The sequence below is a fragment of the Rana temporaria genome, chromosome 3 (assembly GCF_905171775.1).
Source record: "Rana temporaria chromosome 3, aRanTem1.1, whole genome shotgun sequence".
NCBI lineage: Eukaryota > Metazoa > Chordata > Amphibia > Anura > Ranidae > Rana > Rana temporaria.
The window spans coordinates 372,721,014-372,787,563 of NC_053491.1; the positions used below are offsets into that span (position 1 = coordinate 372,721,014).

The 66,550-nt window shown below is 46.3% G+C and overlaps 1 protein-coding gene across 1 annotated transcript; it reads left to right on the forward strand.

Moving 5' to 3' along the window:
• Positions 1 to 9,942: 9,942 nt before the first annotated feature.
• On the forward strand, positions 9,943 to 43,963 carry LOC120932803 (tubby-related protein 3-like). The gene is made up of 11 exons (XM_040345535.1): positions 9,943 to 10,067; positions 13,453 to 13,504; positions 13,950 to 14,118; positions 15,219 to 15,587; positions 27,587 to 27,690; positions 28,534 to 28,731; positions 28,811 to 28,923; positions 39,603 to 39,723; positions 40,208 to 40,306; positions 40,574 to 40,745; positions 43,105 to 43,963. The coding sequence occupies exons 1-11, from the start codon at positions 10,033 to 10,035 to the stop codon at positions 43,236 to 43,238; spliced, it is 1,566 nt and encodes a 521-aa protein (XP_040201469.1). The 5' UTR covers positions 9,943 to 10,032; the 3' UTR covers positions 43,239 to 43,963.
• Positions 43,964 to 66,550: the final 22,587 nt, after the last annotated feature.

Genomic DNA, 66,550 nt, shown 5'->3' on the forward strand with positions numbered 1-66,550 from the left:
AGGTTACGTTCACCACATTTTTTCCATTGAAGCTCGCTTCATAACTAGCTTCTGGGCATGCGCGGGTTCAAAAACTTCGTTTTAAACGTCGTTTTTTGCTACACACGGTCAATTTCTGTGACACAAAAAACGACGTTTTGAAAAACGACACATAAAATTGAAGCATGCTTCAATTTTTTTTGTCGTTTTTTATAAGACATAAAGCGACGTTTTCCCCCACGCACGGTCAATGAAATTGACGTTTTTAAAAACGTCGTTCTTTTACATCGCATAAAACGACCGTCTGTACGCGGCATTACTGCTTCCATAGAACGGCAATAGAGGAATTTCAGAGTAATAGACAGTCTTGTTGGACTGAAAAGTCAGAGATAACACAATTCTTCTAATGCCACAGCGCATGAGGCACTTTATAGTGCTGCGCCTGCCACAGGGAGTATGAGAAGCAAATATTTCCTGAAGAAACTGACAATCATAAAAACCATATTAAATAATACATCACAGAGATGATAAACCGTAGTAGCGCCTTACTTAGACTAGGCTGTGACCTCAGACTGGCAGTTGAGCTGGCGTTCAATACTCAGTTGTTGAAACTGACTGAGTCCGGCAGGCTGCGGCGCATGGCCGACACGTGGTCCTAAGTTGTCCAGGTGGTGTCCTCCCGGCTCCCCCCCTGAAGTCACTCACACTGCCTGGCTGGCTGTCTGCTCTAGCCGTCCTCCACTCCAGTCTCCAGCCGTTCTCCACGCCGCCGCCGCCGCCGCCTCCTCACACAGACTCCAGTCTGTTTGCTGCGCCTGACCGTGAAGCCACGCTTTGCGTGCTTTGTCTTCCCTTTTGAAGGGTCCGGCCATGCGTGACGTGACGCGTCATCACGTCCCGGCTGCGAATCGCGATAGAATTGGTCCACTGTGATGTCCATCATAATGGCACAGCGCGCCTATGATGGACATCTCACTGGCCAATCCTGGGATCGTGGGCGGGACCATGTCTGTGATGTCGATGGATGCGTCGCACGGCACAGACAGTGACAGCACTTGACTTATCCCTGCGCTCATGCAGTTTTTCAGGGGATTCGCCGATTCGGGGCTAATAATGTTAAAATAAACGGCCGAGACTTGGGGCTTTTCGCGGTCCCATTCGGGGCTCCAGCCCGCCAAACCCCACCCTCCCGACGCCCCTGCTGTGTACCTATCTTGCTGGTCAGTGGTAGTCCTGCAACTGCTGTAGCAATTGGCCATCAAGCCCGACGCCTGATAGTGACATGCTTGTAGAGAAGGGCAAAACTAGAAAAGGTATGTATAAAACGGCTATCTATATCTAAGTTGTCAGTGAAAGAGTTATACAGAGATTGCTTAAATAAGCCAAAACATAGTATACCTGTCCATTGACATATGCATGTTGAATCAATGACCGATAGCAGAGAAGTATCTCAACTAGAGACAAGGTGCCAGATTCACAAAGAGTTACGCCGGCGTATCAGTAGATACGCCGACGTAACTCGGAATCTAAGCCCTTCGTATGTTTAAGTGATAAAGGGCTTGAGCTATTAGGATTATTGATAAAAAGAAAACAGCGCAAAATCAGAGCAATAGACCGTACACTACTTGAGATAAAAAATAATTTAAAGGGTAGCGAGGAAAAACCAGAATTTATAGCTCTGTCAAAACAACTTCAGCGCGACATGGAACAAAAAGATAAGGAGACAATAGCTAGGAAAAAAAGAAAATTAGAATTACATCAAGCAGACAGGTCAGTTAGTGGTCAGACATTAATGGAGAGTGGAATGGGGATAGATGGGGGAAGGGTTATGGCAGGTGACAAGAAAGTTCCCATGTTGCAAACAGCCATTGGAAATAATAGTTCCATTTGTACTACTATAAATTATATGAAAAACACCAGAGAAAAAAAATGTAACAATACATTTAAGTGTTTGTTCACCAATGCCAGAAGTCTGCCAAGCAAAACAGGTGAGCTGGAAGCTCTGGTGCATGAGGAGAGCTATGATGTAATCGGTATTGCTGAAACTTGGCTTCAATCCTCACATGACTGGGCTATTAATATTCCTGGCTATGCTCTCTTTCGGAAAGACAGGGTAAAAAGGAAAGGTGGAGGGGTCTGTCTCTATGTGAGAAGTGACCTCAAAGCAAGCGTGAAAGAGAACCTGGTTGATGGAGAGTGTGATGAGGCTGAAGCATTATGGGTGGAACTGCATACAGATGTGCGTAGTTCAAAATTAATCATTGGAGTTTGTTATAAACCACCCAATGTTAATGAGGAGGTGGAGACTCAGCTCCTTGCACAGATGGAAAGGGCTGCAAGGTCTGGGACGGTGATAATAATGGGGGATTTTAACTACCCAGAAATTGACTGGATTAATGGCACTTCTGGGACAGTTAAAGGACAAAAATTTAAAAACCTATTGCAGGACAATTTTATGGTGCAGTTTATTGAGGCCCCAACTAGGAATGATGCCCTGTTGGACCTGATAATTTCAAACCATGCAGAGCTTATTACTAATGTTCAGATAAAGGAACACCTGGGTAGCAGTGATCATAACATGATTTCATTTAATATTAACTATAAGCAAGAAATACATACAGGAAATATTAAAACACTAAATTTTAAGAGAGCAAATTTTCCAAGGATGAGGGCTGCTCTCCAGGACTTGGACTGGGAGGGACTATTGGCACAGCTGAACACAGAACAGAAATGGGAATTCTTCAAAAAGACTGTGTGGAACCTCACTGCAAAGTATGTTCCCATGGGCAATAAGTTTAAAAGGCTAAAAATAAAACCTATGTGGCTCACGGTCAAAGTTAAAAAAGCTATAAACAAAAAGAAAGTAGCTTTTAAAAAATATAAAAATGAAGGAACACTAGTGTTGTTTAAATGTTACAAAGAATATAACAGGATATGCAAAAAGGAAATCAAGGATGCAAAAATTCAAAACGAACGACAGATTGCAAAAGATAGTAGGACAAACCCCAAAAAATTCTTTAAATATATTAATAGTAAAAAGGTGAAGTCTGAGCATGTAGGCCCCTTACAAAATAATCTAGAGTGGGTGACTGGGGACAAAGAGAAGGCAAATGTATTAAATGTTTTCTTCAGCTCTGTGTATACAATGGAGCATGGGGGAGCTCATGTCCAAAATGGGGGTGGGAGTAACACAGCCTCAAATCCACAATGGCTCAAAAGTGATATGGTCCAGAAATATTTAGACAGAATAAGGGTGGATAAAGCACCTGGACCTGATGGCATCCATCCACGGATCCTAGGTGAGTTGAGCTCTGTCATTTCAAAGCCACTGTATCTAATATTTAGGGACTCATTAAAGACAGGAATAGTACCACTGGATTGGCGCAGGGCCAATGTGGTGCCCATATTTAAAAAGGGAACAAAGTCTTTACCAAGTAACTATAGACCTGTTAGTTTAACTTCTATCATTGGGAAGATACTGGAACGTTTAATAAAAGACCACATGGATGAGTTCTTGCTGGAAACAAACTATTTAAGCAGCAGACAACATGGATTCATGAAAGACAGAAGTTGTCAGACAAACCTGATTTCCTTTTATGAAGAGGTAAGTAAAACCCTGGACAGAGGCGTGGCTGTGGACGTGATATATTTGGATTTTGCAAAAGCGTTCGATACAGTTCCGCACACGCGGCTCATGTGTAAGGTAAGGTCTACAGGATTGGAAATATCAGTTTGTAAATGGATAGAAAACTGGCTGAAAGACAGAATTCAGAGAGTCGTGGTTAATGATTCTTACTCTGAATGGTCCAAGGTTATCAGTGGTGTACCCCAAGGTTCAGTGCTGGGACCCTTACTTTTCAATATATTTATAAATGATATTGGGTCTGAGATCAAAAGTAACATTTCTGTCTTTGCAGATGACACCAAGCTATGCAGTGGAATAACGTCCTTGCAGGATGTCTCCAATTTACAAGCCGACCTCAATGCTCTGTCTAATTGGGCGACTAAGTGGCAGATGAGGTTTAATGTAGATAAATGTAAAGTTATGCACTTGGGGAATAAGAATATGCATGCATCATACATACTAGGGGGAGTACAACTGGGGGGATCTGTAGTGGAGAAGGATCTGGGGGTTTTAGTTGATCATAAGCTCAATAATGGCATGCAATGCCAAGCTGCGGTTTCCAAAGCGAGCAAAGTCCTTTCTTGTATTAAGAGAGGTATGGACTCCAGAGACAGAGATATAATTTTGCCCCTGTACAAATCATTAGTAAGACCTCATCTGGAATATGCAGTTCAGTTTTGGGCACCAGTTCTCAAAAAGGACATCGGAGAACTGGAGAAAGTGCAGAGAAGGGCAACCAAACTGATAAGAGGCATGGAGGAGCTCAGCTATGAGGAAAGATTAGAAGAACTGAATTTATTCACTCTTGAGAAGAGGAGAATAAGGGGGGATATGATCAACATGTACAAATATATAAGAGGTCCATACAGTGAACTTGGTGTTGAGTTATTCACTTTACGGTCAACACTGAGGACAAGGGGGCACTCTTTACGTCTAGAGGAAAAGAGATTTCACCTCCAAATACGGAAAGGTTTCTTCACAGTAAGAGCTGTGAAAATGTGGAACAGACTCCCTCCAGAGGTGGTTCTGGCCAGCTCAGTAGATTGCTTTAAGAAAGGCCTGGATTCTTTCCTAAATGTACAGAATATAACTTGAGTATTAAGATTTGTAGGTAAAGTTGATCCAGGGTAAATCCGATTGCCTCTCGGGGGATCAGGAAGGAATTTTTTCCCCTGCTGTAGCAAATTGGATCATGCTCTGCTGGGGTTTTTTGCCTTCCTCTGGATCAACTGTGGGAATGGAGTTGGGTGTATAGGATTTTACTGTGTTTTTTATTTTTGTTTTTTTATTTTTTGTGGTTGAACTGGATGGACTTGTGTCTTTTTTCAACCTGACTAACTATGTAACTATGTAACTATGTAACTATGTTATTTTGTACTGCTACTGTTTTTCTTTTTTTCAAAATAAAAACTTTACTGATTTAAAAAAAAAAAGATTTCCATGGGAAGACCATCATCCCCGGGGGCCTTAGAGTTCGGGAAAAGGCTAAGGGCCTCTTGTAGTTCCTCGATTTTTATAGGAGAGTCCAAGAGAACCCTCTGAGGAGCCGACAAGCAAGGCAATTCCACCCCCCGCAGATATTCCTGTAGTTCATCCGTCGAGTAATCCACCCGGGACCTATATAAGTCAGAATAGAACCCGACCAGTTCCTGCATTATAAGCTTAGGAGTGTTCACTACCCTGCCACCCACCGTACGCAGTGCGCCAATGGACGGAGAGGTTTGGGATGCCTTCGCTATCCTAGCCAATAACCGGCCCGTCTGCTCGCCCTCCTCATAAAAGGCCTGTCTATTAAAAAATCTCTTCCTATCCGCAGCCTCCCTTGTGACCCGGTCAACTGCTTCCTGTGCTGCCATCCACGCTTTCCTCGCATCATCGGATGGATCTGCGATAAACTCTGCCTCTAGCCTACTCACCAACTGTTCTGTCTGTTCCCTGATGGCATTTGTTTTAGATTTAATTCCCGTGACTTCAGTAATCAAGATACCCCTGAGGAATGCCTTGAACGTCTCCCAGGTAAGCCCTAAGTCAGGATGGTCCTCATGGCTCCGCCAAAACCCAGCTATCTCCTCTTCTACCCGCTCATGAGAGGGGAATAGGTTGAGCCAGAAGGCATTCAGCCTCCATGGCATCCTGGGCAGGTCGGTGACAGGTCTAGCATTCAGGGAGACCACAAGGGGGGAATGGTCGGACACACCCCTCACCAAGTATTTGATATCCTCCACTAATTGTGCCGTTTGAGGTGTGCACAAGCAGAGGTCAATCCTGGACAAAGAATGATGGGTTTTAGAAAAACATGAAAACAACTTTTGCAGTGGGTTGCGACTACGCCATGCGTCAGACCAACCCACCTCCTCCGTGAACTTCCGCAATGCCGTTCGGGCTCCGCTGCGGAAACCCGTCGGAGGCGGGTGCTTGTCTAGAACCGGATCCATATAACAATTAAAATCCCCCACCACAATAAAAGGAACATCAGAATGGCACAGTTGAAACGATAGCAATATGCGCAACACCTCTGCATTAAAGGGTGGGGGCACGTACACAGCAGCCAGTATACATTTCAGGTGATATATTTTACATACCAAAATCACATACCGCCCTTCATCGTCTATCAGTTTGTCCAGTAATTGAAAATCTAGGGCACAGTGGACCAACACACTCACCCCCCTGGAGTAGGAGGTATGGGTGGAGTGGTAGGCCCAGCCCACCCAGGAAAAGCCCAAGAAAGATACCGTTTCTGGCACAAGGTGAGTCTCCTGCAGAACGTAGACCGCAGGAGAATACTTCTTCAATATAGTAGTGATCATAGTGCGCTTTAAAGGGTTCTGGACACCCCTAACATTCCATGAAAGCAATGGGACAGTAGACATAGTTACAAAGATTTGCAATTACAATCGTAGAAAGCATTGTGTGTACCCTAGGCGCCTTAGGGTGTGCGGTAGGCCAGTGCGCCAAGTGAGACAAAAACACAGTACCTGAGGGATACGTGTCACAAGTCCTGATGCAGTGTAGTGGAGATCCTCTCGCGATAGAGTCTGTCCTGCGAGTCTGCCGGTTCTGATTGCTGACATGACTGTGAAAATAAATCGGGAGAAAAAAAAAAATGGGGAACAAAAACCAAAAAATAAAACAGGTAACGCTCACACCCCTGGACACCTAGAAGGGGCAGTAGAGCCCCAGTAGCTGCGGGGGAGAGCCCTCCTCTCCGCAGTGCAACAGGTGGGGGTTGCGGATACACATGGGTGAACAAAAAGAGAAAAAAAAAACAAAAATAAACAGGGTCTTCGGGTCGGTTAGAACAACAGGACCCATAACCTCAAAGCCCAGTCGGGCAAAATATCCAAAAGAGCACGACCAACAAAAGGGGGCTCTAAACTGCTTTTTCGGAAATAAACTCACTTGCTCTCATCACTGTTAGAGTAAGAGTAGGTTGTGGCTTCCCAGCCAAATAGAGTGAATCAAACCTGCGGTGATCCGGAATCTCATGCACCACCGATCAATCCCCCTCCGCTGCTCCTCTATCCGCTTGTCGGAAGACATGCTCGTTTGCATCTATCCACGAAGACGCATCAGCCGCCGACTCAAAAAAGTGAGACTGACCTCCAGCTGTAATCCGGAGCTTACCCGGGAAAAGCATAGCGTACGTTGCACGGAGCCGTTGCAGCCTCTTTTTGACATCGATGAATCTGGCTCTGCATTTCTGAACCTCTGCTGAGTAGTCAGGATAGAAAGAGATACGGGCCCCATTAAACTGGATGTTACGCCGCTCTCTCGCCTGCCGGAGCACAATCTCCTTATCTTTAAAATTTAGTAATCTGGCTATCATAGTGCGCGGTGGGCTCCCAGGTGGCAGGGGCCTGGGTGGCACCCTGTGCGCCCGCTCCACTGAGTACAGCGGGGTAAACACTTCCTTCCCGAAAACAGTCAGAAGCCATTGTTCCACAAATTCGGTGGGGTCCCTCCCCTCCGTCTTCTCTGGGAGCCCCACTATGCGGATGTTATTGCGTCTCAAGCGATTTTCGATTTCATCAGACTTAAGTTCGTTTGCTCTAGCCACCCTGGCAGTTATTTGCGCCTCCCGCATCAATGGTGTCAGCTTATCTTCCAAATCACTAATGCGGCCTTCCGCCGCCGTAGTGCGCTCCCGGGTCTTCTGTAAATCATGTCTGATAAACCCCAGTTCCTCCTTCAAGCCTCCAATTTGGTCCTGCAGGGTATTTGTGCATTTGTGCACTGCTCGCAGGATGTCTGCCAGGGAAGGCTGATCCGCATCCCCACTCTCTTCCCCCTCATCCCCATCAGGCTGGCTATGGTTAGGCGACGCTGCAGGGCCCTGCATGTCTCCCCCCTCCTCTGCCTGAGTTCTGAAGGCCGCAGGGGTTGCTGACAAATCCTCCCCCCCCCCAAGGGCTGCGGTGCCTGCCATCTTCAGTGCATAATATATCATGTCCCTGGGGGGTTCTTTCATTGTGGCCTTGGGGGTCTTAGGAGGTTTACTCACGTCCCTCGCCTTTTCCCATCCACGTGCGTGCTGCGATAGAGGAGCCGCGGCGCCATGTTGGATTTCCGGCGCCCCGGACTCCGTCTGTTTGCGGGTCAGCATAGCCGCCGAGAGTGCCGCCAAAGTCACCGGAGGTGTCCAGGGGAGAGCCCGAGCAGGATACTACCGATTCCGGGCACAGTAGCAGGCTGGGAAGAAGGATCTATAGAGGATCAGTGCGGGAGCTCCGTGAAGCACTTCCTCTCACATGCCGCTCTCGGCCACGCCCATACTTCTGATTCTTGAACACATTGTGTTACACACCCTGGACCCCTGCACCCTCTGTTATGTATCCAAAACCCAACACTGACTGCAGCATTCCCCAACCCCTGTGCTCTGCCTTACACACTCCTGCACTATACAGTATATATAATATTGTACATTATATACTTCTCACCCAAGTCTTCATTGTCTCAACAGTTGCTGGTTGCAATGCAGTCCCTGACTACATTAATGACGTTCTTCTTTAACCACTTGCCGCCCGCCAATGACATATTGATGTCGGCAAAGTGGTTTCAATATCTCGAGTGGACGTCATATGACGTCCTCAGGATATTGAGCCGTTGCGCGCCCCCGGGGGCGCGCATCGCGGCGATCGTTGTTGCAGGGTGTCAGTCTGACACCCCGCAACACCGATTTAGGTAAAGAGTCTCTCACGGAGACTCTTTACCATGTGATCAGCCGTGTCCAATCACGGCTGATCACGATGTAAACAGGAAAAGCTGGTAATCAGACGCAAGTAGAGGAGAGCCGATCGGCTGCTCCTCTGACAGGGGGGGTTTGTGCTGATCGATTATCAGCACAGCCCCCCCCCCCCCCCCCCCGAGGATGCCCACTGGACCACCAGGGATGCACACTGGACCACCAGGGATGCAAAAAAACACAGGTATGCCACCCTAGACCACCAGGGATGACAATGACACAAAAAATGAATGCCAATCAGTGCCCGCAATGGATGCCAATCAGTGCCCACAATGGGCATCACTGATTGGCAGGCATTGATTGGCACTGATTGGCATCCATTAGTACAACACATACGATAGTGCCACTCATCAGTGCCCATCCGTGCCACCTATCAGTGCCCATCCATGCCGCCTATCAGTACCCATCTATGCCGCCTATTAGTGCCCATCCATGCCGCCTATACAAAATGATAAAAATTTAGTTTGGGTACAGTGTAGCATGACCGCGCAATTGTCATTCAAAGTGCAACAGCGCTGAAAGCTAAAAATTGGTCTGGGCGGGAAGATGTATAAGTGCGCGGTATGGAAGTGGTTAAAGTAGGCTCAGACAAAAAATATTAGGGGTGTCAATAGATGGGGGTAGGTGGGTGTCAGTTTGGGGTGTCAATAGATGGGGATAGATGGGTGTCAGTTTGGGGTGTCAATAGATGGGGGTAGGGAGTGTTAATCTGGGGTGTCAGTGGGTGGGGGATTTCAGTGTGGGGAGTCATTAGTTAGGGGTAGGCAAGTGTGTGATGTCATTAGATTGATCCAGGACAGGTAGGTGGCCTGATGACAGATAGGAAGATGTGATCACACAGTTCATTAGCCTCCTGGTAGAACTGTACATCTGCCCGGTAGGTGATTGGTTAATTGCTGTATGCTCGGCTCCTTCCCCGGCCACGTCACGATCAGTGGACTGTAATGTGATGAAGCGGCGCATACTCAGTGGGCACACAGGGGGGTGCAGAATTCCCTCCTAACACCGGTGCTCCCACCTCCCCTCATTTCTCGGCGCCGGCTCCGCCCCCCGGGACGCTGACTCACTGCCTCAGCCTATAGCGTCTGACTCTGCTGCAGCGGCTGCCAATGGGAGGGCGGGACACTGGTTGGTGCCGTTGTCTGGCTGGTTGCTAAGATACCTGAGTCTGGTCGCAGAGTGCAGGATGGAGCCCAGCGGAGATGGGAGCCCCGGAATCGGGTATGGGGTGGGGTAGCGGAAACAATGGGTACAAAAGAATGTACAGGGGTACGGGAGGAGGGGCCACGGGGTGTATGAGGTGCAAGTAAGGGGGGTACAGGAGTACTGTGTACAAGAGGTACAGGGGCAAATGGCACAGGACAGAGATTTAAAGTAAAGCGCAGGGTAAAAGGAGGCACAGGACAAGAGCACTGATTATAAGGAGGTATGGGACAAGAGCACTGAGAATGAGGGGGTATGGCACAAGAGCACTGAGTATAAGTGGGTATGGCACAAGAGCACTGAGTATGAGGGGGTATGGGACAAGAGCACTGAGAATGAGGGGGTATGGCACAAGAGCACTGAGTATAAGGGGGTATGGCACAAGAGCACTGAGTATAAGGGGGTATGGCACAAGAGCACTGAGTATAAAGGGGTATGGCACAAAAGGACTGAGTATAAGAGGGTATGGCACAAGAGCACTGAGTATAAGGGGGTATGGCACAAGAGCACTGATTATAAGGGGGTACGGGGCAAGAGCACTGAGTATAAGGGGGTACGGGGCAAGAGCACTGCGTATAAGGGGGTACGGGGCAAGAGCACTGAGTATAAGGCGTTATGGCACAAGAGCACTGAGCATAAGTGGGTATGGCACAAGAGCACTGAGCATAAGTGGGTATGGCACAAGAGCACAAGGGGGTATGGGGCAAGAGCACTGAGTATAAGGGGGTATGGGGCAAGAGCACTGAGTATAAGGGGGTATGGGGCAAGAGCACTGAGTATAAGGGGGTATGGGGCAAGAGCACTGAGTATAAGGGGGTATGGGGCAAGAGCACTGAGTATGAGGGGGTATGGGACAAGAGCACTGAGAATGAGGGGGTATGGCACAAGAGCACTGAGTATAAGGGGGTACAGGGCAAGAGCACTGAGTATAAGGGGGTACGGGGCAAGAGCACTGAGTATAAGGGGGTACGGGGCAAGAGCACTGTGTATAAGGGGGTACGGGGCAAGAGCACTGAGTATAAGGGGGTACGGGGCAAGAGCACTGAGTATAAGGGGGTACGGGGCAAGAGCACTGTGTATAAGGGGGTACGGGGCAAGAGCACTGAGTATAAGGGGGTACGGGGCAAGAGCACTGAGTATAAGGGGTTATGGCACAAGAGCACTGAGTATAAGGGGGTACGGGGCAAGAGCACTGTGTATAAGGGGGTATGGGACAAGAGCACTGGGTATACGGAGGTACGGGACAAGAGCACTGGGTATACGGAGGTACAGGACAAGAGCACTGAGTATAAGGGGGTACGGGGCAAGAGCACTGAGTATAAGGGGGTACAGGACAAGAGCACTGAGTATAAGGGGGTATGGGGCAAGAGCACTGAGTATAAGGGGGTACGGGACAAGAGCACTGGGTATACGGAGGTACAGGACAAGAGAACTGGGTGTAGGAGATATATAAGCATCGGGTAAAGGAGCACTAGTTGTAGCAAATCTAGAAGCATTGTGTACAGGAACACTAGGTGTATGAAATATAGAAGTACTGGGTACAAGAGCATTAGGTGTAGGAGATCTAGAAGCACTTTGTGCAGAAGATATAGAAGCCCTGGGTACAGGAGCACTAGATGTAGGTGCTATAGAAGCACCAGGTACAAGAGAATAGGGTGTAGAAGATATAAAAGCACTGGGTACAAGGGGCAATAGGTGTAGGAGATATAGAAACACTGGGTACAGGAGCAATAAATGTAAGAGATATAGACACACTGGGTACAAGAGTATTAGGTGTGGGAGATAGAGATGCTCTAGGTACAGGAACACTAGGTGTAGGAGACATGAAAACATTAAGTACAGGAGCACTAGGTGCAGAAGATATAAAATCACTGGGTACAGGAGCATTAGGTGTAGGAGATACAGAAGCATCGGGTAAAGGAGTACAACATGTAGGAGATATAGAAGCATTGGATAAAAGAGGATTAGGTGTAGGAGATATAGAAGCACTGGGTGCAGGAACAATAGGTGTATGAGATATAGAAGCAACCGGTACAAGAGCATTAGGTGTAGGAGATGGAGATGTAGAAGCACTGGGTACAGGAGCACTAGGTGTAGAAGATATAAAGGCACTGAGTACACGGGCACTAGGTGTAGGAGGTATAGAAATACAGAGTAGAGGAGCAATAGATGTAAGAGATATAGAAGCACTAGGTACAAGAGGATTAGGTGTAGGAGATATAGAAGCACTATGTACAGGAGCACTAGGTGTAGAAGATATAAAATCACTGGGTACAAGAGGATTAGGTGTAGGAGATATAGAAGCACTAGGTACAGGAGCACTAGGTGTAGGAGATATAGAAGCGCTGGGTACAAGAGAATTAGGTGTAGGCGATATAAAAGCACTAGGTACAGGAGCACTAAGTGTAGGCGATCTAAAAGCGCTGGGTACAGGAGCACTAGGTGTAAGAGCTATAGAAGCACCAGGAACAGTAGTACTAGGTGTAGGAGATAGAGCCACTGGATACTGAAGCACTAGGTGTAGGAGATATAAAAAAAACAGGTACAGGAGCACTAGATGTAGGGTATATAGAAGTACTAGGTACAGGAGCACTTGGTGTGGGAGATATAGAAGCACTAGGTACAGTAATACTAGGTGTACAGGGGGGTACAGTATCATGGATATAGGAGGACTGGGTGTAGAAGGTACAGGGGCTACAGAAGCAATGGCTATAAGGGAGTACAGAAGCAACGGGTATTGGAAGTACAATAACACTGGGTGCAGAAGCACTAGTATGGAGGAAAAAGCGGTATGGGGAGTGTGGTAGCACTTGGTATAGGAGGTACAAGAGAAAGGATTCGGGGGGAGTGTGTACAGGAACTCGGGGTTCTGGGGTTGCAGGAGGAATCAGTCTAGGGAATTCAGAATATTTGGGTGTCCTAGTACTGGATAAAGGAGTAGAGTGAAGAAGAGGTGCAAGGGTAGTAGGCATACTGGGCTGGGGGGTGCAGCAATAGACCCACATAGAGTTTTGGGGGTGCAGGAATGCTACGTACAGAAATGTGAGTTCCTTTTTTCCTTTCCTTTTGGTTTTTACCATCTTCCAAAACTCAGCCACATACATATTCCATACATACAACTCACACCTGCCTACTCAGCATGTTCTGCTCTAACACCCCACACTGCATGCCTCTTATTCATCCTTCCTGTTCTGTACTACTAATCTATTCTACAAGTTTCCTGCCTTCTGAGGAACTTCTCTGTCACTCTCTCAGCCATCAGGCGTTCACATGTTACCACTGACCCAGATGTTCAAACCTGCCTAGTTCTTTCCTTAGCTCGTGTTACCAGCAAGTCACTACTCCTTTCCTTTAAAAGCCCAGTGGTATAATTGCAGATTTTGTGTTATTTATTTTATTGCAGTATCCTCGATGATGAAAATGGGAGACTGCGACAGCTTAAACTACATAACCAGGTAGGTCAGACAGCAGCAACAAAGGCTTTACTGGCATGGAAGGTAAATTAACTGGCCCCCTAACTGCCATGGGGGGGAAGTGATCATATTTTGATACTATGTAACCATCTTGTTGTTTTGTAATTTTTTTTTTTCTTATAAAAATTACATATTTTTGCAAAACGTTTCATGATTTTGATTGTTTTTACTACAAGCATTATCTATGACATGGGTCTTCAAACTACGGCCCTCCAGTTGTTCAGGAACTACAATTCCCATCATGCCCAGTAATGTCTGAATGTCAGAGTTTTACAATGCCTCCTGGGATGTGTAGTTCTACAACAACTGGAGGGTCTTAGTTTGAGGATCCCTGATCTATGAGATGCGGGGTCTCAGGTGAATCCACTCTTGTAGGAACATTGCTATCTCATTGATGGTCTTCTTTTCTCCACTTCTACCTCTCTAGAGGGTTCTGCTGGAACAGAAGCAGAGGAGAAAGAGGCAAGAGGTGCTTATGGTACAGCCAAACCAAGACGCCAGACAACGGAGACCTAAATCCAGGAAAAGTGAGGAGCATGCGCCTCTGATGCAGTGTCAGACTCCTCGTTCTGTCTGTTCAGATGTCATCTTGGATGGTAAGATCTTGTTATAGATCCTTCAGTAGACAGATGTTCAATATGTTGGCTGTAACATTTCTGGGGTGTCAGGAGGCTTGGCTCTGTAAAAGGAGAGTAAAATGCAGTGACAGCCTGCCCCCCCTCCCCTAATCCATGCGCCTGGCCCCTAATCTACATGCATGGATTTCAATGTTTTTTTTTTTTTTGCCTCAGGCTTTAATTGGCTTAAAGGGTGGGCTTGGGGTGCACAGCACTGCGCCCCAAGCCCACCCAGTTGTGTGACAATAGTGAATTAATATTCGCTATTGTCTGCCTGTTTCATCTCCCGGCCAATCAGGAAGTGGGTCCTGTGACCCGATTGGCCGGGAGACTTAGAGCAGACGAGGACAGCTACGAGCAGAGCAAGAACGCTGGGGGAAAGCTCAGCAGCAAGAAGCCCAAGGAGCAGAGGTCCCTGAGGCTGAGCATCAATGCCGAGAGAGGAGGAGGATGCACAACGAATGATGCCTTGGACGGCCTCCGGTCCGTCATCCCCTATGCCCACAGCTCATCCATCTAGAAACGCTCCAAGATTGCCACTGCCTGTTCAGCCTGGAGGTGAAGTCCCGTGTCTTCTAGAGCGTGGAGCCTCCTTACTTGATCGCTGCCGTCGGAGGGGAGCGCCGTCTAGCTCTGCTGGGAACTCGGTTTACTCTCCTTCAATGATCATACTTGTCCTCACCCCCCCCCCCCCCCCCGTCTTTCACTGGAAAGCGCTCAGTGAGTGTTTCTCTCTCTCTCTCTCTCTCTCTCTCTCTCTCTCTCTCTCTCTCTCTCTCTCTCTCTCTCTCTCTCTCTCTCTCCCTCCCCCCCCCCCCCGTATAAAATAGGAAAAAATGTATCTATAATGTTTTTTTTTTTTTTTTTTTTTTTTATATCTATACAAAAATATTTTGAATTGAATTTCTATTTTAAACAGAATGATTTGTTTTACAAGGTGATTGTTTACAATCACTTTAAATATGAATTGAATATTGTTTTTTGGGTTGTGGTGCCCAGATGCAGTTTAGTTCTGCTTTAAATGAACATGCTCTCACTCCCTTTTTTTTTTTTTTTTTTTTTTCCTTTTACTGCTGCAGGAATTGATGGTCCAGCTGCCTTCCTTCATTCTGACACTCAGGACTTGGAGTACAAAATCCATATTTTGTCAGTTGGAGAAACTTGTGATGACACTGAATCTGACAACTCCAGACCCAACTCTAGCGACACAAGCTCCAGGTCAAGGCTTAGTGAGGGCAAAGCATCAGTGGAGGTTAGAGGCAGGTCTGAGGTCACCAATGAGTCCAGTGCCCAGTCTGCCGCCAGTGAAGTGAAACCCCAGAAGGTGGTAAAAGAGGCAAAGTCCCGATCCAGAAAGACCACAGCCCGACCTGATCCCGTGGAGGAGGATACTCGGGTGAATGAAGATGAATCGAGACAGGATCTTCTGGAAAAGCTGCAGGAAAGAGGTGAGAACTTTCTTTGGGCCTTGGTGCATTGTGCTTTTTCCATGTGCACCATCTTCGTATTAACATTTAAAGTGATTGTAATTGTAGTCCTTCCTTGTTTGTTATTTAAAAAAAAAAAAAAAACTGTGCAGTTGGTTTTGCACAGAGTGGCCTGGATCCTCCTCTTCACGGGTCCCTCTTTGGCTCTCCTGGCCCCTCCCTCCATACAGACACAGTGCGATGACCCGGCCCCGCCCCTCTCTCTCCTGATTGGCTGGTTGACTGACTTTGACAGCAGCGGGAGTCAATCGTGCCACGCTGATGTCTCAGCCAATGATGAATGAAGTCTTGGGCAGCTGAGACACTCCTGCAACATTGCTGGATAAAAATGGGCTCAGATAAGTATTAGGGGGCTCAGGGGGGGCTGCTGCACGTATAATTTTTTTTATCTTCCTAATGCATTAAGATAAAACCACCTGCCCACCTGCACCTTGCCCTTAACCACTTGAGACCCGCGCTATTGACAAAAGACGTCAACAGCGCGGCTCTCAAGTGCCGAGTGGACGTCTTTAGACGTCCTATTGTTTACATTACCCGCGCGCACCGCTGGGGGTCGCGCAGCGGGTAAACACTGTCCCGGCGCATCGCTGGGGAGCCGATGCGTGTACCTGGCGGCCGCGATGTCCGCCGGGTACACGCGATCGTCGGGAACACAGCAGGGACGTGGAGCTCTGTGTGTAAACACACAGCTCCACGTCCTGTCAGAGGAGAGGAGACCGATCTGTGTCCCTTGTACAAAGGGACACAGCATCGGTCACCTCCCCCAGTCACCCCCTCCCCCCACACAGTTAGAACACACCCAGGTTACACATTTAACTCCTTCCTCACCCCCTAGCGTTAACCCCTTCCCTGCCAGTCACATTTATACAGTAATTAGTGCATTTTTATAGCACTGATCGCTGTATAAATGTGAATGGTCCCAAATTTGTGTCAAAAGTGTTCGATACGTCCGCCGCAATATCGTAGTCCCAATAAAAATCGCAGATCGCTGCCATTACTAGTAAAACAAAAAATCATAATTCAGTTCCCCATTTTGTAGGCGCTATAAATTTTGCGCAAACCAGTCGCTTATTGCGTTTTTTTTTTTTTTTACAAAAATACATCGAAAAATACGTATCGGCCTTAACTGAGAAAACATTTATTTTTTTTTTTTATTTTTTTTTTTTAAATTGGGATATTTATTATAGCAACAAGTAAAAAATTAAAACCGCAGAGGTGATCAAATACCCCCAAAAAGCTCTATTTGTGGGGGAAAAAGGACGTCAATTTTGTTTGGGAGCCACGTCGCACGACCGCGCAAATGTCAGTTAAAGCGGCACAGTGCCGGAAACTGAAATTTCGCCTGGGCACGAAGGGGGTTTATGTGCCCAGTAAGCAAGTGGTTAAAGGGGTTTTAAAATAAATTTCTTTTTTTTTTCATAATAGGCATCCTTTACCTGCAGACATTCCTCTTTTCACTTCCTCATTGTTCGTTTTTGCTACGAAGTTGCTCTATTTCTTCTCTGTTCTGTTCACTTCCTGCTTGTCTGATTTTACTCACCAACATGAAGGGAAGCTTTACTGCAGTGGTCAGTAACGTGCTCACCCCCTCCTGGGAACTACATCTGTGCGGCAGGACGCTCTCTAGGAGCGTCCAGCCGCACAGACTTCAAGGAGGTGTGAATTACTGGGCGTGCCGCAATGCATACTGGGAAATGTAGTTTTTACATGAATGAGCGCCGCAAACCAGGAAGTGAATGAGAGAACAGACACTAAAACGCCGGAGGTGATATAGATGAAGGAATTTATTAGGTATTTACTCGTTTTTTAACAGAATCATTGCACTATTCTGTCTACCTTCCAGACATTAATTTTAGGCAAAACATTTTTTCCTTTACAACTTGCACAGTTGTACAGGCTCCTCTACTGATATTACTTTCTCAAAATTTTACTGCACACTGAAGCTGCAGCAAGTCTTATAGATCCTGCATCATTTCCTATCTGGATTACATCTGGCATCCTCTAGCTCCTTTCCCCCCAGCCTGACTGTCCTTGGCCGGCTCCTTTTTAAAGCGGAAGTAAACCCATTCATAAAACGGTTTCATTTCCGGCACGTGCCATAAATGTAACACTTCTCATTGGTTGTGCTCTCAACCAAGCTGTCAAACCATCCAATGGCTGGTGTCATAACTGATCGCATGTGCAGCATCAGGGCAGTTGTAAAATAAACAGAGGCAAAGATAGCAGCTTTCTTGACTGAAAACAATAGGGGGGATTACTTACACTTTAATTACCGTAGTTGCATTTTATCTCTTTTAATCATGGAGGCACAGCATCACGTGTGGGCATTACCTAGCATGATCTGTATGTAAATACAGCCTGCTCAGGAACACACACTCCTCAAGACTGACATCCACCCTTCAAGCCATTTTGATATTTGCATAACTCCTCCCAAGAGCCAACCCACTGCTTGGTTGCGGGTTCTTGAGAGGAGTACTGATGCAGGGTGCTGTAATGTTTTCACACCCTGCCAGCCCCTCCCAGCAGCCGTGATTACCCTGCATTGCATAGATATTCACAGAGACACAGTGATAATAGCACTGAATCTAAAATATTAAATGTAATGGAAACAAAAAGGTTTCATATAAAAATGTCATTAGCATGTTGATAAGTGAGAAAAGGAGGAGCCAGTGAACAAAAAAATGTAAGCAGATTAATGTCGGCTTTAACCATGTCCTTAATGTGCACTTAAACCCCCCTCCTGCCCAGACCAATTTTCAGCTTTCAGTGCCGACGCACTTTAACCACTTCCCGACCTCCTCATGTACATATACGTCAGCAGAATGGCACGGACAGGCACATGTACGTACCTGTACGTCCTCTGCTAGACGTGGGTGGGGGGTCCGATCGGGACCCCCCCCCCGGTACATGCGGAGGTCGGGTCCGCTCGGGGAGCGATCCGGGACGACGGCGCGGCTATTTGTTTTTAGCCGCGCCGTCGCTCCCCGGAGCTGAAGAACGGGGAGAGCCGTGTGTAAACACGGCTTCCCCGTGCTTCACTGTGTCGGCGCATCGATCGCGTCATTCCCTTTATAGGGAAGACACGATCGATGACGTCATTCCTACAGCCACACCCCCCTACACTAGTAAACACACACAAAGTAAACCCTAACTCCTACAGCGCCCCCTGTGGTTAACTGCAACTGTCATTTTCACAATAAACAATGCAATTTAAATGCATTTTTTGCTGTGAAAATGACAATTGTCCCAAAAATGTGTCAAAATTGTCCGAAGTGTCCGCCATAATGTCGCAGTCACGAAAAAAATCGCTGATCGCCGCCATTAGTAGTAAAAAAAATAAAAATGCAAAAAAACTATCCCCTATTTTGTAAACGCTATAAATTTTGCGCAAACCAACCGATAAACGATTATTGCGATTTTTTTTTTTTTACCAAAAATCATGTTTCATAGTTTGTGTTGAGTTTTGCAAACAGGTAATTTTTCTCCTTCATTGATATGCGCTGATAAGGCTGCACTGATGGGTACTGATGATAGGTAGGGAGACCGCCGCTCCAGGTGAGCACAGGCAGGTAATCAATGTCCACTCAGGAATCACGTGGGTGCTGGCAATGCATAGAATTAAGCAGGTGGGAGAATGGATGGACAGCCGCACTCCAAAAAGTCTTGTTGAAAAAAGACGTGCTCTTTATTGTAAAAAGGAAAAAATGCACAGCACACAACAGCATACAGTGGGATAGACAGCTGACGCGTTTCGCATTAACAACTAATGCTTAGTCATGGCTCACTGTATGCTGTTGTGTGCTGTGCATTTTTTCCTTTTTACAATAAAGAGCACGTCTTTTTTCAACAAGACTTTGCGGAGTGCGGCTGTCCATCCATTCTCCCACCTGATGGGTACTGATGGGTGGCACTAATGGGGGGCACTGATGGCACTGATGGGGGGCCACTGGTAGGTGATACTGATGAGCACTGATGGGTGGCAGTGATGGGCAGCACTGTGGGCACTGATGGGTGGCACTGGTAGGCAGCACTGTTGTGGACTGGCAGGTGGTACAGATGAGCAGGCGGCTGCTCTCCTTGATCGGAACCGATGTCCCTCTGACAGCCGCCAGTGATCTGCTTTTTTTTTTTTTTTCCTCACACTATCAGCGTGAGGAGAAAGAATAGCCGATTACCGGCTCTGTTTACATCACATGATCAGCTGTCATTGGTTGACAGCTGATCATGTGGTAAGGGGTCAAGATCGACCCCCTTACTCCGATCTGTGATCAGTCGAGTCTCATTGAGCCGAGTCTTGCTGATCACAGAGTGCGCCACGCACACCCTGAAGGGGGCGCACAGGCCGCTCGAGAATCCATGGACGTCCTCCCGGCAAATTAGGTCTGCGCTGTAACCGTATTTCGGCTATAGTGTGGATCTGAAGTAGTTAAATAATAGATATATATTTTACTCTACTCTTCATTGTAATCTGAGATTTACTTGTATCTCAGGACAACAAAAGCAAACACATCTACTTATTCATATAATGCCACTGAAAACACAGAAGCAGGAAATGGCATATTATTTACACAGTAAATTGCTTGGAAGAAAAGTTGCTAGACAACCTATACAAGCTTTAAATTAGTGAGTGCTGATTTCTTATAACTCTCATGGATCGTATTGGCAAGTTATCCTTACTGGAGTTTCAAGAACAATCCAAATGCTGAGGCCATTACAAAGGCAAATAATGGCATCAGACTCCGACAAGGGAACGCAATGTATAATTAACCACTTAAGACCCGGACAAAAATGCAGCTAAAGGATCTTGCCCCTTTTTGCGATTCGGCACTGCGTCACTTTAACTGACAATTGCACGGTCGTGCGACGTGGCTCCCAAACAAAATTGGCGTCCTTTTTTTCCCACAAATAATGCTTTCTTTTGGTGGTATTTGATCACCTCTGTGGTTTTTATTTTTTTGCGCTATAAACAAAAATAGAGCGACAATTTTGAAAAAAATGCAATATTTTTTACTTTTTGCTATAATAAATATCCCCCAAAAATATATAAAAAAAAAAAATTTTCCCTCAGTTTAGGCCGATACGTATTCTTCTACCTATTTTTGGTAAAGAAAATCGCAATAAGCGTTTATCGGTTGGTTTGTGCAAAATTTATAACGTTTACAAAATAGGGGATAGTTTTATTGCATTTTTATTATTATTATTTTTTTTTTTTTTTTTTTTTTCGTGACTGCGACATTATGGCGGACATTTCGGACAATTTTGACACATTTTTGGGACCATTGTCACAGCAAAAAATGCATTTAAAATGCATTGTTTACTGTGAAAATGACAGTTGCAGTTTGGGAGTTAACCACAAGGGGGCGCTGATGCCCGCGACCCACAGCTGGGTAATAGTACAAGACGTACCTGTACGTACATGTGCCCAGCCGTGCCATTCTGCCGACGTATATGTGCAGGAGGCGGTCCTTAAGTGGTTAAAGCCAAACTCTCAACAAATATGATCACAGATGTCTTTAACCACTTCAGCCCCAGACCATATTGCTGGTCAAAGACCAGGCCACTTTTTGCGATTCGGCACTGCGTCGCTTTAACTGACAATTGCGCGGTTGTGCGACGTGGCTCCCAAACAAAATTGGCGTCCTTTTATTCCCACAAATAGAGATTTCTTTTGGTGGTATTTGATCACCTCTGCGGTTTTTAGTTTAGACAAAAATAAAGCGACAATCTTGAAAAAAAATAATATTTTTTTACTTTTTTCTATAATAAATATCCCCCAAAAATATATATATTAAAAAAAAAAAATTTCCTAAGTTTAGGCCGATACGTATTCTTCTACATATTTTTCGTAAAAAAAAAATCGCAATAAGCGTTTTATTGATTGGTTTGTGCAAAAGTTATAGCGTTTACAAAATAGGGGATAGTTTTATGGCATTTTTATATTTTTTTTTACTAGTAATGGCGGCGATCGGCGATTTTTATTGGTACTGCGACCTTATGGCGGACACTTTTGACACATTTTTGGGACCATTGGCATTTTTATAGCGATCAGTGCTATAAAAATGCATTGATTACTATAAAAATGACACTGGCAGGGAAGGGGTTAACACTAGGGGGCAAGAAAGGGCTTAAGTATGTTCCCTGGGTGTGTTCAAACTGAAGGTGGGGTGGACTGACTTGGGGAAATGACAGATCGCTGTTCATACATTGTATGAACAGACAATCTGGCATTTCTCCCCCTGACAGGGCCGGGAGCTGTGTGTTTACACACACAGCTCCCAGGTTCTCGCTCTGTAATGAGCGATCGCGGGTGCCTGGCGGTGATCCCGCCCGCCGGGCACGCGCGTCGGCAGCGGGGGGCGTGCGTGCGCCCCTATTGGCTGAACGGCGAGATGACGTAGATCTACGTGATCTCGCCCAGCAGAGCCGACCTTCCGCCATATAACTGCGGCGGCTGGTCGGCAAGCGGTTACAGAAGAGGTTTATGAACCAATTTTTTTTTTTTTTTTTTTTTTTTTTTTTTTTATCATAGGTATATTTTAAGTCATAGAGACAGAATGTCAACCAAAAATCCAGAAAAAACACGATATGAATGTTTATAAATTGAGTTGTAGTTCAGTGAGTAATATAAGTATTTGAATCCCCCAAGCAAAACATGACTTAGTACTTGGTGGAAAAACTCTTATTGGCAAGAACAGAGGTAAGATGTTTCTTGTAGTTAGAGACCAGTAGGTGGATTCAGAAAGACTTAGGCTGGCGTATCAGTAGATACGCTAGCCTAAGTCTGAATGTGCGCCGGCGCTAATTTAAGCGTATTCTGGAAACCAGATACGCTTAAATTAGGCTCAGATACGAGCGGCGTAAGTGTCTTACACTGTCGTATCCTAAAGTGTAATTTTTAGGCTGACCGCTAGGTGGCGCTTCCATTGCGGTCGGCGTAGAATATGTAAATCACTAGATACGCCTATTCACGAACGTACGCCCGGCCGACGCTGTACAGATACGCTGTGTACGTAACGCATTATCAGGCCTAAAGTTATTCCATCAAATAGCTGGAATAGTAATGTTAAGTATGGCCGTCGTTCCCACGTCGAAATTCAAAAATTTTACGTCGTTTGCGTAAGTCGTCCGTGAATAGGGATTTACGTCATTTACGTCTACGTTGAAACCAATAGGACAGTGAGGCGTACTTTGCCGCAATGCACACTGGGATATGTACACGGACGGCGCATGCGCCGTTCGTAAAATACGTCAATCACGTAAGGTCACCCCCCATTACCATAAAACACGCCCCCTCAGCTAGATTTGAATTAGGCGCGCTTACGCCCGCCCGATTTAGGCTACGCCGCCGTAACTTGGCAGGCAAGTACTTTGTGAATCATGTACTTGCCTCGCTAACTTACGGCGGCGTAGTGTAAACACGATACACTACGCCGCCGCAACCATACGCCTGCCTACCTGAATCTAGCTACAGGTTTGTACACATCTCAGGAGGGATTTTGGTCAACTCTTCTTTAAATCCTGAAAGTGATTGTAAAGTCTTGTTTTTTCTTTCTATAAAAATAATAAACATGTTATATTTTCCTGCCCTGTGCAGCGGTTTTGCACAGAGCAGCCCAGATCCTCCTCTTCTCAGGTTCCTCTTTGGCTCTCCTGGCCTCTTCCTCCTGTGCAGTGCCCCCGCAGCAAGCAGATTGCTATGGGGGCACCCGAGCCGTCCTTTTAGATACGGAGCCCCTCTTCGGCCTCAATCCACTCCCTCTTTCTCCTGATTGGCTAACTGACTTTTATTGACAGCAGCGGGAGCCAATGGCGCCACTGCTATGTCTCAGCCAATCAGGAGGGAGAGTCCTGGACGGCCGAGGCACTCGTGGACATCGTTTGTTAGAGAGGGGGGGGTAAGTATTAGGGGTGCTGGGTCGACTGCAGCACACAGAAGGTTTTTCTTTTATCTTTATGCATTAGGATAAAAAACCTTCTGCCTTTACAACCACTTTAAGGTTTTTTTGCTGTCGCCTGGCAACTCGGTTTCAGCTTCCTCCATTAATTTTCTATAGGATTAAAGTCTGAAGACTCCATGACCTTAAAGCGGAGGTTCGCCCAGCGCTGTAAAAATTAAAAGCCAGCAGCTACACATACTGCAGCTGCTGGCTTTTAATAATGGGACACTTACCTGTCCTGGAGTCCAGCAATGTCGGCACTGCAGCTGATGTTTCCATCAGCGGTCGGTTGCTGCCGCCGCCATTGTGGGTAGGGGAACCTGGCAGTGTAGTCTTGCGGCTTCACGCCAGGAACTCTACTGCACATGCACGAAGCTCCGCTCCTCTCTCCTACTGGGAAGGAGAAGGAGGGAGCCGGTGATGTCAACAACCGTGGCTGTGGCTCCCGGAAGTGGGAAAGGTGCCAAATGTGGCATCGGAGGGGGGGGGGGGGGACAAATGAGCGGAAGTTCCACTTTTGAGTGGAACTCCGCTTTAATGTGCTTTTTCTTGAGTTTCTCTTTTGTTGCCTTGTCGGTATGTTTTGGGTTATTGTCATGTTGAAAGACCAATCTTCAGTGTTCTGGCTGAGGGAAGAAGGTTCTCATCCAAGATTTTACAATGCATGGCCCTGTTCATTGGCCCCTCAAAGTGGCAAAGTCAGCCTGTACCTTTTAGCAGAGAAAGAGCCCCAAAGCATATGTTTCCACCTCCATGCTTGACTGTAGAAATGGTGTTCTTTGGGTCAAAAATTTTCTTCCTCCAAACACGGCGTGTCAGGTTAATGCTAAAAAGCTAAATTTTGGTCTCATCTGACCACAGCACTTTCTTCCAATCCTTCTCTGAATCATTTAGATGTTCATTTGCAAACTTCAGACTGGCCTATACATGTGTCTTCTTGAGGAGGGGGAATTTGTGGGCGCTACAAGATTTTAATCCATGGCAGCCTAATGTGTTACCAATAGTTTGTTTGGTGAATGTGGTCCAAACTGCCTTGGGGTCATTCACTAGCTCCTCCTCTGTAGTTATGGGCTAATCCCCCACTTTTCTCGTGATCATCCTTACCCCATGAGGTAAAAATTGCATGGAGCTCCAGACCGAGGGCGATTGATGGTTATTTTATATTTCTTCCATTCGCAAATAATCGCTCCAACAGTTGTCTCCTTCTTGTAGCCCATACCAGCCTTGTGCAGGTCTACAATCTTGTCCCTGATTTCCTTTTGACAGCTTTTGGTCTTGCCCATGATGGTGAGGTTTTGAATGGAAGAAAGATTCTGTGGACAGGTGTCTTTTATACACATAATGAGTTGTTAGGAGCACCTTCTTAAATTGACAGGACTAATCTGTGTACCACATGAGCGCATACTGTAGCCAATCTGTGGGTGCCAGAATTATTTTCGCTTGGTAGGGGATCAAATACTTTTCTCTTTCGTTCATAGACGGACACAGCCTTCATTGACCTTAGGGTTATGCTTCTTCCTACCAGGTCTCCTGGTAGGAAGAAGCATAACCCTAAGGTCAATGAAGGCTGTGTCCGTCTATGAACGAAAGAGAAATGGATTTTACGGTGAGTACAAAAATCCTTTTTTCTCTTTCGTTCATAGACGGACACAGCCTTCATTGACCTTAGGGTTATGCTTCTTCCTACCAGGAGACCTGGTAGGAAGAAGCATAACCCTAAGGTCAATGAAGGCTGTGTCCGTCTATGAACTCAGAGAAATGGATTTTACGGTGAGTACAAAAATCCTTTTATTTCACTTACTGAACTGCAACTCTTTTTATAACCTTTGTATCGTGTGTGTTTGTTTTTCTGGATTTTTGGTTGATATTCTGTCTCTATGATTTAAAATACATCTATGATAAAGTTTATAGACCCTTCATTTCTTTGTAAGTGGGCAAACTTAAATCTTCCCTCAATGTATATACTTTGCATGGTATATTAGTCCGCTACTGGTAACTTGCTGACTAGGGTAGAGAGCACAGGGTTCACTTTGTCAGAATCCTGCTGTGCCATTATTGGCCACCGATATTATCACAATGTCGGAGTACTACGTTCTCTAGGGGCAGGCCAGGCGATCAGAATCACCAGAATCCCTTCCACTCGAATCGTGCAAAGCAAGGAAAAATATACTCATGAGCATTTTCAAACACCATTTTACACAAAGTGTTTTATCTTGATATTAAAAATGGTACTTTGATCCCATTCCAAATTCTAAGTAATGCTGCCATATAAAGTATGCATATAAAACGTGTTATATTTATGCTACTGTTTCTGAGTAGTTAGTGGAAAAACATTTTTTTGCATTTGTTAATTAAATTGAGTTTAAAATTCTGATAATTATTCAACAGGCCTTCCTATAGTGCATTTAGTATAATCTAACAAATTATACTAAATGCACTATAGGAAGGCCTATAGTGCACTTAGTGCATAGTGGACTTTAATATAATTAGGTGAGCAGACACAATATTTTATTTAAAGGCTAAGTTCACCTTTATTCCTCCTCCCTCCTCGTTATAAAGCACAGTGATTGGTGCTGTGTTATTTCGGCCCTTCTATCACCTAAAAAACCTGGCTGATCCTGCCTGGTTCTGCCCTCCCCACTGTAAATTGACTACGGTATATCATGGCTGCTGAGCCCTGACACTGTGGTAATTTTACGAGTCTCCGTCATCCGCAGCTCTCCTCTCCTCCATCCTCTTCCCCCCTCCCTGCCTGTCTGCTCCTGTATCAGTGCCTGCCACCTCTCATCCTGCTGCTGAAGTTTAATTTTAAAGTTTTATCCCATCCTGTCTGTTAAATAATCCTATGTGCCCCTGTGTCTGTGTTTTATTAAAATAAGCTGTTCTTTACCATATCTCAGAGTGGCAAACGCCTCCTCCTCACCTCTCTCCTCCTCCCCTCATCCGCTCCCAACTGACGTCAGTGGGGAATCTTCTGCCCCGCCCACTGCATCAGTCAGTGGGGAGAGGAGAGCTGGCGGGTCACGTGAGCGGTGATCACCGCTCTAAGATATGGTAAAGAACGGCTTATTTTAATAAAAAACAGACACAGGGGCATGTAGGGTTATTCAATAGATAGACAGGATGGGATAACGTGGCTTAACAACCACTTTAATTTTTCAGACATTTACCTCTCTCTCTTCATAGCTGTTTAAAAACACTGCTTGATTACTTCTGCCTTACTTCCTGAACAGACTTTGGGTCATGACTCAGGAAGAAGTTGACCATCTGAGGGTAGATGATGCAGGGTTTGTGCTAATGAGATCTGCTGTTCAACTTCTTCCTGTGTCATGACCTAAAGCCTGTCCAGGAAGTAAGGCAGAAGTAAGTGAGCAGTGTTTTTAAACCACTATAAAGAGAGTGAGGGTAAGCCTGTGTAGAATCAATTGAAAGTTGATTTATTTTTGTAAAAGTACATTAATGCTATATTAGTACATAGGGAAGCTGTAATTTTGAAAACAAAAATTGAATTTATCCTTTTAATAACCTATGAGCTCATTCAGACAGGCAATTAAGCCTGTCCTCTGTGCAGAGCCACTGGCAGATGCGTGTACATGCACCCACCTCGAAGCTGCGTGCAGGTAGCCCATTGAAATGGATGCACAAGCAACGCCGGGATGGACACAATCGCATTTTAAATTTTGATCTGCACGGTTCTGAAGACCAGGCCTCTCTGTTTGGATCCATGCACCCACTCCTGGCCGAACTTTGACATGTGATTGTGTACGTGCCGTCACTGCGTGTGCATCTACTTCTCTATCGGCTGCCTGCATGCATCTCTGAAGTGGATGCACACACATCTGACAGAGGCTCTGCATGGAGGATGGGCATAAACTCTATTTATTTTATTTTTCAATCTTTCCTTGGTGTCGGTTGCTGTTATTATTCTCCCAGTTGTAGCACTGCCATCTAGTGGATTTATGTATATCGTACACTAGTATGCTTTTACTTATGTCCAATGTTTTGAATTTTTGTTGCACGCAGGTATCTCTGAGAGCCTAAATTTTGATGAAGACTCTTCAGACGGGGAGGAAGCAGACTCTGGAAGTACACGACCTGGTTCTTCCTCAAGTAAAAAGTCTCTGACAGTAAGCTTTGTGAAGGATAAATTATTTTCTGTTAACACTCCTTGGTGCACACATTCCTATTTGTTAAAGTTGAATTCCAGCCTTCCCTTCCGTCTTGCACGGTTGTACAGGCTCCTCCCCTATATAGAAATAGTTTATTCTAATTTCACTGCACACTATGAGCTTATTACAGTGTGCATAAGAAGTTGTAGCAAGCCAGATACAGCCCACCTTATTTCTTGTCTGGAGGACATCCAGTATCTTCTAGCCTTTATTACCTCCATGTGGAGTGCTGTTTGACACTGAGATAACGTAACTTGTTTTTTTTTCCATCTTTGCCAACTTACAATATCATAATCCTATATGAGCACAGCACCATAACAATAAGTCTTTATAAATCGCCCTAGATCAGAGATATGCAATTAGCAGACCTCCAGCTGTTGCAAAACTGCAAGTCCCATCATGCCTCTGCCTCTAGGTGTCATGCTTGTGGCTGTCAGAGTCTTGCTATGCCTCATTGGAGGGGGTGAGCACGACTCTCCACACCAGGGAGAAAGCCTTGCATTACGGTGTTTAGTTACAGACAGAAGAACAGGAAGTGAGGATTTCTCAGAAGAAATAAGGACATTTAAAAGCAAAATAGAAGGATGAGGCAAGTGAAGGAGGACTGCACTAAGGTAAAGGAAGCTATTTAGGGAAAAAATATTGTACCTTTACAACCCCTTTAAAAAGATAGTTTTATGATCTGATATACTGTGTGTATATATATATATATATATATATATGTATATGTGTGTGTTGTTTATCTTAGCAGCTACCATAGTTAAGATCTCTAAACTCCAACCATCACTCTGTCTTCCCCAGGAATCTGCATCTGCAGAGACAATACCCAACGTACCTCAAGGAGACATAGGAGATGTGGGTGACCTGAGAGAATTCGCTGTGCGCCCTGCAGCTCGTGGAACCGCTGTAAGGTGTCGCATCAGCCGTGATAAAAAGGGGATGGACCGTGGCTTGTTCCCAACCTATTATATGCACCTTGAAAGGGATGAAAACCGCAAGGTGAGACTGGAGACACAATTGCGGTTCTGTATGGAAAGACTAAAAAAACACCGTCTGACTCGCTGAGCTTTTCTTTCAGGTTTTCCTTCTTGCTGGAAGAAAGAGGAAAAAAAGCAAAACGTCCAATTACTTGATTTCCACTGACCCCACGGACTTGTCACGGGAAGGGGGCAATTTTGTAGGCAAACTTCGGTATGTACAGTCTACAGATATGTTGTGCAGTACACTGCCATTCATTGGATCTGAATGTGGACTGGATTTGTTACCCTATAAATGATTTTTCATTAACCCCTTCCTACTTGCAACTATATATATATATATATATATATTTTGTATTATTATACAGTATTTATATAGCGCCAACAGCTTACGCAGCGCTTTACAACATACAATGGAGACGATACAGTTATAATACAATGGCATACAAGAGGATTATGATCCTCAGTGCGAAGTCCATGCTGGGTTTACCTTAACCACTTCCGCTTAATCCACCCCTCGCCCCCTTACATGCCACATTTGGCAGGTCATTTTCCCTTCCCGTCTTTCAGGACAGCCCACAATTGAGAGATACTCCTCCTCTTCCTCTAGGAAACACTGCGCCAGCCCATAAATTTCTTACTCCCCCTGCCAGACCTCAGTATTAGTGTTTCCTCCGGTGGGGAGACACTGTGCATGGGAACCTAGGCCAATTCAGGCAGAGGACTGAGGCCATTCTTTTTACCTTAAAGAAAGCAGAGGCTTTCAGGTGAATCCTGGTGCGGTGCAGGCCCACCATTAGCCACCCCATCCACGCCGAGCGCGGCTGCTGGTTGCGGGGGACCCCTATCGCGTCCAGTGGGGCGCAGCGTGGGAGACATCGAGGCTCGCCCTGTACTACAGGCCGCAAAATTTTTTGAACCGAGCGGGCTGGACGGCGGGTGACGTCATTTCCGGCGTAGAGCGGATGTCTCCCCTTTGAACCGCGACTTCCGGTTCCGGGTCACGGTGCTGATAGGAGGTCCGGGCGGACGCTGGAGGGAGTCGGATCTCGCACAGGCGAAGAGAAGCTCTTCAGCAAGCAGCCACCTGCGGTCATGTCGGCAGCATCTCCAGAGCCAGCCCTGACAACTGACGCTACCTCCAGCGAGCCTAAGGTAAGAGTACCCTGGGGAGGGGCGCTCTCTAGCTTAGGTTTGCCTCTCCATGTAGGGTTCAATGCATGGGGAGGCAAGCCCCCTGGGTGGCCAGGGGAGGGGGAGTCCTTAGTCCCAGGGTTTATAGGGGGCTAGGTGCACTCCCAGGGTTGTAACCAAATTTATGATTTTTTAAAACTGTTGTTTTCTGCCCTTTCTGTGTTTCAGAAGGCCATTGAAAAAACGGGTGGTGGAAGGCATAGCTCAAAGAGGAAGTGTGCCTCCTGTAGGGATGTCCTCCCAGAATCATGGACTAAGGTCCTGTGTAGGGATTGCATTCAATCCTTAGTCAGGGAAAATGAATTAGAACAGGAATCAGGACTTGCAGCCTCTGTTAAAGAGCTGTCGTCCACTTTCTCCTCATTTAAATCCCTGTTTGAGAGGTTACAGCCTCTGGCTGTTCCCACCCAGGTTACAACCCAGCCACAGGCTCAGGGCCCTGCTCCTGTCATACCCATTGCAGCAGTTATGGCAGACGTTTCCGCAGGCCCTTCCCAAGAGGAACCGGTTCTTCCGGATAGTGCCACCTCTGATTCTCAAGAGGGATCAGATGGAGAGGACCAGGACGGGGAGTCCAGGAAGCCCTCTAGATACAAATTGTCGCTGGATGAGGTAGAGGACCTCTTAGGGGCAGTTTACACAACCCTTGGTATCCAAACCGACAAGAAACCTCTTACCCTCCATGATCGAATGTACAGAGGTCTGGAGGAGCAAGAGAAAAGGGTCTTCCCAGTACATGAAATACTGGTTGAGACCATTAAGAAGGAGTGGCAGGATCCTGAAAGGAAACCCTTTTTTTCCAGATCCCTAAAGAGGAGATTCCCCTTCTCAGATTGGAACAAAAGCCCCAAATTAGACGCCGCCTTCTCCCAAGTGTCCAGGAACACGGATTTAGCGTTTGAGGACATGGGGGTTTTGTCCGATGTTATGGACAAAAGAATGGATTCCCTATTAAAGAAAAGTTGGGACTCTACTATCGGGAATCTTAAACCAGAACTTGCCGTCACGGTAATGGCCTGCAATCTGGAACATTGGCTCCCTAAGATTCAGGAGCACATTGAAGCTGGTACGGATAAGGAAACTATTTTAGCTTCCTTCCCTACTATCGTGCGAGGAGTCGCTTATATAGCGGATGCCTCAGCGGAATCAGTCCGCATGTCAGCCAGATCGGCTGCTCTGGCTAACTCGGCCAGAAGGGCCCTCTGGCTCAAGACTTGGACTGGCGACAGCGCCTCTAAGTCCAAGTTGTGTGGTATTCCCTTCACAGGTGACCTGCTTTTTGGCCCAGGCCTTGAAGCAGTGCTAGACCGCACGGCGGACAAAAAGAAGGCCTTTCCTCCTAAAAGAAAAGTCGCAGTACAGGCAGGAAGGGGGTTTCGTCCGCAAAAACAAAAGGGGGCCAAACCGGCAGGCCAAAAAAGGGTTTGGACCCCCAAGGGCAGAGGCAGAGGTGGAGCGATTTTTCACCCTCCTGTCCAGCCCCCTAAGAACCCATGACTCTCTAGTCAGGGTGGGAGGAAGACTGGGGACCTTTCTCCCACAATGGGAATCAATTTCCCCAAACCAGTTTGTCCTGGCGGTCATAAGAGGGGGATACCGACAGGAATTTTCATCGCCTCCCCCCCAGAGATACCTAATCACCCATCTACCCAGAGACAAGGAGAAATCCGAAGCCTTGTTGGGAGCTCTAAGGGAGCTAGAGGATCAGAGTGTTATCCTCAGAGTTCCAAGGGCAGAGGAAGTAAGGGGATTTTATTCACATATCTTTGTGGTAAAAAAGCCCTCAGGGAAATACAGGTTAATCCTAAACCTAAAACCTCTGAACAGATCCATTTCATACAGGAATCGATTTACACAGTCAGAGCCCTCCTTCCCCTCAATTGTTTCATGGTATCTCTGGACCTCAGAGACGCATACTTGCACGTTCCGATCGCAGAGAGTTCTCAGAAATATCTGCGATTGGCCGTGGACCTAGAGGGAACGATTGTACACCTCCAGTTCCAGGCTCTGCCATTCGGGCTATCCTCCTCGCCCCGGATTTTTACCAAGATCCTGGCAGAACCCATAGCTTTTCTGCGGCTTCAGGGAGTATCCATCATAGCTTATCTGGACGACCTGCTTCTTTTCGCAGCCTCACCAGAGCAGCTATCCAGGGACCTGGAAGTGACCAAGAAGGTTCTAACGGACCTAGGGTGGTTGCTGAACTTAGAAAAGTCCAGCTTAAATCCATCACAACGGATCACTTACCTGGGGTACCTGCTGGATTGTACTCTCTCAAGAGTGTTCCTCCTGGTAGAGAAAGTCAAGAAGTTGGACAGAGCAGTGGCTTCCCTCCAAAACAATCAACAGGTGTCACTAAGGTCCCTGATGTCAACGCTAGGTCTGTTGACATCTGCCCTCCCAGCCGTGCAGTGGGCAGGTCTTCACTTTCGCCTACTACAGGCCTTCCTGCTAAGGGTCTGGGATCACAGCCTAGAAGCCCTAGACTCCTTGGTTCAGGTACCACTTCAGGTAAAAAGATCCCTCTGGTGGTGGAGGAAGGCCACCAACGTAACCCAGGGACGTTTGTGGATTATCCCGGTGTCTCGGGTGGTAACCACAGACGCAAGCGGCAAGGGCTGGGGAGCACACCTGGGATCCCTTCCAGCGCAGGGTACCTGGGGTCACCAGGATCTGAAAAGATCTTCCAATTGGAAGGAGCTGAGGGCAGTGGGTCTAGCCCTCAGGTTCTTTCAGGAAGAACTCCAGGGGCACCACATTCAGGTGAGGTCGGACAATTCATCGGCCGTAGCCTACTTAAACAAGCAGGGCGGCACGAGAAGCGAAAGTTTGTCGGCCCTGGCAGCAGAGGTTCTGGGCTGGGCCGAGATCCACACCCTTTCGGCGGTCTTTCTGAGGGGGGAAAGAAACGTGACAGCAGACTTCCTCAGTCGAAGGCAGCCGAGGGAGGGCGAGTGGACCCTCAACCAGGAGGTCTTTCATCTCTTGAACAAGAGATGGGGAGCTCTGGAGGTGGACCTCTTCGCCTCAAGAGAAAATGCAAAGACCCCCTGTTTCTTCTACCTGAACAGGGGAAAAGGAGCACGGGGGGTGGATGCCCTGTCCCAAAGCTGGAAGTTCGGAAGATGCTATGCATTCCCACCTCCGGTGCTTTTGCCAGCAGTTCTGAGAAAATTCTAATCAGAGCACACCTCTCTAGTCCTGGTAGCTCCTTACTGGCCCAAGAGGGCATGGTTCTCAGTCCTCAAGCAGTTAGCGGCAGAACCACCCTTATTTCTACCTCAACGAGAGGATCTTCTATCACAGGGCCCAGTCCTATGCCCACAAGTTCACAGGTGGAGGCTAGCGGCGTGGCTACTGAAAAAGCCATACTAAGATCCAAGGGGTTTTCCGAAGGTTTAATTGCCACCCTCCTTAATAGTAGAAAAAAGGAGACCCGCAAAATTTACAAGAAGGTTTGGCTTCGTTTCAACGAATGGTGTGTAAATTGCCCCTGTTCTGTACAGAGCCCCACGGCTGTCTTAGAATTTCTTCAGTGTGGGGCAGATAAGGGTCTTTCAGTTAGCACCCTTAAAGGGCAGGTTTCGGCACTTACTGTGTATTTAGAAAAACCTCTGGCCACCAATCCCTGGGTAGTCAGGTTCTTTAGAGCACTAACCAGACAGAGACCGGCTCGAGGTCCACCCTTCCCCAGTTGGGACCTGTCTCTGGTGTTGCGTACCCTAACGGGTACTCCCTTTGAGCCCTTAGATAATTGTTCTCTAAGGGATTTAACCTTAAAAACAGCATTTTTGGTTGCAGTGACCACTGCTAGGAGGGTCAGCGAGCTAGAAGCCCTATCGATCAGACCCCCTTTTTGTGTTATTTTTCCGGATCGGGTTTGTTTTTAAGACCGATCCAGCCTTTCTTCCTAAAGTGACTTCAAAGTTTCACAGGAGTCAAGATATAGTTTTACCCTCTTTTTGTTCCAACCCTTCGGGGGAAAGGGAACGTCGTTTCAGTACGTTAGATGTTAGGAGAAGTATCCTACATTACTTAGAGGTGACTAAACCGTTTAAAAGGTCAAAATCACTATTTGTTTTATTTTCTGGAACCAGGAAGGGATGCAAAGCATCTAGGCGCACTATTGCCAGGTGGCTAAGACTAAGCATTGGGCAAGCATACACTTTGGCTGGTAGGGAGATCCCTACAGGAATAAAGGCACACTCCACTCGAGCGTTTGCAACCTCTCAGGCAGAAAGAGCTGGAGCAACGCCGGAACAGATTTGCAAAGCAGCAACATGGTCCAGCTACACCACCTTTGTTAAACACTACAGGGTGGACCTGGTTTCGGCAGGTGAGCAAGCCTTTGGGCGAAAGGTTTTGCAAGCCATAGTCCCACCCTAGTTGGTAAGTTCTCGATTATCCTCTCAATTGTGGGCTGTCCTGAAAGACGGGAAGGGAAAAATAGAGTTACGCTTACCGGTAACGTCTTTTCCAGTAGTCTTTCAGGACAGCCCTGGGTACCCACCCGAATAGAGGAAGTCTGATTTCAAGACCAGGACATGATGTTGATATGTAATAGTATGTTATTAACATGTTCTTGTGTCTCCCCAGCTGACCGGAGGTACTCGTATAAAAACTGAGATCTGGCAGGGGGAGTAAGAAATTTATGGGCTGGCGCAGTGTTTCCTAGAGGAAGAGGAGGAGTATCTCTCAATTGTGGGCTGTCCTGAAAGACTACTGGAAAAGACGTTACCGGTAAGCGTAACTCTATTTTTTTTGGGGGGGGGGAGTGGGGGCTTCAGGAAGAGTGGGACATCCTGTCATATCGCCTTTTGGCGGCCCCTCCCTGTAGGCGATCACCTGGGACACATGACAGGTCCCAGGCGATCGACTGTCCAATCAGATAGCACAGCGCTGCTCGCGCATGCGCAGTGAGTGCCCGGCCGTGAAGCCGAAAGCTGTCACGGCCGGGTGCCCACAGTAACAATGAGGACGCCGGCCGGAGAGGAGCGGAGCTCCAGCCGGCGCGTCGCTGGAACGTGGAGCAGGCGAGTGTATGTTTATTAAAAGCCAGCAGCTACACTTTTTGTAGCTGCTGACTTTTAATAAACATTAAAAATGCCTGGAACACCCCTTTAAGACCTGGACCTGGACCATTATGCAGGTTAAGGACCCTGCCCCTTTTTGCGATTCGGCACTGCGTCGCTTTAACTGACAATTGCGCGGTTGTGCGACGTGGCTCCCAAACAAAAGTGGCGTCCTTTTTTTTCCCACAAATAGAGCTTTCTTTTGGTGGTATTTGATCACCTCTGCGGTTTTTATTTTTTGCGCTATAAACAGAAATAGAGCGACAATTTAAAAAAAAAATCTATTTTTTACTTTTTGCTATAATAAATATCCCCAAAAAAGATATAAAAAAACTTTTTATTCTTTCCTCTGTTTAGGCCGATACGTATTCTTCTACCTATTTTTTTTAATTGCAATAAGCGTTTATTGATTGGTTTGCGCAAAATGCGCAAAATGTATAGCGTTTACAAAATAGGGCGCTTCGGACCGGGTCGCGTGCCCGCGTCACCCACGGCTGGGCTCTTAAAGGGGACATATATATACGTCTATGTGCCCAGCCGTGCCATTGTTTTTTCTTCCAATTAACATTTTTTTTTTATTGATATAAATCGGTTCACAAGATACAGATAAATGCAGGTAATAACAGTAGCCAAAGCATACACTTATCCAAGAGTACAGATATTACCCTTGCCCTTTATGGGTAGAGGGGTAGTTGAGGTTCCGGCCCTAGGGGCCCTATTCCAAAAGCTGGCTCTACCGTCAGTCAAGTCAACAAACTTATGCATTTCAAACCGTTTTCTATACTCTGGTGTCAACGGTGACAGCCGTGCCATTCTGCCGACGTATATCGTTGTGCGGCGGTCCTTACGTGGTAAAAGCCTCATACACATGATCTGATTTAATGCAGACAAAGCGTAGGACTTTTGTCCAAAGGGGGGTTGGCCAGGAACTTGTCTTGCATACAAACGGCAAAGCATACAAACGGCAAAGAATTGTCGGCCAACAAATGCAAAACTATGTCGTTTTTCAGCTCTTTAGAGCCACCCTTTGGGGAACTTCTGCTAATGTTGTGTTATGGTGAGCATTGCTTTTGAGCATGCGTGTTTGTACTTTGGAGTTTTGTCCGACAGACTTGTGTACACACAATAAAAAATCCGAAAAAAACACAATTGTTGGTGGGCAATTTTAAAGCATGCTATCCCATATTTGTTGGCGGAAAATCCGACAACAATTTTCCGATGGAGCATACAAAGGATCAGATTTTCCGACAACAGCCTGTCCTCACACAATTCCCGTTGGATAATCCAATCGTGTTTACGGGGCTTAACATACATCCTCCCTTTGAAAACTAAAATGGCTGTTAAACATGACTGTCATTAACAGCTTAGTTGTCCACTAGCAATCTGAAACCAATCAGTGGTTATGTAATGAATATGTTAGATATTACTTAGTTTTATTCAGTTTGGCTTCAGCTTGCAGAGGCCAGTGTGACTCTGTTTAATACTTTAAAGAGGTTCTAAAGGCTGGACAATTTTTACCTTAATGCATTCTCTGCATTAAGGTAAAAAATGTCCCAGTAGCAGTATCCCCACTTCACCCCCTGAGTACTTACCTGAGTCCTACAGTGGGGATCGAAAGTTTGGGCACCCCAGGTAAAAATATGTATTAATGTGCATGACGAAGCCAAGGAAAGATGGAAAAATCTCCAAAAGGCATCAAATTACAGATTAGACATTCTTATAATATCTTTGCAGATCCCATTTTTTTTTTTTTTGTTTTCTGTAATTTTAAAAAGTGTAAATGATGGAAATAAAATCTAACTTTTTTTGACATATTATAAGAATGTCTAATCTGTAATTTGATGCCTTTTGGAGATTTTTCCATCTTTCCTTGGCTTCGTTATGCACATTAATACAAATTTTTACCTGGGGTGCCCAAACTTTCGATCCCCACTGTATCTCGATTTACAGTAGCCAAGGAACGACAGCTGTGAACCTGGAAGCGACATAGTACGTGTTGCCTCCAGGTTCCTTAGTTGAATGGGGGATCACAGAACTGATGCTCCCTGGTCGCCTCCTGATCTTGCTGTAGGAGCCTTTTACTATGTTCCTGAGTGCCCTGTAGGAAAGAAAATGCATGGAACCACCACAGGTGGCGCTGGTGGCGGGTCGATAAAAATTGATGCCAAGCTCACGATTGCAGCAGCAGCCATGAGCTTTCTTTAACCCTTTGTATGACAACCCATTTATAAATGTACCTTGATAGACAAGGGATTACATTTCTTGGACATCATTTCTTGTGTCAGAGGAATGTGTGTGCCACAGGAATGTTGGCGCCCAACTGAAGGGGTGCTTGGGTTTGGATGTGTTGGCTCCTTTTTTAAAGCTGAATTCTGGGTTAAGCAAATATTTTCGAAATACAAAAGGCAATTAGAATCTTACTTAAAGCTTGCATGCTTTTGAGTATTTCTTTCAGATCTGAGTAGTAATCCAGTGTGAGATTTTGCCTCTGTTCAGGAGCTTTCTGTAATAAAGACCGGTCACTGATGCTCTCTCCTTTTGCAGGATGACTGGTCTTGTCTCCGCCCCCTCCTGTAGTTTTCTGCAGGCAGCCTGTAGTGGGTGGGGCCTGCTTGGTTCCTCCCATAGCTTTGCTCTCTGCATAGGCTATGTATAGCGCAGTGATAATGTCACTGCTACTTTTACAAGGTAATAACTGGGTCTGCAAAGGGATCATCTTTGATTATTGAAGAATGTATTGAAATTGATGATTTTGAGGCCAAAATTAAGCATTTATTATTAGTGTTAATAAGAATGTTTTGTTTGCCTCTGTGTGGGCCTTAGGCGGAGTTCCACTCAAAATCGGAAGTTCCGATTTAAGGTCTCCCCACTCGCCACATTTAGCATGTCATTTTTTTTGGTGGGGGGGGGTACCTAGTTTGGACAGGTATCCAGCTCCCACTTTTGCTCGGGCTGCCTAGGCGACTCAACCGGAAGTTCTCTCCTCCTCCCTCCTTGCAACCTTCTTAGACACGTCACAGGTCCTAGAAGATTGCCTGGCCAACATTGGCTTAATATGTTTTAATTCAGATGCTTCACGTCTCACGAACCTCAATGGTTCTTATAGTTTATAATTCATTGTCTTTACAATACAGTAGTACTTCTTATCCTCTGACAAATGTACCAGTAGGAGCACAGAAGGAGAGGAAGAGCAGAGGCTGAATGGATATGCCCTCACCCGTTCACAATTTTTTCCCCTAGAACAGGGGTTTCAAACTCAATTTCATTGTGGGGCGCATCAACATTATGATTGCCCTCAAAAGGGCCGGTTGTATCTGTAAAATTAGATGTCCAGCGCATCCTCTCTCCTTTACATTAGATGTCAAGAACCACCCCATCATCACAAATTGAGTCCCTGACTCTCCCTTACATCACAGTGCACCCCCTTTCCTTATGCTGCTGCTGGGAAGAAGCTGGATGCATTTCTTGAAAGCAGAAAGTAAGGGTCTGGAGGAGGACCAGAGGAGGGCTGGACCTCTCCTGCAGCTGCAGGAGAGGTGCGAGGGCCACATGAAATGGCCTGGAGGGCCGGATTCGGCCCGCGGGCCTTGTGTTTGACACCTGTGCCCTAGGGGGTGTTCGGGTGGACTGGAGATATGTCCAGCATCTCCAGAAGACTGACACAGAGCTCCATATACCCATTGTGACACTCTTTTTGTGATCCGGCTCTATTTGTTCCTTCAACGTCTACAATGTATAAGTTCAATATGGTACCTATGTTCTTGCCATCATATGTATAAGCAATGGAATATACTATATCCTATTTGAATGTTTTTGTATATTTTATTTTTCATGAAAACGTTATTAAAACATTGGAAAGAAAAATCAGAAGCTACACTTTTTGTAGCTGCTGACTTTTAATAAAGGCAAAAACTTCTGGAACTCTGCTTTAAAGGGGTTGTAAAGGTATTTTTATTTTTTTTATTTTTTTCCTAAATAGCTCCCTTTACCTTAGTGCAGTCCTCCTTCACTTACCTCATCCTTCAATTTTGCTTTTAAGTGTCCTTATTTCTTCTGAGAAATCCTCACTTCCTGTTCTTCTGTCTGTAACTCCACACAGTAATGCGAGGCTTTCTCCCTGGTGTGGAGTGTCGTGCTCGCCCCTCCCTTGGAATACAGGAGAGTCAGGACGCTTACTAACACACAGCTCCTTTCTCTATCTGCAACGTAGAGAGCGTCCTGACTCTCCTGTAGTCCAAGGGAGCGGGCAAGCACGACACTCCACACCAGGGAGAAAGCCTCGCATTACTGTGTGGAGTTACAGACAGAAGAACAGGAAGTGAGGATTTCTCAGAAGAAATAAGGACATTTAAAAGCAAAATCGAAGGATGAGGTAAGTGAAGGAGGACTACACTAAGGTAAAGGAAGCTATTTAGGAAAAAAAAGTGTACCTTTACAACCCCTTTAAGCAATTTTGGTTCGCTAGTTACATAATTTTTCAGTTCTGTAAAAACACCAATTAAAATGTTTTTTTTTTTTTTTTTTTGCTATTGTGTCTCAGGTTTTCATGTTTAGTTCACGCACTTGCTGTCTGTGGCCTCCCTTGTAGTATTTATGTTTCATTTTCTTGGCTTTTGTTTCTTGTTAGATCAAACATAATGGGAACCAAGTTCACTGTATATGACAATGGTGAGAGCCCAGATAAAGCCAAGGCCCGTGGACTGCTGGACAATAGTACTGTGCGGCAGGAGCTGGCGGCTGTGTGTTATGTAAGAATCATCGTCTTCATTACTCGTGGACAAACAATTTTTGTTCATAGTCCATGCTGTGTTAATATTTAACCTGTTTTTTCTTTTTTTCACTCCTCTATCTTCTTTTTTCTCCTTTTGTATCTAATCTTGTTCCTTTCTTTCATTTTTACTCTCCCCTCCTCCTTCTTTTTTTTTTTCTTCCCAACTTTCTCCTTTCCCCCTCCTCACTCTCTCCCCATTCCCCCTATGTCACTCTGTCTCCCCCATGTTACTCTCTTTGCTCCCCCCATGTGTGTCTGTGTCTCTCCCCCTCATGTCACCCTTTTTTCCTTTCTTTCTTTCCTTCTCTGTTTTTTTTCATCCCTCCTTATCTCGTTCCTTATCTGTATTTATTTCCTGTCCCTATTTCTGTTCTTTTTTTTCTTTTTTATATTTTTTTGTTTCTCTTTTTTTTTTTTCTCTCTCTCTCTCTTCCTCTCTCTGTATTCCTCATATCTCTCAGGAGACAAATGTGTTGGGCTTTAAAGGACCTCGAAAGATGTCTGTATTAATCCCTGGAATGAACATTAATCATGAACGGACTCCTTTTCAGCCACTCAGTGTGAGTTTACCATCTTATTTTGCATTACAGCACACAGTGATATCACAGTTAAGCCCCATACACACCATCAGATTATCTGCAGATTTTTGTCTTCAGATTTACCAAAACCATGTAGTGCAAGGGCCTGCCTGATTGCATACAAATTGAAACTCTTAAGGTTTAACCTCATATTATATGGTTTTGGTAAATCTGAAGACAAAAATCTGCAAAAAATCGGATGGTGTGTATGGGGCTTAACACATTCTAATGGATTGCTGTTGGTTGCAGGAATCGGAAAGTCTTCTGTCCAGGTGGCAGAACAAGCGCAATGAGAACATCATCGAGCTGCACAATAAGGCTCCTGTGTGGAATGATGACACGCAGTCCTATGTGCTAAACTTTCATGGGCGTGTGACGCATGCTTCCGTTAAGAACTTCCAGATTGTTCACGACAATGACCGTAAGTCCTTTCACATCTTTATAGCACCAGCCTAAACTGTATGATTGTATTTATTACAGTAAAACCTTGGTTTGAGAGTAACTTGGTTTGAGAGCATTTTGCAAGACAAGCAAAATGTTTTAATCAATTTTGACTTGATATACAAGCGATGTCTTGATATAAGAGTAGCGGCAAGTCACAACTGAGTATAAAAGAGAAGAGAGGCGCCTCTAAGTGTAGCAATATGGTTACATTTAATAAGGTACAACATTTAGCAAACTCTCATGGTTGATCTAAGTATGTAGGCATCCGGGGTAATGCTGTCCACATAGACCATCCTACGCACCGCCATCGACTTCATCCCTTCCACGCTGCGCTCTGAAAGCGGTTCAAGTCTCGCTTTCAGATCACTCTACTGCAGGGTAGTCTTCCCGGCCACGATTGCAGACTGACACAGGTGAGAGCCAGCGGTGCAGAGAATGGTCTATGTCATGGGTGCTCACCCTGTGGCCCTCCAGCTTTTGTGAAATGACAAATTCCATCATGCCTCTGCCTTTGGAAATCACACTTGTAACTGTCAGCCTTGCAATGCCTCATGGGACTTGTTCTGCAACAGCAGGAGGGCCACAGGTTGGACACCCAGGCCCAGATTCTCAAAGGACTTACGACGGCGCAGCGCCATGTACGCCGTCGTAAGTCCTAATCTGAGCCGTCGTATCTATGCGCCTGATTCTTATGCCGTGTACACACCATCACTTTATGTGATGAAAAAAAATGACGTTTTTAAAAACGTCACTTTAATTGACTGTGTGTGGGGGAAAACGTCGTTTTATGTCTTGTAAAAAACGACCAAAAAAAATTGAAGCATGCTTCAATTTTATGTGTCGTTTTTCAAAAGTGCACTTTTTACTTCACAGAAATTGACCGTGTGTAGCAAAAAACGTCGTTTTCTAAGACGTTTTTTCATCCACGCATGCCCAGAAGCTACTTATGAAGCGAGCTTCAATGGTAAAACGTGGTGAGAACGTAACCTCACTTTGCAAGATCATTGTGAGAAAAACGATGGTGTGTAGGCAACTTCGTCTTTGAAAATTGAACTTTCAAAAACGTCATTTTTTACTTCACAGAAAGTGTCGTTTTTTTTTCATCACATAAAGTGATGGTGTGTATGCGGCATTAGAATCAGTTACGCATAGATATCCATTAGATCCGACAGGCGTAAGGCTCTTAGGCCGTCAGATCTTAACTGCAAATTTTTGTTTTTGCCCGCTAGGTGATGCTTCCGTCGGATTCCCCATTGAGTATGCAAATTAGCTAGATACGCAAATTCCCGAACATACGCGCGACCGACGCAGTAAAGTTACGATGTTTACGTTAGGCTTTTCCCGGCATAAAGTTGCCCCTGCTATATGAGGCGCTGCCAATGTTAAGTATGGCCGTCGTTCCCGCGTCAAAATTTTAAAAAGTTACGTCGTTTGCGTAAGTCGTCGGTGAATGGGGCTGGACGTCATTTACGTTCACGTCAAAACCAGTGACGTCCTTGCGACGTCATTTAGAGCAATGCACACTGATATTTTACGGACGGCGCATGCGCAGTTCGTTCAGCGCGGGGACGCGCTTCATTTAAATGATACACGCCCCCTACCCGCCGAATTTGAATTACGCCGCGTGATTTAGGCTACGCCGCCGCAACTTTACAGGCAAGTGCTTTGTGAATAAAGCACTTGCCTGAAAAACTTGCGGCGGCGTAACGTAAATCGCATACGTTACGCCGTTGCATAGATACGCCATTCTACGATAATCTGGCCCCCATGGTCTATGCGGACAGCTTTACCCCGGATGCCTGCATATTTAGATGTGCCTCTTTTACCTTCTCTTTTATACTCTGTAGCTCCTGCTAGATTTTGCTTCTAATCCGTTTGTGGATGGACATTTTTATGGTTACACAACCTGGTCAGTCTTTTTCTATGGACTATAAATTGAAGGACCTATGAATAAATGGTTGTGGAACAAATCATTTGAATTTCCATCATTGCTTATAGGTAATCTCGCTTTGATATACAAGTGCTTTGGATTACAAGCATGTTTCTGGAACGAATTATGCTCGCAATCCAAGGTTTTACTGTATATTTTATTTATTTTTTTGTTCTGGCCTTTCTATAGGCTTCTTCATTTTTGTACTTCATTTTTCATCCTTGCATGTAAACTATCTGAAAGAGAGACTGTCTGTATTGTTCACAGCAATCAGTCATTTTCTAACAATGAAAAAGAGAGAGGACAATTGGTTGTTGCGAGGAACACAGAAGTTCTTTTTTTTTTCCCAGACAAAAATAATTCCCTGTTTTAATGGGTCTTTTTTTCCCCCTCATTCTTCCCACAGCGGAATACATTGTCATGCAGTTTGGCCGAGTGGCGGAGGACCTCTTCACACTGGATTTCAGCTACCCTCTGTGCGCATTGCAAGCCTTCGCGGTGGCTCTTTCCAGCTTTGACAGCAAGCTTGCATGTGAGTGACAGACAGAGAAGCTCCACCTGAGAGAAGTGTCACCTTCTGCTTGCCATTTCAGTCTCATCTCTGTCACTGTATAGGACAATGATCGGGGCAAGGCTGAGCCTCATTTCTGGAAAAATGCATGCGTCCGTCCTTGTCTTTAAGTACTGACTTGTGCCTGTAGTGCACAAAAGCCTTTGTGCCTTTTATTCACACTTGATATGCAACGATGAGGGAGAGTGACCCCACTCTGCTGCTTCCTCTACTCTTAATAATCATTGCTTTACATGCAGATCGTATGCTTAGTTTGTGGACTTGTATTTGTTGTGTTGTTTATTCACCACCAAATCATCATCAGACCGCCAAATCTAGCTTTATGGGAACGAGGAAAGTATTATTAGTCTTAATCAAACACCAGTGTCTAGTTAAAGTGTTTGAGTTAAATCGCAATAGGGCTTTTTAAAGAGCATGTATTCTAATATACAGACGCAATATGCAACGACCGTCCTCATCAGAACGAACTGGAGTATTCTCTAGGAGATTCTAAATGCTTTTTGAAATATATGTTACCCAAATTTACAAAACATGCATGTACCCCTCTGAAGCATGTTCCAACATAATGTTTTAATCTGCTATAAATGGTCCCTGTTACCTCATCATCAGGCTGGTAAAAATCTTAGGGTCCTTTCACACTAGCGGACCATTCGTCCGCTAATTACAAGTCCGTTTACGGATTTGTAATGAATCCCTATGGGATCGCGTCCGTTAGCGGATGGAGCATCCGCTAACGTCCGCGTCCGTCGGGATCCGGTTTTCCGAACGGAAGAAACCCTATTTCTCTTTCGTTCATAGACGGACACAGCCTTCATTGACCTTAGGGTTATGCTTCTTCCTACCAGGAGATTTAGGCAGAATTCTACAGCACTTAAGGTGTTAAAAACTTTCCTTCATGCTGCTCCTCCCAGGGGGCGTGGCTCCCCCAGGCATAACCCACACCCTGCTTTAGCAGCCTCAGTTTGTTTTCTGCCTAACGACAGGAGGTCAAGGCTATCTCTGGAGTTCCTGGACTCTGGAGTTTTTTTCTGGCGATTTTTCTCGCTTTTTTTATTATTTTGTTCCTGCATTTTTGAATCCTGCGATTCTTCTATCAACAGCCGACTGGGTGACAGGCTGGGTCCTCGACTCTTGTAGTCCCCCCATGTTCGGCCTTCGAGCGTGTGCCGGCCCTCAGCTCAGCTTTGGGACGTCCACGACAGGCCCCATTGCTCCAGGGGTGGCCGGGGAACTTTGGTTCTAGGGCACACATATGACCGGTCTCTATGGCCTTGTCACAGTGTGTCTGGCCGACAGCCATGCCGTTTACGGACGTTGGTTCTGTCTGGGATACCTCCAGCCGGGTAGTCGCAGGACAGGTAAGTAGTGGCCCCTTACTCAGGTAAGTGGTCTGGCTGGTGGTTTCCCTGGGGAGGTCGACTGAGGGTCAGCCCTGCTTTCCTCTCTCCCCTTCCTCTCCCTCCTTCCCCTGACTGGGTAGTGGCTGTGAAGGGGGGCCTCCTGGGTTTTCTTTGTTACCACCGGGGCCCGTGTGTTGTTAGGGGGACTGTGTTGTTACTCTGGGGGGTGCTGCTGTGTGCTGCTGTGTTCTATGAGGTAATTTTTACCTCAGACAGCGGCCGTCTTGGAAATCTCCTTGGTAACGCTGTGATTCTTTTCTGAGGTAACAGACAAAGCAGTCAGTGCTGCTGTGTTCTATGAGGTAATTTTTACCTCAGACAGCGGCCGTCTTGGAAATCTCCTTGGTAACGCTGTGATTCTTTTCTGAGGTAACAAAGCAGTCAGTGCTGCTGTGTTCTATGAGGTAATTTTTACCTCAGACAGCGGCCGTCTTGGAAATCTCCTTGGTAACGATGTGATTCTTCCCTGAGATGACTCGGCACAGCCTCTGGTCAGTTTTTAGTGCTGTTACAGTTTTAGTGCTGTGAATCTTCCATGAGGTGAATACACATCACAGTCAGCACATCAGAGCACACCTGAGGTTTTTCAGCTCCCTCTGCAGCTGGGTGGGGTGGTGAATACCGGGGGCCCCCCATGCTCTGCAATAGCAGCAAGGAGGTGACCAGTGGGGTTTTTTTGTCCTGCCTTGCAGGGTGGGTGACTCAGCGCTGACACTATGGAACTCAAGCTATGCCTGAGTTAACCCTTAATGCCCCTCCCCCTGCCACATCTGTTATGTTGGCTGTCCTGGGTTTCTTGCCAGGTTTGAAGCAGCTAGTGCCCGGATGGGGGGTAAAAAAGCGCCCCCTCCCTGAAGCCTGCTTCTGGGGATGACACAGAATCGCTGTTTTTTTCTGGTTCTGTTATGTCAGAGGCTGCGGGTTTTAACCCTTATGGATAGTGAGGATGACTCTGCTGCAGTCAGTTGCTGGCAAGAATTTGTTGGAGCTCTTGTTTCTGCGGTGCGTGAGGCTCTAAAAATTGAGGATGTGGCGGAGACACCTCCGTGTCAGTACCAGCACACTACCACGCATCGCTGAAGTGTTTCCTTGTGTTCCTTATTTGGACTATATGTTATACAAGGAATGGGATGCACCGCAAAAAGTTTGTCAAAAAACTTTGCAACCCGTTACCCCCTTGAGGGGGGCTTTAAAAAAAAAAAAAAAAAAAAAAGTAGGTCTCTCCTCCGCCAGTGGACCCCCCTGTGTCCAGACTGCGCAAGGCCACCACATTGCCTGTGGAAGGGGCTCCTGCATTTCAGGATCCCGCTGATAGGAGAGTGGAGGCCGTGGCCCGCTCCCTATTCACGGTGGTGGGTTCGGCGGTGAGGCCGGCTCTGGCCGGGGCCCTGGCAGGCCCCGACTAAAAGGGCGAAGCTCCTGCTGCAGGAGCTGGAAGAAGGACCTCTAAGGTGGCCTTGGTGATCACTGTTAAGGGTGAACGGTCCTTTTGGGTCTTCCCTGACTGGCATCATTGAGGATGCCACAGGTGGTAAGCGCATGCTGTTCCCACGGTTTGGGAAGGGCTAGGGACCTCGCCCTGTGCAAGGACCCTCCTTGCCTACCTCCGAGCGTTTTTTTCGCTCGCCCTGTGCGGTGGGGGTAGGTCTACATGGTGCTTGAATCCCCGCTGCGGGGGTAGCAGCGCACCGGATACCGCATGCCTAACAAGTCTGCGGACATACCTGCTTCCGCCTGAAGGTCTGCTCCCGCCCGTGTCTCGGGTGGGAGACTGGCTTCGCATTGCGAAGTGTTTTCCTTGGGGTACAAGATTGAGTTTCTCTCTTGTCTGCCAAACAGGTTTTTTCCCTCCGGCTTCTGGCCTCCTCCGGTTCGCCGGTTGACTCCGTCAGGGGCTGTCCAGGATCTTCTGGTCAGGGGAGTGATTGTGCCAGTTCCCTCATTGGAACGGTCTCGGGGTTTTACTCCATTCTGTTTGTGTCCCCATGGAGGATGGGGCCCGGTCGATCCTGGGCCTCAAGTCCCTCGTTTTGTTTTGTCAGGTTTTTCTGGCATCCTTGGATGTCATGAACGTGTACCTGCATATCCTCAAACCACCAGAGATTCTGTGCTTTGCGGTCGGGGGGGACCATTTTCAATGGTGTCCTTCCCATTCGGCGGGTTTTCGCCAAGGTGCTCGTACCGATACTGGCCCGGCTGTGACAGCGGGGGTTTGTTATCATGGGATGTCTGGACGACATTCTCCTATGAGCTTCTTCGAGCTCTGCATTGGTGGAGCCGTGTCTATCACGTGTCAGGCTCTCAGAGTGTTCGGCTGGTTTCTGGATTGTCCTGAAATCAGGGTTGATTCCGTCTCAGGGATACCTGAGACTGGTCCTGGATTCCTCCGGGGCGGGAGTGTTTTTCTCCTAGCGGAAAAACTTCAGACTCTGCTATCTGCTGTGCAGCAGTTGCCGACCCAGAAGCGGTCATCTCTGCGATTCTGCAGGAAGGTTCTGGGTCAGTTGGTAGCCTCTTTCGAGGCGGTTCCGTATGCCCAATTCCACGCCAGGGTACTACGGAGGGAACTGCTGTCACGATGGGACTAGCTTCCGTCATCTCTGGATTACCAGATTCAGTTGAGTCATCTGATCATGTCTCCCCTGGTATGGTGGCTGGCGTTTCCGGTGCTTCGGGCCGGAAAGTCATTTTTCTGCAGGCCACTGGACAGTGGTCACGACGGATGCCAGCCTCTCCGGTTGGGGAGGGGCGCTTGGGGCACCCAGTCAGCCCAGGGGCACTGGACTCAGGTGGAGTCCTGCCTACTGATCAACGTTCTGGAGCTCCGAGCAATCAAGCTTTGCCTTACCAGGTGGTCCCTGGATCTACAGGGCCGACCGGTCAGGATCCTGTCCGATAACACCACGTCCGTGGCGTAGGTTGATCATCAGGGAGGCACACGGAGTTCTGTTGCAGCGACGGGGGTCGCGCGCATCCTTTCGGTGGGCCGAAGGGTCCGTTCCGGCTCTATCGGCCGGGTACATTCCGGGAATACGGAATTGGCTAGCCGACTACCTAAGTCGCACTGCACTGGGCCAAGGAGAGTGGTCTCTCCACCCGCAGGTGTTTCGGGGTCTGTGCCGAAAGTGGGGCACTCCGGACGTGGACCTTCTAGCGTCCCGTCTCTATATCGGTAGGTGCCACGGTTCGTGGCCAGGTTTAAGGACCGTGGGCGGACGCGTCAGGCGCGTTGGTGGCTCCTTGGGGTCGCTGTCGCCTACTTTACACCTTCCCTCCTCGGAAGCTTCTTCCTCGCCTGCTGCGCAGAGTAGAAGCTGTAGGGATTCTATCGGTCCTGATTGCCCCAGATTGGCCGCGTCGCTTCTGGTACGCGGACCAGGTGCGTCTGCTGGCAGACGCCCCCTAGCATCTTCCCCTGGGAATTGATTTTCTGTTACAGGGTCCAATCTTCCACCCTGTTTCACAGCCACCGGCCTTAGCGGCGTGGCTGTTGAGAGCCAGGGGCTTAAGGACCGAGGCCTATTGGGCTCGGTGGTCTCTACCGTGCTGCCTGCACGGAGGTCTACCTCACGTAGGTTTTTTCCTCATACATGGAAGGCCTACTTCTCTGTGTGTGGGGAGATGAACTGGCACTCTCGTACATGCGTTGTGTACAGGATTCTGCTGTCTTTGCAGCAGGGAGTGGTTCAGGCTCTCGCCTTACGTACGGTTAGGAGCCAGATTTCTGCTCTGGCTGTTTTTTACTTGCAGCGACCCTTGGCATAGCACTCCTGGGTGCGTGCGTTGGGTCAGGGGGTCTGGCAGGTGGCCCCTCCGGTGCGCCCTCCATTACCCCCATGGGACTTGAATTTAGTCCTTTCAGTGCTTCGGGATGCTCCCTTTGAGGACATTCGGGAGGTTTTTTGTTTTATTGTCACAAAAGGTGATTTTATTTCTGGTAGCAATTGCCTCGATCAGACGGGTGTCTGTTCTGGTGGCCTTGTCTTGCAAGGCTCCCTGCTTGGTCATCCGTAAGGATGAGGTGGTGCTGCGGCCGCAGCCGTTTTTCTCCCTAAGGTCGTTTCGGCTTTTCACTTGGATGTGGACATTGTTCTTCCATCCTTGTGTCCTCAGCCGAAGAACCCGAAGGAGGCCACTTTACATTCTTTGGATGTGGTTCGGGCCCTTCGAGTTTACTTGTCGGCGACAGCTCCGTTCCGGATGTCGGACTCGCTGTTCGTGTCTGTGTCCGGTCCCAGTAAGGGCCTGGCAGTTTCGTCGGCCACCATTTCCAGGTGGATCCGACGGATTGTGCTTCAGGCCTATGCCCTGAAGGGCGGGCGCCCCCCTTTCGGGTCATGGCGCATTCGACCAGGGCGATCGGGGCCTCTTGGGCTTTCCGACACCAAGCCTCTGTGTTACTGGTGTGTAAGGCTGCGACCTGGTCGTCGGTCCACGCTTTTTCAAAGTTTTATATGGTGGATGTGAGTGCATCTTCGGATGCCTCCATTGGCCGCAGGGTGTTACAGGCGGCAGTTTAAGGTTGGAGTTCCTCCGTTGAGTAACTCCGGTTTTTGTTTGGGGTGTAACCTGTTTTTGCTGTGTTATTTTTCCCACCCCTCGAATTTTTTTGACACTGCTTGGGGACGTCCCTAAGGTCAATGAAGGCTGTGTCCGTCTATGAACGAAAGAGAAAAAAGGATTTTTGTACTCACCGTAAAATCCATTTCTCTGAGTTCATAGACGGACACAGCACCCACCCCTCCTTTGTTTGTACTGCTTGTTACGAACTGAGGCTGCTAAAGCAGGGTGTGGGTTATGCCTGGGGGAGCCACGCCCCCTGGGAGGAGCAGCATGAAGGAAAGTTTTTAACACCTTAAGTGCTGTAGAATTCTGCCTAAATCTCCTGGTAGGAAGAAGCATAACCCTAAGGTCAATGAAGGCTGTGTCCGTCTATGAACTCAGAGAAATGGATTTTACGGTGAGTACAAAAATCCTTTTTTTTCTTCTGTCCGGCGGAACGGATCGGATGCAGACGGACAGACAGTCCGTCTGCATCCGATCCCCCATAGGGGACAGCGGAGCAGAGACAGGGCGGTCTCTGCACTGTGTGCGAGGACCGCCCTATCCGCCGACAGCTCACCGGGGATCCCGGCTGAGCTTTGGCGGACACACGGAGCGGACCCAGAAACGGTCCGCTCCGTGTGAAAGAGCCCTTACATGGGGAAGCTGCTAAGAGCTCCGTTCTTATTGATGATGATGTGACATCTGTATCTCCCCAGAGCCTTTTTCCTGCACACAGTATGTAAGCAGGGAGTCAAGGCGGCAGCATTGTTCTGCTAGGATAGTAATTATTGTATGTATGTGTAGAGGGACATCGTGTGGGGATAGGTGGGGTTCTGTAATTCAGCAGGAAGGGCTGACAACGCTGCTTAGGATTTCATTATAGTAGTGGCATTATGTGGCCCATACAGGTACTGGGAGCTCACTGGATTTCTGAGTATTCAACAGACGTTTTTGTGTACTTGAAGTGCTTTAGGGATACACGGAAAGTGCAGATATCCAATGGATGTACTGAATCGTTTTTTTTTCACCTTTTATTCCATCTCAATATGACTAATTGTTACCACTAAGAATGTAAGTGCCTAAAACACTAAATGCTTTTCTGGCACCTTTTGGATTTTTATTGAGTTTACAAAAAATAAATAAATGCTTCTTGCATGCCTGCAAAATACAGAAAGCATTTGCCAGGGTTAGAGGTTTGAAAAAAAAATAAGTCTTTGTGTATTTCATAGGGCTGACATCTCCGAATTGAAATTTCTGCTTTGCAATAGGCCTTATGTCCACTTTGGACAAATCTCATGAGCCAGACAGTCAGTGCTTTTAAAAATGCCAGCATCCATCATTTGTACTGCAGTGAATCAGTGCTTAGCCTCTTTGGATCTTTATAAACCCTTGTTGGCATCTGCTGATTGATATGTGAATATTTCATTATTTTGTCCAACTCTGCTTTATGTACAGGTCTGAGGAGGGTGGTGGGGTGCCCACCTGCTGCATTTTATTTTTGTTTGGGGGACTGTGTATGTAAATTCTCGCTCAGATGCTGCTTTGTGCTACTGTGTTGTGTACAGGGCTGTGTATGAAGGCTCCTCTCTGTTAATGCTTGTACCGGTCTGTGAATGAGATACCCTCTCTGCTAGTACTTGTACAGTGCTTCGTATGAGAGAAGCACGCTGCCGGTACTTGTACAGTGCTGTATATGAGAGTGCCACTCTGCCGGTACTTGTACAGTGCTGTATATGAGAGTGCCACTCTGCCGGTACTTGTACAGCACTGTATGTGAGAGAGCCTCTCTGCCAGTAGTTGTACAGCGCTGTATATGAGAGCGCCCCTCTGCCGGTACTTGTACAGTGCTGTATATGAGAGCGCCCCTCTGCCGGTACTTGTACAGTGCTGTATATGAGAGCGCCCCTCTGCTGGTACTTGTACAGCACTGTATATTAAAGAGCCCCCCTCTGCCGGTACTTGTACAGTGCTGTATATGGGAGCGCCCCTCTGCCGGTACTTGTACAGTGCTGTATATGAGAGCGCCCCTCTGCCAGTACTTGTACAGCACTGTATATGAGAGCGCCCCTCTGCCGGTACTTGTACAGTGCTGTATATGAGAGCGCCCCTCTGCCGGTACTTGTACAGTGCTGTATATGAGAACGCCCCTCTGCCGGTACTTGTACAGTGCTGTATATGGGAGCGCCCCTCTGCCGGTACTTGTACAGTGCTGTATATGAGAGCGCCCCTCTGCCAGTACTTGTACAGCACTGTATATGAGAGCGCCCCTCTGCCGGTACTTGTACAGTGCTGTATATGAGAGCGCCCCTCTGCCGGTACTTGTACAGTGCTGTATATGAGAGCGCCCCTCTGCTGGTACTTGTACAGCACTGTATATTAAAGAGCCCCCCTCTGCCGGTACTTGTACAGTGCTGTATATGGGAGCGCCCCTCTGCCGGTACTTGTACAGTGCTGTATATGAGAGCGCCCCTCTGCCAGTACTTGTACAGCACTGTATATGAGAGCGCCCCTCTGCCGGTACTTGTACAGTGCTGTATATGAGAGCGCCCCTCTGCCGGTACTTGTACAGTGCTGTATATGAGAACGCCCCTCTGCCGGTACTTGTACAGCGCTCTATAAGAGAGAGCCCCTCTGCCGGTACTTGTACAGGGCTGTATATGAGAGAGCCTCTCTGCCGGTACTTGTCCAGCACTGTATATGAGAGCCCCCCTTTGCTGGTACTTGTACGGCACTGTATATGAAAGAGCCCCTCTGCAGATGCTTGTACAGTTCTGTATATGAGAGAGACTCTCTAACGGTAATTATACAGCGTTGTATAATGAAAAACCTCTCTGCCAATGCTTGTACAGCACTGTATATATGAGAGAGCCTCTCTGCTGCTGCTGCTAGCACAATACTATGTATGGAAATCTCCATATTAGGCTGCTAGCTGGCTGTACATTCAAGTGCTGTGTCTATCTTACCTGCGGTACAATATATTTGCTGCGTTATTCAAATTTTTGCTGTGATCAGTGTTTTGAAGAATAAGTAGTTCATTTTATATATCTAAAATGGACCAGTAAATGTAAAACATGAGTCACATTATGTGAAAGAGCTGTTATAATCATTCACTAATGTTACATTCCCTACAAAAATAGAGATAACTACTAAATATACAGCTAAATCCATATATGGGAGCTATCTGACCTGCCAAAGGATTTGCATATCCATCCAAACTTGAGATTACTCAGCTCTGCCAGACCAGACAAGAGACCTGGTCTTTCTTCTCTACTACAGTTCAATAACACAGGTCTTTTTTTTTTCTTCTATCCCAGCCTGTGATTGGACAGTGAAAGGAGAAGCAGCAGACTGATGAGCTCATCTCTGTCTGATCTTTCCCCTGTAATGGAAAATGTTTGACTGTCACTGATTGCAATTATTAGTGCATTTCTTTGCAAAACAGTTTTTAGGATTTATTTTAAGGAGGTGAATTGTTTTCACCCCACATTGCCGAAGCTATTTCTGTAAAGTTTTTACCAGGGGTAACCGACCTTTTTGACCTACCTGGGCCAGAAGAGGAATGGTCTTGGACCACACATAAAATACACTAACAATAAAGATAGCTTATGATATGCCTATCTAAGTAATAAAACTTAATTTTTCTTTTTATTATAAAAGTAAAAGAAGGAAACATAAAACGGGTACAAAATTTGACACAGCTTTTGATAAACTAACTCATCAATATCTGGTTGGATGGATGGAGTAGCAATTCTCATGAATTCTCAAGGTGCTCATCAGATATTTGGGTTTGAATGTTGCCCTTTGTGTGCTTCACCCTTGAAAATGAGTTACTCACTAATATAGGAGCTGCCAAAAATGAATGATGTGAATAAGTGAAGAGTGGGAGATTTTTCTTTGGGAAGATAAAACGTATAAAAGTCTGGTAAAAAGACACTGTTACATTTTTTATTTATTTTATTAACCACATTCAACCCAGCCACTGCACATATATGGCCAGGTGGGCGCTTCCTCCTTCTGAGTGGACATTCAGGAACGTCTCTCAGAAGGAGGGGGATCGCACACAGTAGCGCGATCCCGATGCGCTCGTGTCACCCGGACACGGCGCATCTCCGATTGGCAGGAGGCTCTGTGATTGGCCCTCCTGATCACATGACAGCCGTGTCCAATCACGGCCGTCATGTGATGTAAATAGAGAGCCGTTTGCTATGCGATCGGCTCCACTCCTCTCCTCACACAGAAGTTGTCAATGAGGAGAGGAGAGCAGATCTCTGCAGCCGGCTGGGGATCAGTGAGTATGGGTTGCTTTTTACACACCGATCACCAGCCTAGGGTCCCCACACAATGTAAAACACATGTCCCCACACAGTAAAAAAAAAACTGTCCCCCACATATGTAACGGTAAAATGTCCCAATGATCATCTGCACCCATGTCCGTGATCAGCTGCGCACATCTGTACATGATCATCTGCGCACATCTGTACATGATCATCTGCGTACATCTGTCCGTGATCACACAAACCAATTATTATACACTTAACTGGATTTTTTTTTTTTTTTTTTACCAAAGACAGGTAGCAGAATACATTTTGGCTTAAATTTATGACAAAATTCGATTTTATTGGATTTCTTTTAAAATAGAAAGAAGAAGAAAAAAAAATATATATATATATATATATATATATATATATATATATATATATATATATATATATATATATTTTTGGAGTCCTGAATAAATACCACCAAAAGAAAGCACTATTTGTGCGAAAAGATGGGTACAACGTAGAGTGACCGCGCAATTGTCATTGAAAGTGCAAGAGCGCTGAAAGCTGAAAATTTGGTCTGGGAAGGAAGGGGGCGAAGGTGCCCAGTATTGATGTGGTTAAAGCGGAGGTTCACCCTCAATATCAACTACACCTTATTCTGAGCAGCTCCGTATTTACTTATACATTCCGCTATCCATAATTTTTAAAGCGGTTTCAATACCTTTATTCAGAAGATAATAGCATCCACTTTCTGCTATTCCTCCCGCGGGAGTGGGCATGTCTCTCTGTTCCTCAGCGGCCCAGCGTTTCATGGGACAGGATCGCAATGTCTCCTGGGAGCACAGTGTGACGCTTCTCAGGCGACGATTCCAAACACACAATGACGAGATATGGCAAGTTTTTACTCGTCACATGACGAGGGAAGCAGGAATCCTGGAAGTATTTGCTTGTGGGCTTCACAGTGCCCACAAGCAAGATGGAACCTTACAGGACAAATTTTTATAAATAATTCTTTACGGCCGAATGTGCATGCAGATGGCTATGAAATTCAGAGACGTGAGTACACTCATAACTATATTAAAAGCGGTAGATGCACAGATAAAAAAAAAAAAAACGATTTCCTACGGAACCCCTGCTTTAAGTAAGAGATTTGGTGTTGGGCCGCAGGTTGGACACCCGTGGTTTATACCAGACAGAAACTTACATTTATTTGTGTTTCTATAGGTTTGTGCAATGATAAAAGTTGGTCAGTCCAGATGGGATATTTTAGCTGTATCAGTGTTGCCTTATCTTGGGGGGGGGGGGGGTCTCATGGAAGAATCTCTCAGCCCCACTCGCCCACCAGTCACATCACAGGACCTCTCGCAATCCCTTCTGTCTTATGCTATAGAGCAGGGATATGCAATTAGCGGACCTCCAGCTGTTGCAGAACTACAACTCCCATGAGGCATTGCAAGACTCCGACAGCCACAAGCATGACACCCAGAGGCAGAGGCATGATGGGACTTGTAGTTTTGCAACAGCTGGAGGTCCGCTAATTGCATATCCCTGCTATAGAGAATGCAGCAGGAGGTGTAAGACCAGTGTGGGGCTAAGCAAAGCTGGGAACTACAGCAGAGGGATCTTAATTGCTGGAATGTCCCAGACTGCTTGAGGGTTATTCAGGCCACAGCACTACACGTGTAACTGAAGTACCTTGTTGGCATGGTCTAGCTTTTTAAACCTAAGTCTGCTTTTATCTTGAGGTGCTGAAATGTTCTAAAAAGGGAAGATGTTTTGTAAACCCATGTCTCTGTCCTGAGCACTTTAATCATGGAGCTGTTTGTATTTCATTGTATTGCATTCAAAATGTAATTTTTATATTGTGTACTTTGTATTTTGGCAATAAATGTATCGCATTGGAGCCCAAAGAGCGTTTGTCTTTTGTGAATAGAAACCTCAAAATGATATTAAAGGGTTACTAAAGGAAATTTTTATTTTTTTCTTTAAAATAACGAACGTTATACTTTCCTCCACTGTGCAGTTCGTTTTGCACAGAGTGGCCCCAAACCATGTCTTCTGGGGTCCCTCGGCGGCTGTCTCTGGTCCTCCCCACAATTACTCACCACAGTCATGCGAGAGCTTGCATGGTGGTCAGTAATTGCGGGCGCGCTCCCGTGATACAACGAGCGGCCATAGCCGCTCACTGTATCACTCAGCCCCGCCCCTTGGCGCGCCACGTCACTGGATGTGATTGACAGCAGCGCCAGCCAATGGGTGCGCTGCTCTCAATCCATCCGCTCTAGCCAATCAGCGGCCAGGCTGAGCGGCGAAGATGATCTCGGGACCGCGCGGGACTTTCGAGGCGTCAGGTAAGTTTAACGGGGGCTCGGAGGGGCCGGCAGCATCCAATGTTTTTCACCTTAATGTATAGATTGCATTAAGGTGAAATTTTTTTTTTCTTTACAACTCCTTTAAAGCAGATTTCCAGGCTGCTTAAAAAAAAAAACTAAGTTAGCAGCTACAAATACTGTAGCTGCTGGCTTTTAATATCAGGACAGTTACCTGTCCACCAATCCAGCAGTGTCTTCACCCCAGCCGATTTTTCAAATGGCTCTTGGGTGCTGCCGCTGCCATTTCCACTAATGGAAACAGGTCTTGCTGTTTCACAGCCAGTTCACTACTGCGCATGCACGAAGCGCGCTGCGCTTTGTCAATGACCCGGTGGCGGGGGAAGGAGGAGGCGAGATCAGCAGGAAGTGGGAGCGGGTGTGGAGGCAAACAAGCGGAGCTTCCCCTTTTGGGTGGAGCCCCGCTTTAAAGCCAATAATGTATTATATTGTGGCTTACCAATCATTCCCAATGTGGAGGATGCCTTTTGTTTCCTTTATTTTTAGGGGTTTTCACCTGATCTGGGCAGTAACCTGTATATGTGAGACACAACTCTGGAGGATTGAGCACAGCAGTTCCAAAGTACCCAGTTTGTGGTACTCTCAATGTCAGAGGTTTACTGTTGGTCCCAATGCTGAAGCAATCTGGGGCACATATCAGGTTGTTTGTGGCAAGCTGCAGAGCCTTTTAATGTATGGAGTGCCATTCCACTTGTGGCACATTCCAGCAGACAAGCACTGGGCCTCAGAAAAGTTAAAACCAAAACTACAGCTACCAGGGGGTCCAGCATTGTGAGTGTCCCAGGACTATGGGGTCAATACACTAAGGGGCAATTCACGCTGCCCCTCCATAAAATCGCAGATTCACTGCTCCAGCTGCTCTGTGTTGCCGACTGGCTAGGGGGCATTGTGGTGCATGATTTGGTGCACAGCACGGTCCTTTTTTTGGGGGGTTTTAAAGAAACTTAATGTTAGGTGTACAAAACGTACAATACATTCACTGCAATGTTGGGCAGCGTGCTGCGCTGCCTCACACTGCAGTGCGATTCAGGGCAGTGCGCTGCGATAAAATGAAGCATGACTGCATGTTATCGCCGCATGCAGCAGCACTATGCTGTGTTGCAGTGTGACTGGGACACATGGGAAACAATTGTTTCCTGTGTGTCCCTGCGGTGACAGTCATTTTACACTGCGTCTGTCACCTCACACAGTGTGAATTGGCCCTAAGAGATAACAGTTGAATTTTTGCTTTAACCCCTTGATGCCTAGGGGTAAAACAAATCTAAATGCCCAAGCACAATTGTGCAGCTTTGACATGTGTTATTAGAACTGTACATATCATTACTTTGTGCATCCAGGTGGAATATACCTTGTTTGTTGGGGAGTTTTTTCAGGACAATTTGGGCTTTCATTTAGTCGTAAACAGTTATGGATATCACCTGATATATATATTTTTTATTATTATCAAGTAAAAACTGGCCCAAAATAGTAAAAAAAATATCTAAGTGGCCAGATCTAAATCCCATTGAACACCTGTGGAGAGATCTTAAAATTGCTGTTGGGAAAAGGCGCCCTTCCAATAAGAAACCTGGAGCAGTTTTCAAAGGAAGAGTGGTCCAAAATTCCGGGTGAGAGGTGTAAGAAGCCTATTGATGGTTATAGGAAGCGACTGATTTCAGTTATTTTTTCCAAAGGGAGTGCAACCAAATATTAAGTTAAGGGTGCCAAGAATTTTGACCAGCCCATTTTTGGAGTTTTATGTGACATTATGTCCAATTAGCTTTTTTTTCCTCCCTTTTTTCGTTTTGTTCCAATACACACAAAGGGAATAAACATGGGTATAGCAAATCATGTGTTACTGCAATACTATTCTGTGAGAAATACTTGATTTTCTGGAAAAATTTTGTCCATGACTGTATGTTATTTGTTGTTTTTACCCGTAGTACTGCCCAGAAGCAATAGTGTGCATTTTGCATTTGTCCTACCTAAGGCCCCTTTCACACGGGGCAGTGGAGGTGTGGTGGCACATTGAGAATGCTGGGCAGGAGTTTTTCAGGCGCTATTTTTAGCACTATACCGCCTGAAAAACTCCTCAGTGTGAAAGGGGCCTAAAACACAGCGACACTAACTTAAAAAATAATCGCTGATCGCCGCCATTAGTAGTAAAAAAAATTTTTTTTATAAAAATGCAATAAAACTATCCCCTATTTTGTAAACGCTATAAATTTTGCGCAAACCAACCGATAAACGCTTATTGCGATTTTTTTTTTTTTTTTTACCAAAAATAGGTAGAATACGTATCGGCCTAAACTGAGGGGAAAAAAAAAATTATATATTTTTGGGGGATATTTATTACAGCAAAAGGTAAAAAATATTGATTTTTTTTCAAAATTGTCGCTCTATTTTTGTTTATAGCGCAAAAAATAAAATCCGAGGTGATCAAATACCACCAAAAGAAATCTCTATTTGTGGGGAAAAAAAGGACGCCAATTTTGTTTGGGAGCCACGTCGCACGACCGCGCAATTGTCAGTTAAAGCGACGCAGTGCCGAATCGCAAAAAGGGGCCTGGTCTTTTACCTGCATTTTGGTCTGGGTATTAAGTGGTTAAAATTATTTTTTTACAAACTTTTTTTTTTTTTTTGCTTTTTGCAAGGAACTAGAAAGATACATTGTATCGTTCTTCTCCATTCACCCTGACTGATAACTGTGGTAGCCAATGGGTAACCCAGAATCGGGAGATCCGGGTTCCGATTGTTAGTAAAGAGCCCGGGGCTCTCAGTGAGACCCCAGTGTCTGTGCTGGCAGCACAAAAAGAGAAATGCATATATGTGGCCCCACGGAAAAAAAGCCCACTTCCATGAGGCCAAATATATGTGTTACACCGGCGTGAAAGGGGGTTAAAATGGCTCCTGTAGTATTTATCTCAAAAACATGCTTTATTTACTGAAAGCTAAATATTTAGGTTTTGCAGTTCAATATTTTACTTTGAATGAATTGACGCTTTTATTATCACATGTGGTATTTCCAATGAAACAAAAAGCATTGCGTACAATAACCATTAGTGAATTGACACCTGTGACTCTTACCTGGCCTTGATATGCTTTCATTATGTAAAATGTGTAAATGGAATATTTGCCTTCCTATTATCCAAGTGTTACAACTGTTAATGCATTATGAGTGTGCCATGTCGTGTCCCTTTGTGGCTAACGGTATACTGCTTATGTTCTTTATGCAAGTTATATATATATATAGTGCCTTCACTGTTTGGACTTTAGTGGTAGGATTAGGGGACCCTTTTATGCAGACAGTTTTTTTTTTTTTTTTTTTTTTTTTACACAAAATAATTTATGCAGACAGTTTACATTTGGATTCTCTTTACTTTTGAAAGCCAAATCAGGACCAATTTATTTTGGCAATAACAACTTATTTTCTGTTTTCTTTGTTTATTTAACCACTTCCATACAGGGCATGTATACACCTTCCCGCCCAAGCCAATTTTCAGCTTTCAGCACTGTCCCACTTTGAATGGCAATTGCGCGGTCATGCTACACTGTACCCAAACAAAATTGACGTCCTTTTTTCCCCACAAATAGAGCTTTCTTTTGGTGGTATTTGATCACCTCTGCGATTTTTTTTTTTGCGCAACAACTAAAAAAAGACTGAAAATTTTGAAAAAAAATATGTTTTTATTTTTTTCTGTAAAATTTTTTGTAAATAAGTAAGTTTTCTCTTTCAATTACGGGCACTGATGGGCACCGATGAGATGGCACTGATGGACATCAATGAGGTAGTACTGACAGGCACTGATTGGCGGCGCTTGTATGCGGCACTGATGGGCACACATAGGCGGCACTGATGGGCACACATAGGCGGCACTGATGGGCACACATAGGCGGCACTGATGGGCACTCATAGGCGGCACAGATGGGCACTCATGGGTGGCACTGATGGCTACTTATGGGTGGCACTGATAGGTGGGCACTGGGCATGGATGGGCACTGTGGGGTGGCACTGATGGACACTGTAGGGTGGCACTGATGGACACTGGGGCGGCACTGATTAACCTATGTTGCCAGTCAGTGCCCATTTGTGGGCACTGATTGGCATCATTTTTTTAATGCTTTTTTTTTACAGCCTTTTTTTTTTTTAGCCTTTTTTTTTTTGATCTGCCCTTCCCTGGTGGTCCAGGGTGGGCTTCCCTGGTGGTCCATGTGGCGATCCGAGGGGGGGCTGCGCTGATAAACAATCAGCGTGAACCCCCCCCCCTGTCAGGAGAGCCGCCGATCGGCTCTCCTCTACTCGCGTCTGTCAGACGCGAGTGAGGAAGAGCCGTCAACGGCTCTTCCTGTTTACATCGTGATCAGCCGTGATTCGACACGGCTGATCACGTGGTAAAGAGTCTCCGTGAGAGACTCTTTACCGAGATCGGTGTTGCGGGGTGTCAGACTGACACCCCGCAACAACGATCGCCGCGATGCGCGCCCCCGGGGGCGCGCAGCGGCTCAGATTCCTGAGGACGTCATATGACGTCCAGTCAGGATTCTACAACCACTTTGCCGCCGTCAATCTGTCATTGGCGGGCGGCAAGTGGTTAACCACCTCAATACCAGGCTTTAAAACCCACCTCCATACCGGGCCTATTCTGGCACTTCTCTCCTACATGTACAAATCATCATTCTTTTGCTAGAAATTAATCAGAACCCCCATTGTATTTGTTTTTTTAGCAGACACCCTAGGGAATAAAATGGCGGTCATTGCGACTTTTTATCTTGCACGATATTTGCGCAATAATTTTTCAAACGCCTTTTTTTGTAAAAAAAAATGGTTTAATGAATTAAAAAATAACAAAACAGTAAAGTTAGCCCATAATTATTTTGTAAAATATGAAAGATGATGTTACGCCGAGTAAATAGATACCTAACATGTCATGCTTTAAAATTGCGCACACTCATGGAATGGCCCCAAACTTCGTTCCATAGGCGACGCTTTAAATGTTTTACAGGTTACCAGTTTAGTTACAGAGGAGGTCTAGTGCTTAGAATTGTTGCACACGCTCTAACGCACGCGGCGACACCTCACATGTGTGGGAAAAGAAAGAAAGTTTACCGCTCAGAGGTCCCAGAGAACTGCAAAGTTATGCATAAGCACTGTATGAGAGTGTGAAACGCGTTAGCCCTTTTTCCTGATTTTTTGCTGTGACATGTTGTGACCAGTTTTTATTAAAAGGAACACATTTTTATTTTTGGAGTGCGGCCGTCCCGGTTCTTTCTTATGCATTTTTACCTCACGTGTGGTTTGAACGACATTTACATACGTGGGACGTGTGCGTTCGCTTCTTAGTGCGAGCTACCGGGGACAGGGGCGTTTTAAGTTTTATTTATTTTTTATTTTACTTATTTATTTTTTACACTTTTTTTTTTACATTTTGATTTTTTTCGATCGCTTTTATTCCTATTACAAGGAATGTAAACATCCCTTGTAATAGGAATAGTGTGTGACAGGTCCTCTTTAAGGAGAGATGTGGGGTCAATAAGACCCCACATCTCTCTTCCAGGCTGGAAAGAATGAGATTGTGAAAAAAAATTCACAGATCTCATTCTTACTAGCCGCAATTGCGGTTTGTTTACTTACGGGGACCCGGGCGTGACGTCATCACATCGCGCCCGGGCCTCCGACGGTCAGTCATCGCTATGCTGCACATCCGGCGCACGACGATCATCTCTCCGGGCCCGCGATGGCACGGGAGAGCCCGGAGAAGCACGGATGGCAGCGGGAGGGATGGCGGAACCGCCGCTATGATCGTTCTTACGGAGCGCAGGATCGCCGCCGGAAGAAAATGATATCTGAATGATGCCTCCAGGTGCAGGCATCATTCAGATATCACCGCACAAAGTACAGGATGTCATTTGACGTCCACCCGGATAACAGATCCCCTTTTTGGACGTCGTATGTAGTGTTGAGCAGAATATGCCATATTCGATTTCGCGATATATCTCGAATATATATTCGAGATATATTCGCTAAATTCGAATATTCGTGATATTTTATCGAAATTAAATGATTGCGATTTTTCGCTATTGCGAATGCGAAAATAATTGCGATTTTTTGATAACTGCGGTAGGAGCACTCTGGCTCAGAATATTCGTGATATTTTATCGAAATATCGCAACATGCGAATGCGATATTTATTGCGCAATTTCGACAAATGCTGGAGGAGCGCTCTGATTGGCTCAGAATATTCGTGATATTTTATCGAAATATCGCAACATGCGAATGCGATATTTATTGCGCAATTTCGACAAATGCTGTAGGAGCACTCTGATTGGCTCAGAATATTCATGATATTTTACAATACAAAATAATTGCGAGTATTCGGCAAATGCGGAAGGAGCACTCTGATTGGCTCAGAATATTCTTGATATTTTACAATACAAAATAATTGCGAATATTCGGCAAATGCAGAAGGAGCACTCTGATTGGCTCAGAATATTCTTGATATTTTACAATAGAAAATAAAAAGTGTTTTGCATTGGTGGTGATTCTTTACTCTATCCATCTGTCACAGCCGTTTGTCAATCAAACACCTTGAAGATTGAACACGTTCATGCTGCATGCTTTGGACTTTTTTTCACTTCACATATCAAAGACATTTTTATGAAAGATTATTTTTCTATTATTGGGACTATATTTCTTTATATATTTGTTTCACTGTGTATTTCACAAGTTATTTGCGCTTGCTTATTTTATAATTTGCCCACATGTCTTGTCACTAGACATATTTTTTATTCTTGTAGAGCGACTCCATTTTCTGTCTTGTATTCATTTATGTTGTATAACATTTTTGAGTTGCTGCTGTATTCTCCCCTTTTTTAAGGTATGCGCAATTTTTTCCTTCTTACAAAAAATAATAATATCAAACATACAAATATTCATAACATACACATACACAAAGCCCCCCCCCCCCCTTTTGCATCAGAGACAATCAGAGTTCTCCTACCACAGTTATCGAAAATTCGCAATCATTTTCGCATTCGCAATAGCGAAAAATCGCAATTTTTTTTTTTTCAATTTGGCAACATAAAAGGATCGCCTCAGCTTAGCTACTCGGCCCAGGGTCTCTAATCATACCAGCAATGCTTTTAGACGTCGATAGGATGTGATCTGTTTTAAAAATCAAATTGAAAAAATGCGAATATTCGGAATTGCGAATATTCACCGCGAAATTCGAAATATAGCGCGATTTCTCGAATATGCTATATTCGAGTCGAATATTCGCAATGCGAATATTCGTGAGCAACACTAGTCGTATGAAGCAATAGATTGCATTTTGCGTTTGTCCTACCTAAGGCCTTTTGGTTTTAAAGTGGTTAAAGGTACACTTTGTGTCTGCTTTACAAAAATCCTAAATGAAGGATTTTGATGTTGAATTGAGCAAACAGTGAAACAAAAAATCATGGTGAAAAAAAACAAAGCATATTAAAACAAAAAAAGAAATACGTTGCAGCTCACTGATCCTTAGATCGGGTGGTGGTTTATTTTCCAAATATTTTTCTTTATTTTCTCTTAGTGATCCTGCCAGCAGGGCCACCATCAGGGGGGTACAGTCGTTGAAAAGGTAAGGGGGGAGCCTTGCTGTGCAGTACAGAAACGATCTCACAGTTTCTGTTGTTCTTGTGTTATTGAGCTCAGACATTGACCGCTTTACTGCCATCTCTGGCTACTATGTGCATGTGCACCCCTCGTGTGACAGTGATCTGCCTGTACTGTGCTTCTCAGCAACATGTCAGCTTTGTGAAAAAGAGCGGGGACTAGGTAGAAAGATCTTCTTTACAAGTAGGGGCTGTGAAGGAAGGGGGTGGGGGCCTGTTTGTGTACAAGGAGGGGGTCAGAGGCTTGTGTGTGTACAGATTTGTGTATCTGGCGCTGACATAGATACAGGTGTGTGGAGGGGTGGCTGACATATATACAGGTGTGTGGGGGGGGGCTGACATATATAGAGGTGTGTAGGGGCTCTGACATATATACAGGTGTGTGTGTGGGGGGGCTCTGACATATATACAGGTGTGTGTGTGGGGGGGCTCTGACATATATACAGGTGTGTGTGTGTGTGGGGGCTCTGACATATATACGGGTGTGTGGAGGGGAGGGCGCTGACACACACACACATATATGTGTATATATATATATATATATATATACACACACGTGTCTGTGGAGATGTGTACACCGATACCAGCCTGCCACCCGATCCGACAAGATCCACTGAAAACAGACTGATCACGATACGGTTGCCATCCATCCAGCGGATCAGCGGACATGCCGTCTGTTTTCATCTGATCTTCCCATAAAGATCAGTGGGGCTCTGACAGGGGCACAATGAGCAGAAACAGACATGTCACCCGCTGCCTCAATTTATTTTGTATATCACAAAATCCCTGCAGGGATGAAGTCTCAAGGGAGGGGGCGAGCACGCTGACTAACCCCCAGCCAGAACGGCTCAGATGATGGGGGGCAAGCTTACTGAGGAGAAACAGGAAGTGAGAAATTCAGACAAAGAAAAAAACATTTCGAAGGGAAATCGAAGGAAATGGTTCAATGCACTAGCTTAAAGGAACCTATTTAGAAAATAAAAAAGTGGTGAAATAACCTGGTGTCTCATCGAGTCACTACTTCAGTGTCTGTCCCCCTCCCAGGGTTGGTGTCCGGCTGCCTGTCCCTTTCCCTGGGTCATTGTTCTGTTATCTTCTCCCTTCCCTGAGAGGTCAGTATTTTTTTTTTGTCTCCAATTTCCTGGCTCACTAATCCTGGGTCACTAATCCTATATCCGTCCCCTTCCCCAATAAGTGTCCAAATGTCTGTCCCCCTCCATGGGTCACTTTTACTGCCACCTGTCCCCTTCTTGGGCACCTCAGGTGTCTGTCCTACTTCTCAGGTCACTATTACCAGTCTTTCCCCTTCCACAACTCAAGAGTACCAGTGTCCTTCCTTGTCCTGGATCACTGTTGCCAGTGTTACCAGGTCACCATTGCCAGTTTCTGTCCCCCTTACCAGGTCACTATTACCAGTGTCTGTCCCCCTTACCAGGTCACCATTGCCAGTGTCTGTCCCCCTTACCAGGTCACCATTACCAGTGTCTGTCCCCCTTACCAGGTCACCATTACCAGTGTCTGTCCCCCTTACCAGGTCACCATTGCCAGTGTCTTTCCCCCTTACCAGGTCACCATTACCAGTGTCTGTCCCCCTTACCAGGTCACTATTACCAGTGTCTGCCCCCCTTCCCAGGTCACCGTTACCAGTGTCTGTCCCCCTTACCAGGTCACCATTACCAGTGTCTGTCCCCCTTACCAGGTCACTATTACCAGTGTCTATCCCCCTTGCCAGGTCATCACTGCAAGTGGCTGTGCCCTCTTCCCAGGTCACAATCACCAGTGTATGTCCCCCTTGCCCGGTCACCATCACCAGTGTCTGTCCCCCTTGCCCGGTCACCATCACCAGTGTCTGTCCCCCTTGCCCGGTCACCATCACCAGTGTCTGTCCCCCTTGCCCGGTTACCATTACCAGTGTCTGTCCCCCTTTCCTGGTCACTGTCGGTTTTCCTTCTCCAGTCACCTGTCTGTGTCTAGTCAATATTCCAATCGCACATGTTCCTGGAGAGACGGCTTATAGGTAAGGAGTGGGTGCTGAAGCGATCACCAGCTGGGCACTGGAACCATCAACCACATGAACATATTCGCCGGCACACCATGGATCGTAGATTATGTCCAAAAATGTATTGCAAAAGAAGCATCACAAGAAGTGCAAAGTTTCGAGGCCAAGCAGGACCTCTTCGATCACTCACCTGACGAAGAGGTCCTGCTTGACCTCGAAACTTTGCACTTCTTGTGATGCTTCTTTTGCAATACATTTTTGGACATAATCTACGATCCATGGTGTGCTGGCGAATATGTTCATGTACCTGTCTGTCCCCCCTTCCCAGGTCACCTGTCTGCGTCTGTCCCCCCTTCCCAGGTCACCTGTCTGTGTCTGTCCCCCTTCCCAGGTCACCTGTCTGTGTCTGTCCCCCTTCCCAGGTCACCTGTCTGTGTCTGTTCCCCCTTCCCAGGTCACCTGTCTGTGTCTGTTCCCCCTTCCCAGGTCACCTGTCTGTCCCCCCTTCCCAGGTCACCTGTCTGTCCCCCCTTCCCAGGTCACCTGTCTGTCCCCCTCCCCCTTCCCAGGTCACCTGTCTGTCCCCCTTCCCAGGTCACCTGTCTGTGTCTGTCCCCCTTCCCAGGTCACCTGTCTGTCCCCCCTTCCCAGGTCACCTGTCTGTCCCCCCTTCCCAGGTCACCTGTCTGTGTCTGTCCCCCCTTCCCAGGTCATCTGTCTGTGTCTGTCCCCCTTCCCAGGTCACCTGTCTGTCCCCCTTCCCAGGTCACCTGTCTGTCCCCCCTTCCCAGGTCACCTGTCTGTCCCCCCTTCCCAGGTCACCTGTCTGTCCCCCCTTCCCAGGTCACTTGTCTGTCCCCCCTTCCCAGGTCACTTGTCTGTGTCTGCCCCCCTTCCCAGGTCACTTGTCTGTGTCTGTCCCCCTTCCCAGGTCACCTGTCTGTGTCTGCCCCCATTCCCAGGTCACCTGTCTGTGTCTGTCCCCCTTCCCAGGTCACCTGTCTGTCCCCCTTCCCAGGACACCGGTCTGTGTTTGTCCCCCTTCCCAGGTCA

Coding starts and splice junctions, on each gene's coding strand:
- LOC120932803 (XM_040345535.1), top strand. CDS start 10,033: ATGGAGCCCAGCGGAGATGGGAGCCCCGGAATCGG. Junction 15,588..27,586: donor GGAAAAGCTGCAGGAAAGAG/GTGAGAACTTTC, acceptor TGTTGCACGCAG/GTATCTCTGAGAGCCTAAAT. Junction 27,691..28,533: donor CAAGTAAAAAGTCTCTGACA/GTAAGCTTTGTG, acceptor TGTCTTCCCCAG/GAATCTGCATCTGCAGAGAC.